Here is a 72,089-nt window from a genome sequence, read left to right as displayed (position 1 = left end):
ACAATGACCTCGCAGCAGTTATGGACATCCCTTTTAAGAACTGGCTTTATAGACCAAGAAGCAACTGACTCTTCTTTTAGGAGATACTGTTAGTTAAATTTAACATCCCTTCCGTTTGTATTTTTTGGATGGCTTGAAATATAAAGGGTCTCACCATTTTTCCTAGGCAAATGATGTAATGTTGTAAGACAAATGTCATAAATCAGAAAAAATCAGGAATGGTTTTCACAATACATGAAGCATGAGTTGAAGTAGCAGTCCTTCAAAAATTATCTATTGAACAGGTAATGTATAAATGTCAGCAACCTTTAGTCCAGCCTGCATAAATACAATAACTTTGAATTGACTCTTTAAGTGTCAATTAGTGCAGAAACACTAACAGGAAAGTCATGAAAACCCTTCCACTAAATTCAGTGGGGTGTCTTGGATTGGATTCTCGAACAGAAAAAAGAACAAAAGTGAAAAAGCAGGTGAAATTCAAATAAAATCTGGCGTTTAGTTGGTCATATTGTACCACTGTCTTTTTAAAAAGTAAAAAACTCATATCCATACTCCTTACCCCTCCCTCTCATTGACCACTAGTATTTCAATCTACTCAACTTCTTTGAACCTTTGTTCCCCCTATTATTTGTTTATTTCTTATCCATATTTTTCACTCATCTGTCCATACCGTAGATAAAAGGAGCATCAGACACAAGTTTTTCACAATCACACAGTCACATTGCAAAAGCTATATCATTATACAATCATCTTCAAGAAACATGACTACTAGAACACAGCTTTACAGTTTCAGGTACGTCCCTCTAGCCACTCTAATACACCATAAACTAAAAAGGGGATATCTACATAATGCCTAAGAATAATCTCCAGGATAATCTCTCGACCCTGTTTGAAATCTCTCTGACACTTTATTTTGTCTCATTTCTCTCTTCCCCCTTTTGGCTGAGAAGGTTTTTTCAGTTCCTTGATGTTGAGTCCCAGCTCATCCCGGAATTTCTGTCCTACCTTGCCAGGGAGGTTTACACCCCTGGGAGTCATGTCCCAGGAAGAGGGTGGAGGACAGTGAGTTCACTTGTAGAGTTGGCTGAGAGAGAGTCCACATCTGAGCAACAAAGAGCTTCTCTGGAGGTAACTCTTAGGCCTAATTTTAAGAATGCTTAGCCTATCCTTTGCAGGATAAGTTTCATAGGGGCAAACCCCGAGATTGATGGCTTGGTCTATTCATTTGGTTGTTGCCACTACTTGTGATGATTTCAGGAATTCTCCAAATGAGGAGTTGAATTTTTCCCCTTCTCCCCATTCCCCCAAGGGGACTTTGCAAATACTTCTCTATTCACTATTCAGATCACTCTGGGATTTATCAGGTATCACACTAACCTGGACAAATCTACAAAATCTCATGCCCTTTTTAAGGTGCCATGTACTTATAGTGTTCAATTAAACTGTCCATATATGTTAACTTAGGAAATGCAGTAATCAAAATATGAATTTTGTACCAAATGATCATCTTTTGAAACTATTAAACTTTACCATCAGGAAATCCCCTGATACTGTATCAAATGATAGGGACATCTAAATCAATAGGCCATGCCCTTGATCCTGAGGCTTACTCTTGTGAAGCTTACTTATGTAGGTAGTAGAGAAACTTAGCCAACTATAGGTATGCCTATGAGTTACTTCTGGAGGACTTCTTTTGTTGCTCAGATGCAGCCTCACTCTCTCTAAGCCCAACTGTGCAAGTAAAATCATTGCCCTCCCCGCTATGTGGGGCATGACATCTAGGGATGAAAGTCTTCCTGGTGACATGGGAGATGACTCCCAGGGGGGAATCCAGACCTGGTGGAATCAACAATCCCATCCTGACTAAAAGGGGGAAAAGAAGTGTAACTAGTAAAGTAGCAGCAGCGGAGAGAGTTCAAATAGGGTCGAGAGGCTACTTTGGAAGTTGCTGTTATGCAAGCTTCACTTAGACATTGCTACCTAGTATAATTGCCAAACCGCAACCAGTACCATTCCAGCCTAACCTAGAAAACACCTAGGGCAATATATAAGATTTCACAAGGGTTCCACGAACTAGTGCAACTTTTCAGAAACCTACAGCCTCCAGATGGGTCCCTGGACCAGATAAGTCATGAAACCTAGAGGGCCCAGCCTCTCCAAAACATCAGATAGTTCCATCTCCCTACCCCATATTAGTGACAGGCCCTTCCGACATGAAAAAGTTAGAATGTCCATAGCCCAAACACCCCTAAAGAGAGGGATAGAAAGACCGAAGGTGATGATGGAATTATAAAGGAGAAGATAGGATTTAGCAAATGAATATGAATGCTGAGTCATTAAATTGGTATCTCTTTTAGTCTCCAGAATCTTAGAGCAGCTAGAAGTAAAAACCTAAAATTGCAGAATTGTAACCCATGTCAAACTCTGAAATATGTTCTACAACTAATTGTGGTGTGCGTTTTGAAATGTATTGCTTTTTTATTTATATGGTACTTTTTACAGAAGAAAAAGGAAAAAAAAAGTCAATTGTGGTGATAAAAAAAACTATTTAAGCCCTCTGGCCTCCTATAGTCTGGAACAGCTAGAAGGGAAAATCTGAGAGGATCATATGGTAGCCCATGACAGACTCCGGGATCTGTCCTATAACTACTTGCTGAAGAGTACTTTAAAACTATTGCTTTTGAAAAATTCGGAAGATGGCGGCTTAGTAAGACGCGCGGATCTTAGTTTCTTCTCCAGGACACCTACTAGGAGAGTAGAAACGATACAGAAAGCGCCCAAAGCCACAACAGAGATAAAAAAGACAGCGTACCCCATCCTGGAACGGCTGGCTGGCTGAGAGAAGCAGCTCGGGTGAGATCGCCGAGGCGCGCGGGCCTTACCGGGCGGGGTGGCAAGCGGCCGGAGTTACTCCCTTCCCCCTTCCCGGGCCGGCTGGGAGAATTGGAGAGGTGGTCCCCTGAAACCAAGGCGACTGGCGCCCACACCACGCGCAGCCCCCGGACCAACTGAGAGAATTGGATCGGAAACCCCCAGGCTGCGGAGAATGGTGACCCCGTGACTCCTGGGGAACGTGCACTCTCTCGGGCGGGCCGCTGCCGCTGGCGCCCTCCCGCCACGCTTGTTGCCCAGGGCCGACTAGGAAATTCGGACGGGCTCTTTCCCTGGCTGCAGTGACCAGCAACCCTCCCTGCGTTCGGGCCCCGGGCCGGCTCAAGCCGCTTCGGCTAGCGAACCCCCAGGACGGCGAGAGTTTTCCAAAGTTTAAGGTCCCACAGCACCTTTTACTGGTGGGACCCGCAGACAAACGTGTGCCACGAGCGCCACCTACTGGGCAGGATAAGAAAAACAGAACCCAGAGATTTCACAGAAAAATATTACAACCTTGCTGGGTCCAACACCAAGAGAAATCTGAATAAATGCCCAGACGCCAGCAGCAGAAGATAACTGTCCACGCTCAAAAGATTGAGAATATGGCCCAGTCAAAGGAACAAACCAATAGCTCAAATGAGACACAAGAGCTGAGACAACTAATGCTGAATATACGAACAGAAATGGAAAACCTCTTCAAAAATGAAATCGATAAATTGAGGGAGGACATGAAGAGGGCATGGGCTGAACATAAAGAAGAAATAGAAAAACTGAAAAAACAAATCGCAGAACTTATGGAAGTGAAGGATAAAGTAGCAAACATAGAAAAAATAATGGATAGCTACAATGATAGATTTAAAGAGACAGAAGATAGAATTAGTGATTTGGAGGATGGAACATCTGAATTCCAAAAAGAAACAGAAACTATAGGGAAAAGAATGGAAAAATTTGAACAGGGTATCAGGGAACTCAAGGACAATATGAACCGCACAAATATACGTGTTGTGGGTGTCCCAGAAGGAGAAGAGAAGGGAAAAGGAGGAGAAAAACTAATGGAAGAAATTATCACTGAAAATTTCCCAACTCTTATGAAAGACCTAAAATTACATATCCAAGAAGTGCAGCACACCCCAAAGAGATTAGACCCAAATAGGCGTTCTCCAAGACACTTACTAGTTAGAATGTCAGAGGTCAAAGAGAAAGAGAAGATCTTGAAAGCAGCAAGAGAAAAACAATCCATTACATACAAGGGAAACCCAATAAGACTTTGTGTAGATTTCTCAGCAGAAACCATGGAAGCTAGAAGACAGTGGGATGATATATTTAAAATACTAAAAGAGAAAAACTGCCAACCAAGACTCCTATATCCAGCAAAATTATCCTTCAAAAATGAGGGAGAAATTAAAACATTCTCAGACAAAAAGTCACTGAAAGAATTTGTGACCAAGAGACCAACTCTGTAAGAAATACTAAAGGGAGCACTAGAGTCAGATACAAAAAGACAGAAGAGAGAGATATGGAAAAGAGTGTAGAAAGAAGGAAAATCAGATATGATATATATAATACAAAAGGCAAAATGTTAGAGGAAAATATTATCCAAACAGTAATAACACTAAATGTCAATGGACTGAATTCCCCAATCAAAAGACATAGATTGGCAGAATGGATTAAAAAACAGGATCCTTCTATATGCTGTCTACAGGAAACACATCTTAGACCCAAAGATAAGCATAGGTTGAAAGTGAAAGGTTGGGAAAAGATATTTCATGCAAATAACAACCAGAAAAGAGCAGGAGTGGCTATACTAATATCCAACAAATTAGACTTCAAATGTAAAACAGTTAAAAGAGACAAAGAAGGACACTATATACTAATAAAAGGAACAATTAAACAAGAAGACATAACAATCATAAATATTTACGCACCGAATCAGAATGCCCCAAAATACGTGAGGAATATACTGCAAACACTGAAAAGGGAAATAGACTCATATACCATAATAGTTGGAGACTTCAACTCACCACTCTCATCAATGGACAGAACATCTAGACAGAGGATCAACAAAGAAATAGAGAATCTGCATATTACTATAAATGAACTAGACTTAATAGACATTTATAGGACATTACATCCCACAACAGCAGGATACACCTTTTTCTCAAGTGCTCATGGATCATTCTCAAAGATAGACCATATGCTGGGTCACAAAGCAAGTCTTAACAAATTTAAAAAGATTGAAATCTTACACAACACTTTCTCGGACCATAAAGGAATGATGTTGGAAATCAATAATAGGCAGAGTGCCAGAAAATTCACAAATACGTGGAGGCTCAACAACACACTCCTAAACAATGACTGGGTCAAAGAAGAAATTGCAAGAGAAATTAGCAAATACCTCGAGGCGAATGAAAATGAAAACACAACATATCAAAACTTATGGGACGCAGCAAAGGCAGTGCTAAGAGGGAAATTTATTGCCCTAAATGCCTATATCAGAAAAGAAGAAAAGGCAAAAATTCAGGAATTAACTATCCATTTGGAAGAACTGGAGAAAGAACAGCAAGCTAACCCCAAAGCAAGCAAAAGGAAAGAAATAACAAAGATTAGAGCACAAATAAATGAAATTGAAAACATGAAAACAATAGAGAAAATCAATAAGGCCAGAAGTTGGTTCTATGAGAAAATCAATAAGATTGATGGGCCCTTAGCAAGATTGACAAAAAGAAGAAGAGAGAGGATGCAAATAAATAAGATCAGAAATGGAAGAGGAGACATAACTACTGACCTCACAGAAATAAAAGAGGTAATAACAGGATACTATGAACAACTTTACGCTAATAAATACAACAATTTAGAGGAAATGGACGGGTTCCTGGAACACATGAACAACCAACTTTGACTCAAGAAGACATAGATGACCTCAACAAACCAATCACAAGTAAAGAAATTGAATTAGTCATTCAAAAGCTTCCTAAAAAGAAAAGTCCAGGACCAGATGGCTTCACATGTGAATTCTACCAAACGTTCCAGAAAGAATTAGTACCAATTCTCTTCAAACTCTTCAAAAAAATCGAAGTGGAGGGAAAACTACCTAATTCATTCTATGAAGCCAACATCACCCTCATACCAAAACCAGCCAAAGATATTACAAAAAAAGAAAACTACAGACCAATCTCTCTAATGAATACAGATGCAAAAATCCTCAATAAAATTCTAGCAAATCGTATCCAACAACACATTAAAAGAATTATACATCATGACCAAGTAGGATTCATCCCAGGTATGCAAGGATGGTTCAACATAAGAAAATCAATTAATGTAATACACCATATCAACAAATCAAAGCAGAAAAATCACATGATCATCTCAATTGATGCAGAGAAGGCATTTGACAAGATTCAACATCCTTTCCTGTTGAAAACACTTCAAAAGATAGGAATACAAGGGAACTTCCTTAAAATGATAGAGGGAATATATGAAAAACCCACAGCTAATATCATCCTCAATGGGGAAAAATTGAAAACTTTCCCCCTAAGATCAGGAACAAGACAAGGATGTCCACTATCACCACTATTATTCAACATTGTGTTGGAGGTTCTAGCCAGAGCAATTAGACAAGAAAAAGAAATACAAGGCATCAAAATTGGAAAGGAAGAAGTAAAACTATCACTGTTTGCAGACGATATGATACTATACGTCGAAAACCCGGAAAAATCCACAACTAAACTACTAGAGCTAATAAATGAGTACAGCAAAGTAGCAGGTTACAAGATCAACATTCAAAAATCTGTAGCATTTCTATACACTAGTAATGAACAAGCTGAGGGGGAAATCAAGAAACGAATCCCATTTACAATTGCAACTAAAAGAATAAAATACCTAGGAATAAATTTAACTAAAGAGACAAAAAACCTATATAAAGAAAACTACAAAAAACTGCTAAAAGAAATCACAGAAGACCTAAATAGATGGAAGGGCATACCGTGTTCATGGATTGGAAGACTAAATATAGTTAAGATGTCAATCCTACCTAAATTGATTTACAGATTCAATGCAATACCAATCAAAATCCCAACAACTTATTTTTCAGAAATAGAAAAACCAATAAGCAAATTTATCTGGAAGGGCAGGGTGCCCCGAATTGCTAAAAACATCTTGAGGAAAAAAAACGAAGCTGGAGGTCTCGCGCTGCCTGACTTTAAGGCATATTATGAAGTCACAGTGGTCAAAACAGCATGGTATTGGCATAAAGATAGATATATCGACCAATGGAATCGAATAGAGTGCTCAGATATAGACCCTCTCATCTATGGACATTTGATCTTTGATAAGGCAGTCAAGCCTACTCACCTGGGACAGAGCAGTCTCTTCAATAAATGGTGCCTAGAGAACTGGATATCCATATGCAAAAGAATGAAAGAAGACCCATCTCTCACACCCTATACAAAAGTTAACTCAAAATGGATCAAAGATCTAAACATTAGGTCTAAGACCATAAAACAGTTAGAGGAAAATGTTGGGAGATATCTTATGGATCTTACAACTGGAGGCGGTTTTATGGACCTTAAACCTAAAGCAAGAGCACTGAAGAAGGAAATAAATAAATGGGAACTCCTCAAAATTAAACACTTTTGTGCATCAAAGAACTTCATCAAGAAAGTAGAAAGACAGCCTTCACAATGGGAGACAATATTTGGAAATGATATATCAGATAAAGGTCTAGTATCCAGAATTTATAAAGAGATTGTTCATCTCAACAACAAAAAGACAGCCAACCCAATTACAAAATGGGAAAAAGACTTGAACAGACACCTAGCAGAAGAGGAAATACGGATGGCCAAGAGGCACATGAAGAGATGCTCAATGTCCCTGGCCATTAGAGAAATGCAAATCAAAACCACAATGAGATATCATCTCACACCCACCAGAATGGCCATTATCAACAAAACAGAAAATGGCAAGTGCTGGAGAGGATGCGGAGAAAGAGGCACACTTATCCACTGTTGGTGGGAATGTCAAAGGGTGCAACCACTGTGGAAGGCAGTTTGGCGGTTCCTCAAAAAGTTGAATATAGAATTGCCATACGACCCAGCAATACCATTGCTAGGTATCTACTCAAAGGACTTAAGGGCAAAGACACAAACGGACATTTGCACACCAATGTTTATAGCAGCATTATTTACAATTGCAAAGAGATGGAAACAGCCAAAATCTCCATCAACAGAAGAGTGGCTAAACAAACTGTGGTATATACATACGATGGAATATTATGCAGCTTTAAGACAAGATAAACTTATGAACCATGTAATAACATGGATGGACCTAGAGAATATTATGCTGAGTGAATCCAGCCAAAAACTAAAGGACAAATACTGTATGGTCCCACTGATGTGAACGGACATTCGAGAATAAACTTGAAATATGTCATTGGTAACAGAGTTCAGCAGGAGTTAGAAACAGGGTAAGACAATGGGTAATTGAAGCTGAAGGGATACAGACTGTGCAACAGGACTAGATACAAAAACTCAAAAATGGACAGCACAATAATACCTAATTGTAAAGTAATCATGTTAAAACACTGAATGAAGCTGCATCTGAGCTATAGGTTTTTGTTTTGTTTTGTTTTGTTTTGTTTTGATTTTACTATTATTACTTTTATTTTTTTCTCTATATTAACATTCTATATCTTTTTCGGTTATGTTGCTAGTTCTTCTAAACCAATGCAAATGTACTAAGAAATGATGATCATGCATCTATGTGATGATGTCAAGAATTAATGATTGCATGTGTAGAATGGTATGATCTCTAAATGTTGGGTTAATTTCTTTTTTTCCGTTAATTAAAAAAAAAAAAGAGAGAAGGGATAACTGGAGATGAAGGGATACAGACTGTACAACGGGACTGGATATAAAAACTCAGAAATGGACAGCACAATACTACCCAGTTGTAATGCAATTATGTTAAAACACTGAATGAAGCTGCATGTGAGGTATAGGTCTTTTGTTTTTGTTTTTTTTGTTTTTTTTTCTTTCTATTATTGTTTTAATTCTTATTCTGTTGTCTTTTTATTTCTTTTTCTAAATCGATGCAAATGTACTAAGAAATGATGAATATGCAACTATGTGATGTTATTAAGAATTACTGATTGTACATGTAGATTGGAATGATTTCTAATTGTTTTGTTAATTCTTTTTTTAATTAATAAAAAAAAAAACTGAAAAAAATTCAAAAAAAAAACAAAACTATTGCTTTTTCAGATGTGGCCTCTCTCTCCAGCCAACACAGCAAGCAAACTCACCACCCTACCCTGTCTATATGGGGCATGACTCCCAGGGGTGTGGACCTTCCTGGCAACATGGGGCAGAAATCCTGGGAATGAGCTGAGACTCAACATCAAGGGATTGAGAAAAACCCTAGAATGAGCTGAGACTCAGCATCGAGGGTTTGAAAAAACCTTCTCAACCAAAAGGGGGAAGAGTGAAATGAGACAAAGTGTCAATGGCTGAGAGATTCCAAACAGAGTCGAGAGGTTATGCTGGAGGTTGTTCTTACCCATTAAGTAGATATCACCTTGTTAGTCAAGATGTAGTGGAGAGGCTGGAGGGAACTGCCTGAAAATGTAGAGCTGTATTCCAGTAGCCATGTTTCTTGATGACGATTGAATAATGATATAGCTTTCACAGTGTGACTATGTGATTGTGAAAACGTTGTGTCTTATGCTCCTTTTATCTACCATGTCAACAGACGAGTAGAACATATGGAATAAAAATAAATAATAGGACGGCTTGCTGCTTGGACGGAAGCCGACTCGGCGGCCGCGGCGGGCGCGCAGGATGGCAAAACAGAAGAGAGAAATTACTGAAGTGGCAGAGAAAAAGAACAAAAAATTGAAGAAGGCATCGGTAAAGGAGCTGCCCACGTTGCCTCCAGAGGAGATACGTCCGGAGAACAGCTACTAGGGGAGTAGAAACGATACAGAACAGCTCCCGGAGCCACGACAGAGATGAAAAACACAGCGTACCCCATCCTGGAACGGCTGAGTGGCTGGGAGAACCCACTCCGGTGAGATCGCTGAGGGGCGTGGGCTTCCCCAGGCAGGGCGGCAAGCGGCCGGAGTCCCTCCCCTCCTCCTTCCCAGGCCAGCTGGCAGAATTGGGCAGGCGGTCCCCTCAAGCCGCGGCAGCTGGCGCCCCCACCACGCGCGGCCCCCCGGACCAACTGAGAGAATTGGATCGGGAATCCCCAGGCCGCGGAAACGGTGACCGGGGGGGTCCTTTCCAAACACGTGACTCCCCGGTCCGGCTGGGAACGGTGCGCTGCCCCAGGCCGTGGCGGCTGGTGCCCTCCCGCCACGCTTGGCACCCTGGGCCGACTAGGAAATTCGGACGAGCGCTCTCCGAGGCTGTGGCGGCCAGCGACCCTCCCCGAGTATGGACTCCCGGGCCAGCTGGCACTCTTCCAAGCCGCTTCGGCTGGTGAACCTCCCCCACGGCGAGAGTTTTCCAAAGTTAAAGGACCCACAGCACCTTTTACTGGTGGGACCCGCAGATAAACATGTGCCACGAGCGCCACCTGCTGGGCAGGATAAGAAAAACAGAACCCAGAGATTTCACAGAAAAATCTTTCAACCTGTTCGTTCCAACACCCAGGAAAATCTGACTAAATGCCCAAATGCCAGCAGAAGATAATGGATCACGCTCAGAAAATTGAAAATATGGCCCAGTCAAAGGAACAAACCAATAGTTCAAATGAGATACAGGAGCTGAAACAACTAATGCTGAATATACGAAAAGAAATGGAAAACCTCTTCAAAAACGAAATCGATAAATTGAGGGAGGACATGAAGAAGACATGGGCTGAACAAAAAGAAGAAATAGAAAAACTGAAAAAACAAATCGCAGAACTTATGGAAGTGAAGGACAAAGTACAAAAGATGGAAAAAACAATGGATACCTATATTGATAGATTTAAAGAGACAGAAGATAGAATTAGTGATTTGGAGGATGGAACATCTGAATTCCAAAAAGAAACAGAAACTATCCAGAAAAGAATGGAAAAATTTGAACAGGGTAACAGGGAACTCAAGGACAATATGAACCACACAAATATATGTGTTGTGGGTGTCCCAGAAGGAGAAGAGAAGGGAAAAGGAGGAGAAAAACTAATGGAAGAAATTATCACTGAAAATTTCCCAACTCTTATGAAAGATCTACAATTACAGATCCAAGAAGTGCAGCGCACCCCAAAGAGATTAGACCCAAGTAGGCGTTCTCCAAGACACTTATTAGTTAGAATGTCAGAGGTCAAAGAGAAAGAGAGGATCTTGAAAGCAGCAAGAGAAAAACAATCCATCACATACAAGGGAAACCCAATAAGACTATGTGTAGATTTCTCAGCAGAAACCATGGAAGCTAGAAGACAGTGGGATGATATATTTAAATTACTAAAAGAGAAAAACTGTCAACCAAGACTCCTATATCCAGCAAAATTGTCCTTCAAAAATGAGGGAGAAATTAAAACATTCTCAGACAAAAAGTCACTGAGAGAATTTGTGACCAAGAGACCAGCTCTGCAAGAAATCCTAAAGGGAGCACTAGAGTCAGATACGAAAAGACAGAAGAGAGAGGTATGGAGAAGAGTGTAGAAGGAAAGGAAAGTCAGATATGATATATATAATACAAAATGCAAAATGGTAGAGGAAAATATTATCCAAACAGTAATAACACTAAATGTTAATGGACTGAATTCCCCAATCAAAAGACACAGACTGGCAGAATGGATTAAAAAACAGGATCCTTCTATATGCTGTCTACAGGAAACACATCTTAGACCCAAAGATAAACATAGGTTGAAAGTGAAAGGTTGGGAAAAGATATTTCATGCAAATAACAACCAGAAAAGAGCAGGAGTGGCCATACTAATATCCAACAAATTAGACTTCAAATGTAAAACAGTTAAAAGAGACAAAGAAGGACACTATATACTAATAAAAGGAACAATTAAACAAGAAGACATAACAATCATAAATATTTACACACCAAACCAGAATGCCCCATAATACGTGAGGAATACACTGCAACACTGAAAAGGAAAATAGACTCATATACCATAATAGTTGGAGACTTCAATTCACCACTCTCATCAATGGACAGAACATCTAGACAGAGGATCAATAAAGAAATAGAGAATCTGAATATTACTATGAATGAGCTAGACTTAACAGACATTTATAGGACATTACATCCCACAACAGCAGGATATACCTTTTTCTCAAGTGCTCATGGATCATTCTCAAAGATAGACCATATGCTGGGTCACAAAGCAAGTCTTAACAAATTTAAAAAGATTGAAATCATACACAGCACTTTCTCAGATCATAAAGGAATGAAGGTGGAAATCAGTAATAGGCAGAGTGCCAGAAAATTCACAAATACGTGGAGGCTCAACAACACACTCTTAAACAACAAGTGGGTCAAAGAAGAAATTGCAAGAGAAATTAGTAAATACCTCGAGGCGAATGAAAATGAAAACACAACATATCAAAACTTATGGGACGCAGCAAAGGCAGTGCTAAGAGGGAAATTTATTGCCCTAAATGCCTATATCAGAAAAGAAGAAAAGGCAAAAATTCAGGAATTAACTGTCCACTTGGAAGAACTGGATAAAGAACAGCAAACTAATCCCAAAGCAAGCGAAAGGAAAGAAATAACAAAGATTAGAGCAGAAATAAATGAAATTGAAAACATGAAAACAATAGAGAAAATCAATAAGGCCAGAAGTTGGTTCTATGAGAAAATCAACAAGATTGATGGGCCCCTATCAAGATTGACAAAAAGAAGAAGAGAGAGGATGCAAATAAATAAGATCAGAAATGGAAGAGGAGACATAACTACTGACCTCACAGAAATAAAGGAGGTAATAACAGGATACTATGAACAACTTTACGCTAATAAATACAACAATTTAGATGAAATGGACGGGTTCCTGGAAAGACATGAACAACCAACTTTGACTCAAGAAGAAACAGATGACCTCAACAAACCAATCACAAGTAAAGAGATTGAATTAGTCATTTAAAGCTTCCTAAAAAGGAAACTCCAGGACCAGACAGCTTCACATGTGAATTCTATCAAACATTCCAGAAAGGAATAGTACCAACTCTCCTCAACTCTTCAAAAAAATCGAAGTGGAGGGAAAACTACCTAATTCATTCTATGAAGCCAACATCACCCTCATACCGAAACCAGGCAAAGATATTACAAAAAAAGAAAACTACAGACCAATCTCTCTAATGAATATAGATGCAAAAATCCTCAATAAAATTCTAGCAAATCGTATCCAACAACACATTAAAAGAATTATACATCATGACCAAGTAGGATTCATCCCAGGTATGCAAGGGTGGTTCAACATAAGAAAATCAATTAATGTAATACACCATATCAACAAATCAAAGCAGAAAAATCACATGATCATCTCAATTGATGCAGAGAAGGCATTTGACAAGATTCAACATCCTTTCCTGTTGAAAACACTTCAAAGGATAGGAATACAAGGGAACTTCCTTAAAATGATAGAGGGAATATATGAAAAACCCACAGCTAATATCATTCTCAATGGGGAAAAATTGAAAAATTTCCCCCTAAGATCAGGAACAAGACAAGGATGTCCACTATCACCACTATTATTCAACATTGTGTTGGAGGTTCTAGCCAGAGCAATTAGACAAGAAAAAGAAATACAAGGCATCAAAATTGGAAAGGAAGAAGTAAAACTATCACTGTTTGCAGACGATATGATACTATACATCGAAAACCCGGAAAAATCCACAACTAAACTACTAGAGCTAATAAATGAGTACAGCAAAGTAGCAGGTTACAAGATCAACATTCAAAAATCTGTAGCATTTCTATACACTAGTAATGAACAAGCTGAGGGGGAAATCAAGAAACGAATCCCATTTACAATTGCAACTAAAAGAATAAAATACCTAGGAATAAATTTAACTAAAGAGACAAAAAACCTATATAAAGAAAACTACAAAAAACTGTTAAAAGAAATCACAGAAGACCTAAATAGATGGAAGGGCATACCGTGTTCATGGATTGGAAGACTAAATATAGTTAAGATGTCAATCCTACCTAAATTGATTTACAGATTCAATGCAATACCAATCAAAATCCCAACAACTTATTTTTCAGAAATAGAAAAACCAATAAGCAAATTTATCTGGAAGGGCAGGGTGTCCCGAATTGCTAAAAACATCTTGAGGAAAAAAAACGAAGCTGGAGGTCTCGCGCTGCCTGACTTTAAGGCATATTATGAAGTCACAGTGGTCAAAACAGCATGGTATTGGCATAAATATAGATATATCGACCAATGGAATCGAATAGATGCTCAGATATAGACCCTCTCATCTATGGACATTTGATCTTTGATAAGGCAGTCAAGCCAACTCACCTGGGACAGAACAGTCTCTTCAATAAATGGTGCCTAGAGAACTGGATATCCATATGCAAAAGAATGAAAGAAGACCATCTCTCACACCCTATACAAAAGTTAACTCAAAATGGATCAAAGATCTAAACATTAGGTCTAAGACCATAAAACAGTTAGAGGAAAAACTAGGGAGATATCTTATGAAACTTACAATTGGAGGCGGTTTTATGGACCTTAAACCTAAAGCAAGAGCACTGAAGAAGGAAATAAATAAATGGGAGCTCCTCAAAATTAAACACTTTTGTGCATCAAAGAACTTCATCAAGAAAGTAGAAAGACAGCCTACACAATGGGAGACAATATTTGGAAATGACATATCAGATAAAGGTCTAGTATCCAGAATTTATAAAGAGATTGTTCAACTCAACAACAAAAAGACAGCCAACCCAATTACAAAATGGGAAAAAGACTTGAACAGACACCTAGCAGAAGAGGAAATACAAATGGCCAAAAGGCACATGAAGAGGTGTTCAATGTCCCTGGCCATTAGAGAAATGCAAATCAAAACTACAATGAGATATCATCTCACACCCACCAGAATGGCCATTATCAACAAAACAGAAAATGACAAGTGCTGGAGAGGATGCGGAGAAAGAGGCACACTTATCCACTGTTGGTGGGAATGTCAAATGGTGCAACCACTGTGGAAGGCAGTTTGGCGGTTCCTCAGAAAGCTGAATATAGAATTGCCGTACGACCCAGCAATTCCATTGCTGGGTATCTACTCAAAGGACTTAAGGGCAAAGACACAAACGGACATTTGCACACCAATGTTTATAGCAGCGTTATTTATAATTGCAAAGAGATGGAAACAGCCAAAATGTCCATCAACAGAAGAATGGCTAAACAAACTGTGGTATATACATATGATGGAATATTATGCAGCTTTAAGACAGGATAAACTTATGAAGCATGTAATAACATGGATGGACCTAGAGAACATTATGCTGAGTGAGTCTAGCCAAAAACTAAAGGACAAATACTGTATGGTCCCACTGATGTGAACCGGCATTCGAGAATAAACTTGAAATATGTCATTGGTAACAGAGTCCAGCAGGAGTTAGAAACAGGGTAAGATAATGGGTAATTGGAGCTGAAGGGATACAGACTGTGCAACAGGACTAGATACAAAATCTCAAAAATGGACAGCACAATAATACCTAATTGTAAAGTAATCATGTTAAAACACTGAATGAAGCTGCATCTGAGCTATAGGGTTTTTTTTTGGTTTTTTTTTTACTATTATTATTACTTTTATTTTTTTTCTCTATATTAACATTCTATATCTTTTTCTGTTGTGTTGCTAGTTCTTCTAAACCGATGCAAATGTACTAAGAAACGATGATCATGCATCTATGTGATGATGTTAAGAATTACTGATTGCATATGTAGAATGGTATGATTTCTAAATGTTGGGTTAATTTCTTTTTTTCCATTAATAAATAAATAAATAAATAATAGGGGGAACAAATGTTAAAATAAATTTAGTTTGAAATGCTAGTGATACATGAAAGTGAGCAGTAAGGGATATGGTATGTATAATCTTTTTTTTTCTCTGTTATTTTATTTCTTTTTCTGCTGTCTTTTTATTTCTTTTTCTGAATTGATGCAAATGTTCTAAGAAATGATGAATATGCAACTGTGATGGTATTGAGAATTACTGATTATATATGTAGAACAGAATGTTAATGTTTTTGTTTGTTCTTAATTTTTTAATAAATTAATTTTAAAAAACTATTACTTTTTTATTTCTTAACTTTGTATGTATGTTATACTATACAGTAAAAAAGTTAAAAATAACTTTTTATTTTGAAATAATTTCAAACTTACTGTAAAGTTACAGAAATAATTCAAAAACACTGCAGACATCCCCAATATATTCCTTATCCAGATACCCAGATATAACAACTCTTAACATTTTGCCGTATTTGTTAGATCATTCTATGTATATATCTGTTTCTTAATCATTTGAGAGTGGAGTGCATATGTCATGCTCCTTTCCCACTTAATACTTCTATGTATATTTCCCAAGAACAAGGATATTCACTTTCATAACCACAATAAGGACAGTTGTCAGTTACATTACAGTTAACTCATGCTAAAGTTCAAGAAATTTAACATCAATATAAAGCTTTTAGGCTATATTCCAATTTTTTCAAATGCCTTTTGGGCATTTTTCTTCTCCATTTTAGGTACAGTCCAGGATCATGTTGTACATTTAATTGCCGTTGTCTCTTTAATGTGTTTTTTCAGTCATGCTAACATGTATACAACATAAATTTTCCCATTTTAACCTCTTTCAAGCATGCCACTCAGTGGCATTCACAATGTTGTGCTACCAGAATCACCATTCACTACCAAAACTTTTCCATTACCCCCAATGGAAACTGTGTACACATTAATTCCCCATGGTGGTTTGGAGATATGCACCCCAGAAAAACATGTTCTTAAACTTAATCCATTCATATGGATGTGAACTCTTATAAATAGTACCTCTTGATGAGGTTACTTTAGTTAGAGCATGGCCCAGCTAAATCAGAATGGATCTTAATCCTTTCACTGCAGGCCTTATAAGGAAAGTCACGGAGACTGAGAAAACCAGAGGGAATAGCCAGAAGCTGAATGTCCATGGAACCAGGAAGAAAATGTAGAAGCAAAGAAAGATCACCATGTGTATTACCATGTGACAGAAAAGCCAAGGACCAAGGATTACTAACAGCCAGCCCCAGAATGCCGCAGCCCTCTGGAAGAAAGCATCACTTTGATGATTCCCTGATTTTGGACTTCTCCTAGGTTCAAAACCATGAACCATTAAATCCCCATTGTTTAAGTCAAGCCATTGCGTGATATATGTTTTGGCTGCTAGGAAACTAAAACACTCCCCATTCTTCTCCTACCCTGCTTTCCCTGGTAACCTGAAACTATTTCTGTTTCTCTGAAACTGCATATTATAAGTACTGGGCATACAATACCTGTCCCCTTTTGTCTGACTTATTCAACATGACATCGTCAAGTTTCATCCATAATTGTAGCATAAATCAGAACTTCATTCCTTTTTATGTCTGAATAATATTCCATTGCATGCATATACCACATTTTGTTTATTCATTCATCTATGACACTTGGTTTACTTCCACCTTTGGCTATGGTGAACAATGCTGCTATGAACATTAGTGCACAAGTATCTGTTTGAGTCCCTGCTTTCAATTCTTTAGGATGTATACCTAGAAAAGGAATTGCCAGATCAAATGGTAGTACTGTGTTTAACTTTTTGAGGAACCACCAAACTGTTTTCCACACAGCTGCACCATTTTATAATGTTAGTTTATTAGTTTTAAAAAAATGTACTATATTTAGGTATTTTAAAATGTACCATATTTATTATGGAAAGCTGGGTGAAGGGTATACAGGAATTCTCTGTATTTTGCAACTCTCCTGTAAATACACAATTATTCTACATGGCAGGCAGAATAATGCCACCCCACCCACCCGACCCCAAAATATGTCCATTTCCTAATCCTCAGAACCTGTGAACATGTTTTTTCAGATGGTGAAGATGAATTAAAGTTTCAGAAGGTATTAAGTTGTTAATGAGCTGACTTAAAATGGGGAGATTACCCTGGATTTTCCATGTAAATCCAATGTAATCACAAGCGTCCTTAAAAGTGGAAGTGGGAGGCAGAAGAAGGGAGCCAAAGGGAGATGTGACCACAGAAGATCAGAGAGACGCAATGTGAGGACAGAAGGCTTTGAAGATGGCACAAGCCAGAGAATGTAGGTAGCTTCTAGAATCTGGAAAAGACAAGGAAATAGACTCTCCCCTAGAGCTTTCCTAAGCAAACACAGCCCTGCCAACACGTTGATTTTAGCACAGTGAAAACAGGTGGACTTGTGACCTAGTAAACTGTAATGTGATACACTTGTATTGTTCTAAGCCACTAAGTCTGTGTTAATTTGTAGCAGAAGCAATAGAAAATAAAAACTAATACATTTCAATTTAAAAGTTTATATTTTTTATTTGAAAAAGCAACCTTTTAGAATCAAAAAAAGGAAAATTAAAACGAAAATAAATAAATAAAATAATAAAAAGCAAAACAAAAGCAACCTTCTCACCAGATAGCCAATATCTTTATTGTCCTAGTTCCCAGATGGGAAAAACTGACCACTTGATTTAAAAATGTCACAACAGTACCTAATATTCAATGACAGGGGATTGGTTAAATATATTACAGCACACCCATCCAGCAGAATACTCTGCAGCCATTGAAAGGAAGGATACAGGTGGGCCACGGTGGCTTAAAGGCAGAGTTCTCACTTGACATTCCGGAGATTCAGGTTCAATTCCCAGTGCCTGCCCATGCAAAAATAAAATAAAAGGAATGCACAAGAAAATCAATTAATGTAGTATAGCACATTAACACATCAAAATGGAAAAATCACATGATCATCTTGATTGATGCTGAAAAAGCATTCGACAAAATTCAACATCTTTTTCTGATAAAAATACTCCAAAAGATAGAAATTAAAAGTAACTACCGCAATATGATAAAGGGAATATATGAAAAATTGATAGCCAGCACTGTACGCAATGGAGAGAGACTGAAAGCCTTACCCCTTTAGGTACCTGATCTTATCAGGTACAAGACAAGGATGCCCACTGTCAAGGATGCCTTTTATTCAACTTTGTGCTAGAAGTTCTAGTTAGAGCAATCAGGCAGGACAAAGAAATAAAAGGCATCCAAATTGGAAAGGAAGAAGTAAAACTCATTATTTGCAGATGACATGATACTATATTTGGAAGATCCTTAGAAATTAACAGCAAAGTTACTTGAGCTAATAAACAAATTCAGCAAGCTGGCGGGTTATAAAATTAATGTGCAAAAATCAGTAACATTTCTATACACAAGCAATGACCTAACTGAAGAGTCAGGTAAGGAAAATATTCCATTCAAAATAGCAACTGAAAGAATCAAATACTTAGGAATGAACTTAACTAAGGATGTAAAGGACTTGTACACAGAAAACTACATAACACTGCTAAAAGAAATCAAAGAAGATCTAAATAGGTGGAAAGACATTCCCTGCTCATGGACAGGAAGGCTAAATATAGTTAAGATGTCAATTCTACTCAAATTGATCTATAAATTCAATGAAGTACCAATCAAAATTCCAACAACCTACTTTGGATACTAGGAAAAGCTAGTTGCCAAATTCAACTGGAATGGAAAGAGACCCTGAATAACTAAAAGCATCCTAAAAAAGAAAAACAGAGTGGGAAGATTAATACTCCCTGACGTTAAAACCTATTATAAAGCCACAGTGGTAAAAACAGCATGGTACTGCCACAAAGACAGAAGCATTGACCAATGCAATTGAATTGAGAGTACAGAAATAGACTGAAAAATCTATGGTCAATTGATTTTTTTTTTTCAGGGCAGAGATGAGTTTAATGGGAAGCAAACTGGATATAAATTTAAATGCCCACCAGTGAAGTTCAGGTTATGCAGGCATCAAAAAGAAAAAATAGTTTTGAAGACAATTTAATGATCCACAAAATACCCTTGAAATAATGTTAAATGAAAATAGGAGCATCAACATTATAGGTTGAAATAATCAATGAGAAAGAGAAATTGTAGTTTCAGTGTAATAAATTTTATCTAAATCAGTTTAGTCACCCCTCCCTGCAGGAGATTGCAAAACAGGCTACAGAGTGAGAAACACCCAAAACAAGTGCCATTTTAGGGTAGATGAGGACAAAAAAAAATGACATCATATCTAAACAGAGTCAGGAATTTGAGCAGTTTCTGAATCATTCCCTCTAACCCACACCCACAGCTTTGGCTAGTGTGTAGAGCAAGCCAGCTCTCTGGGTTAAGGGAAGAAAGTTATGCCCCTGGAGAGAAACAAGTATGAGAGAATAAGAAAGAGATGATGAAGATACAGTTATCAATCCATCGTCTTAGCACTTTTATAACTGGCTTTAGGTAAATGCCACTCAGTTAAGAACTGAGAATTGTGAGCATGTTCTGTCTCCATTTCAAGACAGCGGAAGTAAATTAGAAAATCTAATGTATTGGTTATTTATAATTGAATGTTTATGGAAGTTTCATTGATTGCACTTCAATCAATGCTTAAACATACGGGAAAATCTAATTTAACTTCTTATGTTTTTAATTTAATGGTCATGAGGTACTGTGAATATTTAGAATTGTTCATTATTTTAAGGTAATAAAGTGGACATTAAATGAAGGGCACAGAGTGGCAGATATTCCTGTCCACAAACAAAAGTGTGGTAGACGTTAAAGAATTGTGTCAGCAAACAAGATGCACAAGTGTATGACTCCAAGTAGCATATACACACATAACAGAAAAAGACTGCAAGGAAATGCACCAAGATGTTAATGATAATCCATGGTTGGTGAGGTGACGGGATGATTTGTATTTTCTCCTTCATAGTTTTTTCTCCCAAGTCTTCTAAAATGAAATCATACTCCCATTATCACTGGAAAAATATAGAAGTCAGGAGACCCCTATGAGAGTAGAATTTCCTGAGTGGGCAAACACAACTGTCAATATGATCCCAATCAGCTCTTGAGGACCTATTTTCACTGCAGACAAGAACAAAAAGCCATTATAGTATCTCAGATTCTTTTTCTTTAAAATAATCTTCTTTTAAAGTAGTTACTTAGTCTTCCTGGTCTCTCAATCTCTATAAGGAGTCTCTTTTCCTATCTTCATTCTAAGATGGCTGCTGGATGCAAGGGAAGATTGCACATCTCCAGGTCTTGGCATTGTGGCATCATTGTGTGTTGGAAGCTGCCTTGTCCTCACCTGCCTCTAACTGAGGCTCTTGATCCTTTGAGGCCTGCATGTAAAAGTAGTTTGATCCCTGGTTTGGGAAGTCCGGCCAGCAGCTCTTTGTTACAAGGGCCCTTCAGTTTCTGCCAAGGTGATGCCCTGGTGACTAACCAGTTTGCTCTCACAGCTTCTTTTTTGGTCCCCCAATGAACAGAGGAACTTCTGGATCCCTTCCACATGCAGGCTCAACCCACCAGGGCACCTTGCTCGGCCATTTCTGCTTTGAGGCTTGGGCGCCATATTGGATGCAGTGTCAGGCTGACCCAAGGGCTCCTCCGAGAGACTTGTGAACTACTCAGGCTGTACCCAAGGAGGTGGGGGCCATGGTCCTGATATTTCTGCTTCCATTAAAACCACCTTGGTTTCTCTACTCTTCCTTACACCTGGGATTTTTTTTTTGCATGGGCAGGCACCGGAAATTGAACCCGGGTCTCTGGCATGGCAGGTGAGAACTCTGCCACTGAGCCACAGTGGCCCGCCCTACACCTGGGCTTTGGATCCCAGTGGGTGGAGCGAGAAGAGCCAGCATACTCACAAGGTCAATTGATTTTTGACAAGGCTCCCAAATCCTCTGAACTGGGACAAAATAGTCTTTTCAATAAATGGACTTGGAAGAATTGGATATCAATAGCCAAAAGAATGAAAGAGGATTCCTATCTTACACCCTATACAAAAATAACACAATGTGAATCAAAAACCTAAATATAAGAACTAGCACCATAAAACTTCTAGAAGAAAATATAGGGAAACATCTTCAAGACCTAGTAATAGGAGGTAGCTTCCTAAACTTTACACCCAAAGCACAAGCAACAAAAGAAAAAATAGATAAATTGGAACTTTTCAAAATCAAATGCTTCTGCACCTCAAAAGACTTTGTCGAAAAGGTGAAGAGGCAGCTAACTCAATGGGAGAAAATATTTGGAAATCACATATCAGACAAAGATTTAATATCCTGTATACACAAAGAAATATTCAACTCAACAACAAAAGAAGAAGCAACCCAATTGTAAAATGGGCTAAGGATATGAATAGGCATTTTTCTGAAGAACAGACACAGATGGCTCAAATGTGCATGAAGATGAGCTGAGACTCAGCATCAAGGGATTGAGAAAATGCTAGAATGAGCTGAGACTTAACATCAAGGAATTGAGAGAACCTTCTTGACTAAAACGGGGAAGAGTGAAATGAGACCAAGTATCAATGGCTGAGAGATTCCAAACAGAGTCGAGAGGTTATCCTGGAGGTTATTCTTATGCATTAAGTAGGTATCACCTTGCTGTTCAAGATGTAGTGGAGAGGCTGGAGGGAACTGCCTGAAAATGTAGAGCTGTGTTCCAGTAGCCATGTTTCTTGATGATGACTGAATAATGATATAGCTTTCACAATGTGACTCTGTGATTGTGAAAACATTGTGTCTGATGCTCCTTTTATCTACCATATCAACAGAAGAGTAGAACATATGAAATAAAAATAAATAATAGGGGGAACAAATGTTAAAATAAATTTAGTTTGAAATGCTAGTGATAAATGAAAGTGAGGGGTAAGGGGTATGGTATGTATGTCTTTTTTTTCTGTTATCATTTTATTTCTTTTTCTGTTGTCTTTTTATTTCTTTTTCTAAATCGATGCAAATATTCTAAAAAATGATGAATATGCAACTATGTGATGATATTAAGAATTACTGATTATATATGTATAAAGGAATAATATGTTAATGTTTTTGTTGTTAATTTTTTAAATTAATAAATAAAAATTTTTTAAAAACAAAAAATATGCATGAAGAGATGTTCATTTTCATTGGCTATAAGGGAAATGTAGTTCAAGACTACAATGAGATACCACCTCACACTTATAAGAACGGCTGCTATTAAATGAACAGGAAGCTAAAAATGTTGGAGAGGATTAGAGAAATTGGGACACTTAGGCACTGCTGGTGGGAATGTATAGTGGTACAGCTACTATGGAAGACTGTTTGGCAGTTCCTTGGGAAACTAAATATTGAGTTGCCCTATGACCCAGCAATAGCACTACTTGGTATATACCCAGAAGCGCTGAAAGCAACAACACAGACATTTGAACACCGGTGTTCATTGCAGCATTATTCACAATTGCCAAAAGATGGAAACAATCCAAGTGCCCATCAACAAACGAATAGATTAACAAAATGTGGTATATATATATATATGATGGAATATTATGCAGCAGTAGTACAAAATGACATCCTGAAGCACATGACAAGATGGATGAGCCTTGAGTAATACTAAGTGAAATTAGCCAGACACAAAATATGACTCCACTTTTATGACCATGGTAAAAGTAAAATCAGAGGCTTATAATACAGAATATAGGGGACTTAAGAGATACATAGAGCTATAGATGGGTAAACGGTTAGCTAATGAGGTTGAACTCAAATGTAAGGGAATAGATAGGAGTGAAGGTGGTTCTCTAGTGGGTCTATAAGTAATATTAATATACTGAAGATGAACAAGATTGAAAGGGGTTGTACAGACCTATGTGGCCCACTGATTAACAGTGGAAATATAAGTTAGTTCTTGCAAGAACTACTTCAAAGGTATGATTCGTGTACAAAGAGTGTTTAAGTCCAGAGTATAGCGGGAAAACTGCTATTGCATGCTATGGGCTATATTTAACAGGAAAACATCAACACTACCACAACAACAGCAGAGGTAAATAATAGGGGGAGGGACAAGAGTTAAGAGCTGGTTTAGATTTCCTATTTGGTGAGGGTGTGTTTATTGGTTATCCTTCTCTTGGGAACAATGAAATTATCTATAATTCAGAGTGTTGATGGACTGTGGACTTTGAGCATTATACATGATGCCTAATGAATGCAGGTGGCTGAAAGATGCAGTGACTGAGAAGTAGACCGGCAAACAATGGTAGATATGTAAGGTAAATATTGTGCTGCTACAAAAGGAATGAAGTCATGAGCTATGCAACAATGTGAATGACCCTGTGGGACATTTGGTGAGGCAAAATAAGCCAGAAACAAAAGAACAATTATTGTCTGGTCTCCTTTAGAAAATGCTTATAAGAAAACAGGGGCCTAGATTGTAAGCTTTTATAGCAGACACATTTAGTCAGTCAGAAGTGGTTTATTTCTGGATTTTGAGAGGCTGTTATATATATATATATATATATAACCTGGTATTTAGAGATAACGAAGCTGATCAGGTTGGGGTTAAAGTAATTCAGAATACAGGTAAGGAAGACATTGTCTATATTTTAGAACCACACATACTCTTTGAGACCAAAGGAAGAAAGGTTTATTTTGTCTGGAACCTACATTTTCTGTAGCATATAATCTAACTCAACCTATCTATGTACTTCATTTGATCAGTTGAAACACAGGGAGCCCAGAATAATAAAGAGGGCCTTTAATCCTGTATAGTTTAATGTAATGCCTGGATACATCTTAGAGTAAATTAAGCAGATAATCAAAAAGGATTGGCAAAGTCCCTTGAGGGCTGGGAGAAAAAATATGGAACTATTAAACTTTACTGTCAGGAAATCCCTTGATACTGTGTCAAACTTTAGGGACACCCAAATCCATAGCCCAAGCCCTTGATCTTGAGGCTTACTCTTGTGAAGCTTATGTAGGTAGCAGAGAAGCTTAGCCTGTCTATAGGTATGCCTAAAGTTACTTCTGGAGGACCTCTTTTGTTGCTCAGATGTGGCCTCACTCTCTCTAAGCCCAACTCTGTAAGTGGAATCATTGCCCTCCTCCTTATGTGGGTCATGACATCCATGGGTAAATGTCTCCTTGGCAGCATGGGAGATGACTCCCAGGGATGAGCCCTGGTACTGTGGGATCAACAATTCCATCCTGACCAAAAGGGGGGAAAGAAGTTTAACTAATAAATCAGTGGCAGAGGGAATTCAAATAGAGTCAAACTGCTATTCTGGAAGTTGCTCTTACATGAGCTTCCTTGAGATAATGCTACCTATCATAACTTTCCAAATTCCAACCAAAACCCTTCCAGCCAATCCTAAAGAACAGCTAGGGCAATATATAAGATTCTACAAAGGTTCCAAGCACTACAGTAACTTTTCAGAAAGATACAGCCTCCAAATGGGTCGCTGGACCAGATAAGTCCTAAAACCTAGAGAGCCCAGCCTCTCCAGAACATCAGATAGTTCCATCTCCCTACCCCATATTAGTGACAGACCCTTCCAATATGAGAAAGTAAGAATGGCCATAGTCCAAAATACCCCTAAAGAAAGCAGTAGAAAGATCAAAGGTGATGGTAGAGTACAGGGAAGATAGGATTTAACAAATGAATATGATTGCTGAATCATTAAATTGATATTTCATTTAGTCTCTAGCATCTTAGATCAGCTAGAAGTAAAAACCTAAAACTGTAGAATTGTAACCCACACCAAACTCTGAAATATGTTCTACAACTAATTGTGGTGCTGTGCTTTGAAATTTATTGCTTTTTTGTATATATGTTATTTTTCACAGAAAAGAAGAGTCGATTGAAAAAATATTTAAGCCTTCTCGTCTCCTATATTATGGAGCAGCTAGAGGATTGTATGTTAGCCCATGACCAACTCTGGGATCTGTCCTGTAACTACTTGTTGAAGAGTGCTTTGAAAATTATTGCTTTTTTCTTTCTTTGTTTTGTATGTATGTTATATTATATAATAAAAAAAGTTTAAAATAAAATTAAGGAATGATATAGAAAGCTCTTTAATGACTTAGAAAGCATTTCACAATAGAACAGGTGAAATTAGACTTAAGTGTATAAAACATAATTCCAATTTATTTGAAAATGTGAAGAGTAGAATTAGGGCAGAGATACAACTGTTACTTTTCAATTTTAATACAACTGTATAGTTTGAATATATATTTCATCAGAATATATATACGATTTGACCTAATTCACACAAACTGTGAGTAAAATAGTATTTGTTTCCATTTTATATAGAAACCTGATGTAGAATAGTTTTTCGTTTAGGTTATCAGCGGTTATACAACTAGGCTACTCAAATTCCAAGCCCACGTCTAAGAGGTCACCTTCTAATGTAAAGAAAGTTTAAGGGTATTGGATTATTACAGCTATTCAATTGCCATAACAATGTTTATAGTAAATAGAGGTGGTGGTGGAGAGGATACAGGTTGGAATGGGACATGGGGCAAAAAAAAAAAAAAATTCCCTGGTGTCTTGGAATTCAGGCAATCCCAGTTGGAAGGCCAAGCATTGTGCCCCGAGGCCAGATCCACAGCCTGGTAAGGATGAGATCTGCAGGAGAGAAATGCGTATGTCTGCTCTGGGGTTCAATTTATCATTGCTCAATGTAAGGAACGGTTAATAGAAAAGGAAAATGAAATGGCTCCTAAACCCCACTAAGACTTAAATATAACAAGAGAAATGTTCACTAAAACTGAAAAATAAAAATAAATAAGTAAATAAAAATTTTAAATAAAATAAATTAAAAAAAAATCTCAACTACATTGAAATGCCACTTTCTCCAATCAGATTGGCAAAGAGCAACAATTTGATGAGAAGCTGTAGGCAAAAGTGTGGGGAAACAGACATTCTTGCACATTGCTGGTGGCCATTTCCATTGGCACAACCAACAGTTTAGCAATATTTTCAAAATTACAAATGCACATTTCCTTTGACCCTGCAATTTACCCTTCTTGAAATTTAGTTTACAGGTATGAGTGCATATAAGTGAAACAATATGCATACAAAATTATTTACTATAGTATTTTTTTAATATTAAAAGACAGGAAATAAACTACTATCTACTATCTTCAAAATGTAATTTCTATTTTTAAGATATGATTTTAATTGAAAAAAGAAAGACTGAACCGTGCATATCGTATGTTTCATTTGTCTAAAAAAAGAGGGGGAGAGAAAGTAAAATACGTACATATATATGTAGTTGTGCAGGCAGAGAATACCTCTGGAAGGCTATAAAGTAAACTGATAACCTTGATGACCTCATAGAAGGGGAGCTGGGTGCCTGGGAACCAGGCAGGAGGGAGAAATCTTTTTCTGTGTGCACTCTTGTACTTACTGAACATGTTACCTAGTCAAAAAATAAGTAAAAATTTTAACATTTTAAATGCTACAGACTGAAAACTTTTTAAATGGACAAGATGTACTTAAATCCAAAAGACCCCAGAGGATATTAAGTGACTATAAACTCAATAAGTAGGAGAGGCAACTAAGTGACCTTACTCGTATTCCAGAAAGATCAGTTCAGGTTCAGTGTAGTAGAAGGGAAAGAGCAGGGGCTAGTTCTTCATTTGTTAGTTTGTTTATATCCTTCTTCCTAAAAGTATTTAAGGATATTTACATAAAGAAAGAAGAAATACACAAAATCCACATTAAAAGCTGAAGAAAAAGAAGGATGGGGATGAAAAGTAGAATCATATGTCCTTCAAAACCTCCTTAGCTGAATTTTGTATAACTACTGCTTTGCTAGGTCTGGAGCGTAGCTTTTCTGTATTGCAAGTTGAACACAGACTTCATATGTCTAAAGACCTGGAACAGGGTTGGCTCTCATTATGAAAGATAAAGGGCAGTGTCCAAGAAGGACCTGTGCCTCACAAAAGGATGCTCTACAGAAAGGACCAAGACTGTTCCCAGAAAACAAGTTTCAAGACCGTTTCAAGGGGACTGCTCAAGTTTCCAACTTCCCTGAGAAAGGAGAGCAGTCTTTGGAGTCAGGCAGACTTAGTTTAATTCTAGTCACATAACTTTATCAACAGAATGATCTTGGGAAAGCTACTTAATCTCTCTGTGCCTCAGTTTTTTCTTCTATAAAATGGAAAACAGTAATACCCCACACTTTTGCTGGGAGAATCTGTTATGTGTGTAGCGTACCTTTTTCAGTAAATGTTGGTTTACCTGTGTAATCCAGATGGTAATCAAATCACATGTGAGAGTTGCCAGCTGCTGTCCCAGGAAGGACAGACAGATTGGGGAGAGTTTTGGAAATCAAGACAGTGTGGAAAGTCTGAGGAAAATGGATATGAACAACTAGACTAGAAGAGATTAAACCTGATAACTGGCTTGGGGGCATGACCAAACTTTGTCTTGTACCACTGAACCAAATTAAGATTAAAGGTTCCAAGGTACAAGATGCAGATTTCAGTTCTATCTAAGAACTTTCTAACAATAGGAGCTATTGGTAATAAACGATCTGCTTGGGAGAGAAGTGAGACCCCTCCGCAGTCAAGCCGAGGCCAGCTGAACAGGTAAATCAAACAAGGTTACAACTGGGAGGAGACAGAGATGAACACTTCATTAATCCCTTCCTTTTAGAGATGAGGAACTGAGTCATAGGGATGTGAGAGGATTCAGACAAGGATACACAGCAAGTAAGTTGTGCAAATAAGTGAGCAGGTTCCTGAACCAGTGTTTTCTGAGGTCTTACATGGCTTTAGATAACAAATTCTCCACCTATGTCAGATGTCAGCAGAGAGAAGAAGATGCCACTGCAGATAGTGATAAACACTAAAAAGGCAGTGACTCAGGAGTTTCCTGAGTGTTGCCTGCCTGGCAGGGTGAGAAGCTACACAATTAGCTCTGGAACCCCTCCTGCCTGCCAGAGAGGCCAGTGTGTGTCTACAAAACCCCCATTCCTCCTTCCTTTTCCTGAGTCCTGAGGCTACACTTGGGGAGAATGGGTCTGGGCCAGCCAGACCCTCAGGGCTCAGGATAAACTCTTCCAGAGAGGCGCTGCCTGCCCCAGGAATGGATGGGAGGGAGCTGTGCAGCTATCTTCTTCCTGCTGGGTTAAATTAGGAGGTTACAAACTAATAATAGTTAACGATATACTGAAAACACTTACTCAGGACAGGCACAGTTCTAAAAGTTTCAGGGATATTAATTCACTTAATGGTCATTATGACCCTTCAGAATGGAATTTATCATCTCAATTTCATGGCCCCAAGAAGTTAAATAAACTTCCCAAGATGACAAAGCTAGCAAGGGGCAATTCAAACCCAGGCAGCCTAGCTGAAAAGCTCACACTTTTATCCACCAAAGCTCTTTTTGTCCACACTCCTTGGGCTATGATTCCCTCAGGGTTTTTTGTTTTGTTTTGTTTTGTTTTTTGGTCTTTCCAGCTAAAATGATCTGTAATACCTCATTGTAATACTTGTATATGAACAACTAATCTAGAGAAGACTTTAAGAAATATAAATGACCACTGAAGACAGGATGAGCCTTATTTCGTGTTGTTGCAATGAACCAACTTAAATAAAAATTGTTTTCAAACACAAAATCATGTCTTATAGAAGGATATAGTTATACAGTAATGAGACTGCTGTTCTCTTTAGGCAAAAGGAATCTTCCAGAAGCTAGGGGCATGAGTCTAAAGGACTTATGACCTAATCATAGTCCTGAGTTATCCTACCATTTTCCAGAGAGGAGGTATGAGGACGCCTAGAGAAAAGCACACAAAACAGCAGGTACCCAGACCTCTAAACTCTCCCCCCACTGGGTCACCAGGTTGAGTCAGAGAGGCTAACTATTGGACAAGGTCATTGAAACCACTCTTTCAGGTGCTCCTAAAACATTGGGTGAAAGAGTCAAGTAATTTGCTGGTTTAGCATATATATATATAAAACACACACATATATGTATATATATACACGTACATACATGTGGGGGTTTTTTTTTGTATGCGGTGTGGCGGTGTCACATTTCATTATTTTTCCATGAGAGTATCCCATTATTGTAGCAACATTTGTTGAATTTTTGTTTTTTTATTTTTTATTTGTTTGTTTTTGGGGGGAAGCGCATGGACCAGGAATCGAATCTGGGTTTCCTGCATGGAGGTGATGCTTTAGCATTTAATGACATCAATTTGTGCTGCATTTTTTCTTTTGGTTCCAAAACATTCCATTTAGTTCCATAGCACATGTATCCGCCAAGCATTGAGGGAGGTGGTGACATAAACAGTGGCTGCCTGCAAGGAGCTCACCGTTCCATGGAAGACACAGCAAGTGCACGCACAGGAGACACTGAGCGGGTAGGGAAGGCTTCCCAGAGGATGTGGTACCTAAATGGGGCCAATCCATCCCAGGTTCTGCTGCCTCCAATAGGTAGCAATGAACTCGAAAAGCACCCAGCTCTGCTTTGTCAGAAACTATCAGAATATTCGAATTGTTCAAAAAGAAGTGCTAAATGAGAGCTTTACAAAGGATAGAAGCTTCTCCTTTGACAAAAATCACCAGAATTAAAAGATCATGAGGAGGGGGAGGGTAAGGAAACGCTTTCTACTTTTTATAATATATGTTCGCTTCTGAATTGTTTGCATTTTTAAAGAACATTCATCTATTCTGGGGCAGGCACTCTTTTAGGTGCTGGGGAGTCAGCCTGAACTATTCTTATAATTAAAAATAACAATGAAATATGAACACTGAAAAAGAGAACAGATGTTTCATGTGTTAATGATTGTCATTGATACTGATTTTTTTCCCTTCAAATTGTTTAAAGTCAATTTTGAAAGTCAAAGGTAAAAATATGTAAGGCACTTTGAAAAATTCTGGGATGGGGGATCAGGAAAGATTTTTATATTATTTGTCTTTTTAAAAATCTTTTACAATAAGAATATCTTAATGTATTATGTGTGGAAAAAAATTAAATTATAGGAAAACAGTATTTGTGAGGGAAAACTTGAGGAGAGCTAATTCATGCTGCTGGATCTTTTTTTTCAGTGACAACACATAATAAGGAATACAATCTCTGCAAAAATAAGAAAATTCACTGAATAAAAACACTAATGCAGCCTTCAACAATTAAAAGCACAACAAATCCTGGGGAAGAAGAAAAGTCTGATTTGTGAAGTTAACACATTAAAATTTACAAATATCCAAATTAAATATATATATATGTATATCATTCAAAGAAGCAGAAAAACAGCCTATTCAGCTGTACAAATTAAGGACCAGAAACCATTCACAAGTAAATTCAGACATTGGAATTACTAGTCAAAGACGTTAGCCAATTGTCTAAAATATGTTCCTTGAACTAAAGGAGAACAGGACAATAAACAAAAGAAAACTAAACCAACATAAAGCAATAATGAACTAAAGGAAATTATGCATACAATAAAAAGGTAGAAATTTAAAAAATAAAACAGAAGTTAAGGAACTGACAAGTACATTAAGTCCTACAGATTCCTTAGGCTCTTTCATTTTCATTCTTCTTTTTAGCTGCTGTGTCTTTTTTAAATTACGAAATATACATGCAAAAGAAATCTATAACAAAGACTAGAATAATACTGCGAAACCCCCACCAATTAAGAAACAGAGCAGTAACAATATCCCAGAAGCCTCCCAGGTGCTCCCTCTTGCTTATACCTCCCTCCCCCACGGAGGTTACCAGTGCCCTGAGTTCTCTACTAACAATTCTCTAGATTTTAAAAAATTGTTTTACCACCTCTGAATGTATCCCTAAATACTATATTTTTTAGTTTGATCTCTTTTTGAACCATACGTTTAGATTTTCAGTGTTTATTATTCTGTAACTTGCTTTTTTTCACTTTCAATTCTTTTCAAGATTCACCCATGCAGATGCATGCATCTAGAATTCACTTTTTACATTAATTTACTTTTTTTAAAAAATTGACTTACCTATAGCAAACTGAACAAATGTTAAGGATATATCTAAATTTTCACAGTTGTGTAATCCATGTAAACGCCATGGAACATTTTTAGCACCCTAGAAAACTTACTTGCTCCCCCTTCTAATCGATATCTCCCAGAAGTAAGCTCTATTCATACCACAAATAACATAGATTAAAAAGCATGCATTATTCACTCTATGTCGTATTCTACTGTATGTACTTATCATAATTTGGACATAAAAGAATTGATGACCAGCTCTTGGATCCCTGGATCAGGTGAGATGGCAAGCTTGCCCCATCATTTCCTTAAATCAAAATGGTATGATCCTACAGTTTACGGAATGGAATATTTTGAAACCCACTCTAAGCATTATAACAAAACGTTACTATAGCAATTTATCCTCTGCTCTAGATGAAATTTTGTGGTGTTTTGCTTTTGCAATTGCATAAACAATGTTTCTAAGAACATTTGTGTACATGTTTCTTGGTACTCAGAGACACAATTTTCTCTAGGATCTTGACTCTAGGAATGGAATGGTTAGATCGAAGGGTATGTGGACATTCTACTTTGTCAGATAATGCTGAACTGTTTTCCAAAGTAATTGCATCAACACTCCCACCAGCAGTATATAGGAAGTCCCTCTGGTCTTCATCCTCATAACACTTGATCTTTAACTATAGCCATTCTGGTAATTTCTCATTGTGGTTTTAGTTTGCATTTCCGTGATGAAATATGTGTTCATATGTTTAGGGGACTTTCCTTTTTCCTCTTCTGTGAGCTACACTATTTCTTTAATGCATTTCTCATTCCCATCTGGAAATGATTTCTAGATATCCAATTTGGGGTCAGAAATTATGGTAAATAGCTTTTTAACTAAATTTCAAAATTATAGAGCAATCTGAGAAGGAAATAATAAAAAAATTCCTTTTACAATTGCAACCAAAAGAATAAAATATTTAGGAATAAATTTAACTAAAGAGACAAAAGACCTATACAGAGAAAATTATAAGAAATTGTTAAAAGAAATCACAGAAGACCTAAATAAATGGAAGGGCATACCATGTTCATGGATTGGAAGACTAAATATAGTTAAGATGTCAATTTTACCTAAATTGATTTACAGATTTAATGCAATACCAATTAAAATCCCAAAAACTTACTTTTCAGAAATAGAAAAACCAATAACCAAATTTATCTGGAAGGACAGGGTGCCCCGAATAGCTAAAAGTATCCTGAGAAAGAAAAATGAAGTTGGCAGTCTCACATTATATGACTTTAAGACATATTATGAAGCTACAGTGGTCAAAACAGCAAGGTACTGGCATAAAGATAGATATACTGACCAATGGAATAGAATAGAGTGTTCAGATATAGACCCTCTCATCTATGGACAATTGATCTTTGATAAGGCAGTCAAGCCAACTCACCTGGGACAGAACAGTCTCTTCAATAAATGGTGCCTAGAGAACTGGATATCCACATGCAAAAGAATGAAAGAGGATCCATATCTCACACTCTATACAAAAATTAACTCAAAATGGATGACAGATGTAAACATTAGATCTAAGACCATAAAACTGTTAGAAGAAGATGTAGGGAAATATCTTATACATCTTATAGTAGGAGGTGGTTTCCTAGACCTTACACCCAAAGCATGAACATTGAATAAATAAATAAATAAATGGGAACTCCTCAAAATAAACACTTTCATGCATCAAAGAACTTCATCAAGAAAGTAAAAAGATAGCCTACCCAATGGGAGACAATATTTGGAAATGATATATCAGATGCAGGTCTAGTATCCAGAATATATAAAGAGATTGTTCAACTCAACAACAAAAAGACAGACAACCCAATTACAAAATGGACAAAAGACTTGAACAGACACTTCTCAGAAGAGGAAATACAAATGACCAAAAGGCACATGAAAAGATGCTCAACTTCCCTGGCTATTAGGAATCAAAATCAAATCAAAACCACAATGAGATATTATCTCACACCCACCAGAATGGCCATTATCAATAAAGCAGAAAACAACAAGTGTTGGAGAGGATGTGGAGAAAAAGGTGCACTTATCCACTGTTGGTGGGAATGTCAAATGGTTCAACCACTGTAGAAGGCAGTTTGGCAGTTCTTCAGGAAGCTAAGTATAGAATTGCCATATGACCCAGCAATATCATTGCTAGGTATCTACTCAGAGGACATGAGGGCAAAGACACAAACAGACATTTGCACACCAATGTTTATGGCAGCATTATTTACAATTGCCAAGAGATGGAAACAGCCCAAATGTCCATCAACAGATGAGTGGCTAAACAAACTGTGGTATACACATATGATGGAATATTCTGCAGGTGTAAGACAGAATAAAGTTATGAAGTACCTAACAACATGGATGGACCTTAAGGACATTATGCTGAGTGGGATTAGCTGGAAACAAAAGGACAAATACTGCATGGTCTCACTGATATGAACTAACATTAATGAATAAACTTGGATAATTTCAGTTAAGAACAGAGTTCATCAGGAGATAGAAATAGGGTAGATATTGGGTAGGTGGAACTGAAGGGATACAGATTGTGCAATGGAACTGATTCTAAAAATTCAGAAATGGATAGCACAATACTACCTAACTGAAATACATAATGTTAGAACACTGAATGAAGCTGAATGTGAGAATGATAGGGGGAGGAGGCCTGGGGGCACAAATGAAATCAGAAGGAAAGATAGAGGATAAAGAGATGAGATGGTATAATCTAGGAATGCCTAAAGTGTATCATGATAGTGACTAAATGTACAAATTGAAAAATGTTTTGCCTGAGGAAGAACAAAGGAATGCCAATAATGCAGGGTGCTGAAAACAGATGGTAATTAATATTTAAAAATTTTTTAACTTACTGTGAAACTAAAGCAAAAAATGTTTATTCGGTACAAAATTTATATTTTGACTAGTGTATTTCCTAATATAACTTATGTGGACAGCTTAATTGAACATCATAAATACATGGAATCTTGAGTACGGCATGAGATTTTGTAGGTTTGTCCAGAGTGATGCCTCAAAAATCCCAGAAAGAGTTGAACAGTGAATAAAAAAGTGTTTGCAAAGTCCCCTTGGGGGAAAGGTGAGAAAGGGGGAAAATTCAACTTCCCCAAGTGGAGAATTCTTTTTTTTTTTTTTATTAATTAAAAAAATTAACTAACACAACATTAGAAATCAATCCATTCTACATATGCAATCAGTAATTCTTAATATCATCACATAGGTGTATGGTCATCATTTCTCAGTACATATGCATCGATTTAGAGAAAGAAATAGCACGACAACAGAAAAAGAAATAAAGTGATAACACAGAGAGAAAACACAAATAAAAATAAAAAGTACAAAAATATATAAGAGAAAACAAAACAAAACAAAAAAAAACTATAGATCAGATGCAGCTTCATTCAGCGTTCCAACATAATTAGATTACAATTAGGCAGTATTGTGCTGACCATTTTTTTTTTTTAGACATCATACCATTCTACATATGCAATCAGTAATTCTTAACATCATCACATAGATGCATGATCATCGTTTCTTAGTACATTTGCATCGGTTTAGAAGAACTAGCAGTATAACAGAAAAAGATATAGAATGTTAATATAGAGAAAAAAAAATAAAAATAATAAGAAGAACAAAACAAACAAAACAAAACAAAACAAAAACCTATAGCTCGGATGCAGCTTTGTTCAGTATTTTAACATGATTACTTTACAATTAGGTATTATTGTGCTGTCCATTTTTGAGTTTTTGTATCTAGTCCTATTGCACCGTCTGTATTCCATCAGCTCCAATTACCCATTATCTTACCCTGTTTCTAACTCCTGCTGAACTCTGTTACCAATGACATATTCCAAGTTTATTCTCGAGTGTCGATTCACATCATTGGGACCATACAGTATTTGTCTTTTAGCTATTGGCTAGACTCACTCAGCATAAGGTTTTCTAGGTCCATCCATGTTATTACATGCTTCATAAGTTTATCCTGCCTTAACGCTGCATAATATTCCATCATATGTATATACCACAGTTTGTTTAGCCACTCGTCTGTTGATGGACATTTTGGCTGTTTCCATCTCTTTGCAATTGTAAATAACGCTGCTATAAACATTGGTGTGCAAATGTCTGTTTGAGTTTTTGCCCTTAATTCCTTTGAGTAGATTCCCAGCAATGGTATTGCTGGGTCGTATGGCAATTCTATATTCAGCTTTTTGAGGAACCGCCAAACTGCCTTCCACAGTGGTTGCACCATTTGACATTCCCACCAACAGTGGATAAGTGTGCCTCTTTCACCGCATCCTCTCCAGCACTTGTCATTTTCTGTTTTGTTGATAATGGCCATTCTGGTGGGTGTGAGATGATATCTCATTGTGGTTTTGATTTGCATTTCTCTAATGGCCAGGGACATTGAGCATCTCTTCATGTGTCTTTTGGCCATTTGTATTTCCTCCTCTGAGAGGTGTCTATTCAAGTCTTTTTCCCATTTTGTAATTGGGTTGGCTAGCTTTTTGTTGTTGAGTTGAACAATCTCTTTATAAATTCTGGATACTAGACCTTATCTGATATGTCGTTTCCAAATATTGATTCCCATTGTGTAGGCTGTCTTTCTACTTTCTTGATGAAGTTCTTTGATGCACAAAAGTGTTTAATTTTGAGGAGTTCCCATTTATTTATTTCCTTCTTCAGTGCTCTTGCTTTAGGTGTAAGGTCCATAAAATCGCCTCCAATTGTAAGATTCATAAGATATCTCCCTACATTTTCCTCTAACTGTTCTATGGTCTTAGACCTAATGTTTAGATCTTTGATCCATTTTGAGTTAACTTTTGTATAGGGTGTGAGATATGGGTCTTCTTTCATTCTTTTGCATATGGATATCCAGTTCTCTAGGCACCATTTATTGAAGAGACTGTTCTGTCCCAGGTGAGTTGGCTTGACTGCCTTATCAAAGATCAAATGTCCATAGATGAGAGGGTCTATATCTGAGCATCTATTCGATTCCATTGGTCGATATATCTATCTTTATGCCAATACCATGCTGTTTTGACCACTGTGGCTTCATAATATGCCTTAAAGTCTGGCAGCGCAAGACCTCCAGCTTCGTTTTTTTTCCTCAAGATGTTTTTAGCAATTCGGGGCACCCTGCCCTTCCAGATAAATTTGCTTATTGGTTTTTCTATTTCTGAAAAATAAGTTGTTGGGATTTTGATTGGTATTGCATTGAATCTGTAAATCAATTTAGGTAGGATTGACATCTTAACTATATTTAGTCTTCCAATCCATGAACACGGTATGCCCTTCCATCTGTTTAGGTCTTCTGTGATTTCTTTTAGCAGCTTTTTGTAGTTTTCTTTGTATAGGTCTTTTGTCTCTTTAGTTAAATTTATTCCTAGGTATTTTATTCTTTTAGTTGCAATTGTAAATGGGATTCGTTTCTTGATTTCCCCCTCCGCTTGTTCATTGCTAGTGTATAGAAATGCTACAGATTTTTGAATGTTGATCTTGTAACCTGCTACTTTGCTGTACTCATTTATTAGCTCTAGTAGTTTTGTTGTGGATTTTTCTGGGTTTTCGACGTATAGTATCATATCGTCTGCAAACAGTGATAGTTTTACTTCTTCCTTTCCAATTTTGATGCCTTGTATTTCTTTTTCTTGTCTAATTGCTCTGGCTAGAACCTCCAACACAATGTTGAATAATAGTGGTGATAGTGGACATCCTTGTCTTGTTCCTGATCTTAGGGGGAACGTTTTCAATTTTTCCCCATTAAGGATGATATTAGCTGTGGGTTTTTCATATATTCCCTCTATCATTTTAAGGAAGTTCCCTTGTATTCCTATCCTTTGAAGCGTTTTCAACAGGAAAGGATGTTGAATCTTGTCAAATGCCTTCTCTGCATCAATTGAGATGATCATGTGATTTTTCTGCTTTAATTTGTTGATATGGTGTATTACATTAATTGATTTTCTTATGTTGAACCATCCTTGCATACCTGGGATGAATCCTACTTGGTCATGATGAATAATTCTTTTAATGTGTTGTTGGATACGATTTGCTAGAATTTTATTGAGGATTTTTGCATCTATATTCATTAGAGAGATCGGCCTGTAGTTTTCTTTTCTTGTAATATCTTTGCCTGGTTTTGGTATGAGGGTAATGTTGGCTTCATAGAATGAATTAGGTAGTTTTCCCTCCACTTCGATTTTTTTGAAGAGTTTGAGGAGAGTTGGTACTAATTCTTTCTGGAATGTTTGATAGAATTCACATGTGAAGCCGTCTGGTCCTGGACTTTTCTTTTTAGGAAGCTTTTGAATGACTGCTTCAATTTCCTTACTTGTGATTGGTTTGTTGAGGTCATCTATCTCTTCTTGAGTCAAAGTTGGTTGTTCATGTCTTTCCAGGAACCCGTCCATTTCCTCTAAATTGTTGTATTTATTAGCGTAAAGTTGTTCATAGTATCCTGTTATTACCTCCTTTATTTCTGTGAGGTCAGTAGTTATGTCTCCTCTTCCATTTCTGATCTTATTTATTTGCATCCTCTCTCTTCTTCTTTTTGTCAATCTTGCTAAGGGCCCATCAATCTTATTGATTTTCTCATAGAACCAACTTCTGGCCTTATTGATTTTCTCTATTGTTTTCATGTTTTCAATTTCATTTATTTGTGCTCTAATCTTTGTTATTTCTTTCCTTTTGCTTGCTTTGGGGTTAGCTTGCTGTTCTTTCTCCAGTTCTTCCAAATGGATAGTTAATTCCTGAATTTTTGCCTTTTCTTCTTTTCTGATATAGGCATTTAGAGCAATAAATTTCCCTCTTAGCACTGCCTTTGCTGCGTCCCATAAGTTTTGATATGTTGTGTTTTCATTTTCATTCGCCTCGAGGTATTTGCTAATTTCTCTAGCAATTTCTTCTTTGACCCACTCGTTGTTTAGGAGTGTGTTGTTGAGCCTCCACGTATTTGTGAATTTTCTGGCACTCTGCCTATTATTGATTTCCAACATCATTCCTTTATGGTCCGAGAAAGTGTTGTGTAAGATTTCAATCTTTTTAAATTTGTTAAGACTTGCTTTGTGACCCAGCATATGGTCTATTTTTGAGAATGATCCATGAGCACTTGAGAAAAAGGTGTATCCTGCTGTTGTGGGATGTAATGTCCTATAAATGTCTATTAAGTCTAGTTCATTTATAGTAATATTCAGATTCTCTATTTCTTTGTTGATCTTCTGTCTAGATGTTCTGTCCCTTGATGAGAGTGGTGAGTTGAAGTCTCCAACTATTATAGTATATGAGTCTATTTCCCTTTTCAGTGTTTGCAGTGTATTCCTCACGTATTTTGGGGCATTCTGGTTCAGTGCGTAAATATTTATGATTGTTATGTCTTCTTGTTTAATTGTTCCTTTTATTAGTATATAGTGTCCTTCTTTGTCTCTTTTAACTGTTTTACATTTGAAGTCTAATTTGTTGGATATTAGTATAGCCACTCCTGCTCTTTTCTGGTTGTTATTTGCATGAAATATCTTTTCCCAACCTTTCACTTTCAACCTATGTTTATCTTTGGGTCTAAGATGTGTTTCCTGTAGACAGCATATAGAAGGATCCTGTTTTTTAATCCATTCTGCCAATCTATGTCTTTTGATTGGGGAATTCAGTCCATTGACATTTAGTGTTATTACTGTTTGGATAGTATTTTCCTCTAACATTTTGCCTTTTGTATTATATATATCATATCTGATTTTCCTTCTTTCTACACTCTTTTCCATACCTCTCTCTTCTGTCTTTTCGTATCTGACTCTAGTGCTCCTTTTAGGATTTCTTGCAGAGCTGGTCTCTTGGTCACAAATTCTTTCAGTGACTTTTTGTCTGAGAATGTTTTAATTTCTCCCTCATTTTTGAAGGATAATTTTGCTGGATATAGGAGTCTTGGTTGGCAGTTTTTCTCTTTTAGTATTTTAAATATATCATCCCACTGTCTTCTAGCTTCCATGGTTTCTGCTGAGAAATCTACACATAGTCTTATTGGGTTTCCCTTGTATGTGATGGATTGTTTTTCTCTTGCTGCTTTCAAGATCCTCTCTTTCTCTTTGACCTCTGACATTCTAACTAGTAAGTGTCTTGGAGAATGCCTATTTGGGTCTAATCTCTTTGGGGTGCGCTGCACTTCTTGGATCTGTAATTTTAGGTCTTTCATAAGAGTTGGGAAATTTTCAGTGATAATTTCTTCCATTAGTTTTTCTCCTCCTTTTCCATTCTCTTCTCCTTCTGGGACACCCACAACACGTATATTTGTGCGGTTCATATTGTCCTTGAGTTCCCTGATACTCTGTTCAAATTTTTCCATTCTTTTCCCTATATTTTCTGTTTCTTTTTGGAATTCAGATGTTCCATCCTCCAAATCACTAATTCTATCTTCTGTCTCTTTAAATCTATCATTGTAGCTATCCATTATTTTTTCTATGTTTGCTACTTTATCCTTCACTTCCATAAGTTCTGCGATTTGTTTTTTCAGTTTTTCTATTTCTTCTTTATGTTCAGCCCATCTCCTCTTCATGTCCTCCCTCAATTTATCGATTTCATTTTTGAAGAGGTTTTCCATTTCTGTTCGTATATTCAGGATTAGTTGTCTCAGCTCTTTTATCTCATTTGAGCTATTGGTTTGTCCCTTTGACTGGGCCATATTCTCAATCTTTTGAGCGTGGACAGTTATCTTCTGCTGCTGGCGTCTGGGCATTTATTCAGATTTCTCTGGGTGTTGGACCCAGCAAGGTTGTAAGATTTTTCTGTGAAATCTCTGGGATCTGTTTTTCTTATCTTGCCCAGTACGTGGTGCACGTGGCACACGTTTGTCTCAAGTGTTTGGAATGGGTCTCCCCCAGTCACCGATCTCCGTGGCCTGGGGATTTCGGATCCAATTCTCTCCGTTGGTTCAGGGGCCGCGCGTGGTGGGGGCATCAGCTGCCGCGGCTTGAGGGGACCCTGTGGCTGGTTGCGGGCCGCAGCGGGCCTGGGGGATTCCCCACCAGACCAGGAAGCCTCCCGTGGGGGGGGGCTTCCGCGGCTTGGATAGCCCTCCTATCTGAGACTCGTATCCGCGGACTCGAAGCAGAGACTCGAAGCCGCCCGCAAAAGAGGGGTGCCACCTGCCTCGGCTTGGGAAACTTGCTTCTCCAATACTCTCAGCCGGCCCGGAAAGGGGGGAGGGAGTAGCTCAGACCACCGCAGCTGCCGCCGATCGGGAAATCGCACGCCGCTCGGGGGTCTCACTGCAGCCGAGTCTCGCAGTCAGTCTAGCCAGCCCAGACTTTGGATAGCCCTCTGATCCGGGACTCGTAGCCGCGGACTCAAAGCCGAGACTCGAAGCCGCCCACAAAAGAGGGGCGCCGTCTGCCTCGGCTTGGGGAACTTGCTTCTCCGATACTCTCAGCCGGCCCGGGAAGGAGGGAGGGATTAGCTCGGACCGCCGCAGCCAAGTCTCGCAGTCAGACTTGCCAGCCCAGACTTTGGATAGCCCTCTGATCCGGGACTCGTAGCCGCGGACTCAAAGCCGAGACTCGAAGCCACCCGCAAAAGAAGGGCGCCGCCTGCCTCGGCTTGGGGAACTTGCTTCTCCGATACTCTCAGCCAGCCCGGGAAGGAGGGAGGGATTAGCTTGGACCGCCGCAGCTGTGGCCGCTCGGGGGTCTCGCCGCAGCCAAGTCTCGCAGTCAGACTTGCCAGCCCAGACTTTGGATAGCCCTCTGATCCGAGACTCGTAGTCGCGGACTCGAAGCCGAGACTCGCAACCGCCCGCAAAAGTGTGGCGCCGGCCGCCTTGGCTGGGAAGCTTGTCTCTCCGAGTCTCTCAGCCAGCCCGGGAAGGAGGGAGGGATTAGCTCGGACCGCCGCAGCTGCGGCCGCTCGGGGGTCTCGCCGCAGCCAAGTCTCGCAATCAGACTTGCCAGCCCAGACTTTGGATAGCCCTCTGATCCAAGACTTGTAGTCGCGGACTCGAAGCCGAGACTCGAAGCCGCCCGCAAAAGTGTGGCGCCGGCCGCCTTGGCTGGGAAGCTTGTCTCTCCGAGTCTCTCAGCCAGCCCGGGAAGGAGGGAGGGATTAGCTCGGACCGCCGCAGCTGCGGCTGCCCGGGAAATCGCCTGCCGCTCGGGGATCTCACTCACCGCAGCCGAGTTTCGCAGTCAGACTAGCCAGCCCAGACTTGGTTACGCTGTGTGTCCATTCCCTGCTGTAGCCCCGGGAGCTGTTTTGTACTGTTTCTGTTCACCTATTAGTTGATTTGGAGTCGGAGGAACTAAGACGCATGTATCTTACTAAGACGCCATCTTGGATCCCCCCCCAAGTGGAGAATTCTTGATATTCTCACAAGCAGTGGGGACAACAAAAGCTATAGACTGAGTCCCCAGTCTTGGGGTTTGTTCATATGAAACTTAACCCCAGAAAGAATAGGTCAAGCCTACTTAAAATTAGGCCTAAGAGTCACTCCCAAGAGAACTTCTTTTGTTGCTCAGATGTGGCCTCTCTCTCCAGCCAACACAACAAGCTGTCTATGTGGGACATGACTCCCAAGGGTGTGGACCTTCACACACCCCTGAAATGTGCCATGTATAACTCTAAGGGGCCATTTACATTGTTGTCAATGCGAATGGTGCCTTCTGGAATTGCGCAGTGCACAGGCAGCCCAACTCTACACAGAGGCCCTGCAGGCAACGCCACCCTTGCCTTGTTCCAGCACCTGGGCTCTATCTTCTAACCTTTTCTTTAGTCCTTAATAAAAATGAAAGGACTGATGTGTCAAAGTCCATGCCAGCCCAACATTTGGAGTATTTAGTGTATTTTGTGCATATCCTACCATACACAGGCCTTTCCTAGTTCATCTACAATTCTTACCTTCTCAATTTCAATCTCTTCCTTCACATTAAAATGCCATTAAACCTTCAATTTAAACTTACTCTTATTCAATTCCCTATCCAAATTCCTATACTGTTTATGCTGAAACCTCTATGCAATTAGTGCTTAAGAACAATTTTGCCAAGAGTCTGCTTCTTCCTTAAGAGAACCATCATTTTGTCAATGGATGTGGCTTTAAGGATGGAAATTCTATGAAAGCCATTAGCTTCCTGGGAGGATATCATGAGGAACCATAACTGCTGCTCTGCTGGCAATGGTGCCAGCTGAGCCCCAATCCAGTTTCCATAGTCTCTAAAAAAATTTAGAGAGGAGATGGCCAGTAGCTTATTAAAAGAGAGTACATGTTAGAGAAGTTAATGCAAACATGCTCAAGGGAGGGACATGCACTGATTGAAGTAGGCCAGCTTGTTTTATAGGAAGGTTTTGTTGGTTTCCATAGTAACCTTTGAATACTAAGTATCTCCTTTGTTTTGAAAGGAGATAGCTAGCAGAATTGGTGGTTTGTTGTCATATACCTAAAATCTGTTTTTGGGCAAATGGTTAACAATCTTTAGAACCCTATGCTTCCTGTCTTTAACTAAGAATTTGCTTTGGGCCCGGACTTTTACAAGCTTTTTTGGTTTGTGGCGGTTTCAGTAGTTTGGGGAGGTTTGGGAGCTTTAGGGAAATTTTTGTCCCAGTAAATTTACAGCTGAAGTTTGCAGCTCTGTATTAGTTCCTTTGGAGCTAGATGAGAAACACTGGACTTGCAGTTGTCTGTTAACTCTTCCAGAGCTGAATAGGGAACCAGAGACTTACAGTTGTCCTATTTTATCCTGCTTCAGAACTTTTCCTCATCACGCATTCCTCACCTTTGTAATACAGTTTACTGTCAGGCTTAGCCTGTGATTGTGAGTGAACCCATGGCATTTAGCTTTAAAGACTTTAGGAGGCTTAAAATCAGAGAAGTTAAAAATTCTTTTCAATCCAGTATGTCCAGTTCATTGACACGCAAATCGATGGCCATTTTGAGTAAGTGCTGACTCACCTGTTTCCAGGGAAGGCAACTCTAATGAAAAAAGAAAATATGACAAAATTGAAATCTATAAAGCAAGTCTTGAGAAAATGCACTTGACTCACAAGAAGAACAGGAAATGCTCTTTGTCAAGTCTCAGAAAAAGAACTTTTAAAATGGACTCCATGAATCGGGGGTCCCTCAGCTTCTTTCTCTCAGCTTCTTTTGCAGAGCCTGATGTTTGAGAGACAGAGCAGTGTGTCAGTGACAGAGCAATGTATCAGAACCCCAACACCCAATCAAATCATAAGTTAACAAGCATCCATCCAATCAAGGGATGATACACCAGCTAGTAGGCACCCTCCCCTCCCGACGTCACTGTACTCTTAAAACACAGCTACTAGAACAAAGAACTGGAGCCATTTTCTCTTTCTCTTTGCTGGCTCCCCAGGCAGGAGCCATTTTCAGGCTCCCACCTGCTTTCTCCCTTTCACTCTCCCAACTATGCTTCCTTACCTCAATAAATCTGTTAAGCTTTGACATGCTGTCCTGCGTGGATTCCTTAATGACTCCATACCTAATACATTTAAAATTCACTAAAGCAAAAATAAGTTATCAGTACGGACGTTAATAATACAATTATCATATTGGTTCATTAGTAAGAAACGGAGCACAGTAATATAAAATGTAAATAGAGAAAACTGTATATGTGGGAGTAAGGAGGATACCGGCACTCTGTACTTTCTGCATGATTATTCTATAATCCTACTACTGATCAAAAACAATAAAATAAGCTATTGAAAACTCAGTAAAATAAAAATAAGAAAAAGCTATGTTTCAAGGTCAACAAAATTAAAACTTTAAAGCAACACTTACGTGTTTTAGAACAATGATCACCAAATTTCAGTCCAAGGTCAGTTAATAAAGTTTTCACCAACAGCAGTGAAATAAGAAAAATATGGATAAATAATAAATTTTTCATAAATATCACTTAGGTTTTTCATAAACTTATTCAAGCTCAAGGGCTATTGTTATCCTTTATTTTCACGTGTTTACCCTTTGGGTGCTAAAACACCCTTTCTTTTATAAAATAATGATAGAGTACACCTTTTTAATAAAATAAAAAGTTGGCTACTGCTACCCTAGTTCCCAAATCTTTTAAAATTTTACTAGTATCTAAAATACAAAAGACTCAGAACCTGTGCTCTAGAGTGTGAGACCATTAGTTGTTGAAAAGGCCTAAGAAGACCAGTGAGTCTCAAGAAGAGGGTTTTAAATGAATTGGAATTAATTATCTGGAGGACACTTTTCAAAATTACCCTGAAAATTATCCATACTCAGTCCCTTAAATGTTGTCTTTAGAAAACTGGTGTGCTACAGAGAAAATGAGTAAAGCAAGAAAGAGGCAGATGCTGGATCCAGGAAACAAAAGATCCATCAGGGTTGCAATTTACAATGGATGGAGGTAGCCTGAGGAATCTCTAGTTATACATACAATGGGTTACTGAGGGACTGCATTAAGGAATGAAGCTATGAGGTACACAATTAGGTAAATGAACCTTGAGGACTGTATGTTGAATGAAATGCCAGAAACAAAAAGACAAATATTATCATGCCTCATTCATATGGACTAACTATATTGTAGACGTCAAAAGCATGGGTTATCAGGTTGGGGCCTATTGCAAAGTTTCCTAGATTTTTAGCTCTTACAGCAGTCACATCTATTCCAGAATTGTAACTGTTATTTCTAAATTCTGAGATGCTGAGCTATTTGTGTGTAACCTAGTCATTCTCTGGAACTTCAGGTATTTGTGTGAAACCTGAGACTTAGGATTAGAGATCTGGAGCTATGAAAGCCAGCATTACCCCAGACAGCAACTGTTAAAAAAGTTGAAAAAGGAATCAAACTTCAACTACAGATATGAATGAAGCAGATCTGGATAGGACTACGGAAAATAAGAATACAGGGTAAAAGACGATATGGTCTATATTTTAAAACTTCAACTCCTGTGTGAGACCAAAGGAAAACGTGGTTATTTAGTGGAAAACTTATATTTTTGGTAGCGCACTAATTTAACTTACATGGTCAGTTTATTCATACCCATAATTGCATGGAATCTTGAATAGGGAGTGAGATCTTGTTGGTTTGGGTAGGTTCGTGGGATGCCCTGCTACATCCCAGGGTAGTTTGCGCAGATCACAAAAAAAGTATTTGCAAAGTCCCCTGGGGAGAAAGGAGGACATATTAAACTCCCCCACCTGGGAAATTCATGATATTCTCACAAGCACTGGGGACAACCAATTCAATAGGCTGAGCCCTCGATTTTGGGGCTCACCCCTATGAAACTTGTTTCTGCAAAGGAGAAGCTAAACCTACTTATAATTATGCCTGAGTCAGCCCCCAAAGAATCTCTTTTGTTGCTCAGATGTGGCCTCTCTCTAAGCCAACTCAGGAGGTGAACTCACTTCCCTCCCCTCTACATGGGACATGACTCCCAGGGGTGTAAATCTCTCTGGCAATGTGGTTCATGACTCCCGGGGTTGAACCAGGACCTGATGTCATGGGGTTGAGAAAGTCTTCTTGACCAGAAGGGGGAAGAGAGAGATTTCAAACAGAATCAAGAGATTATCCTGGAGGTTATTCTTATGCATTATATAGATATCCCATTTTAGTTAAAGGTGTATTGAAATGGCTGGAGGGAAGTACCTGAAACTGTTAAACTGTGTTCCAGTAGACTTGATTCTTTTTTTTAAATTTAATTTTATTTTTTCAAATACCAAAAAACACATAACAAACGCAAACATTCCTCTTTTGATCATTCCGTTCTACATATATAATCAGTAATTCACAATATTATCACATAGTTGCATATTCATCATCATGATCAATTCTTGGAACATTTGCATCTATTCAGGAAAAGAAATAAATAAAATGAAAACAGAAAAAAAAATTTATACATACCATACCCCTTACCCCTCCCTTTCATTGATCACTAGCATTTCAAACTAAATTTATTTTAACATTTGCTCCCCCTATTATTTATTTTTATTCTGTATGTTCTACTCATCTGTTGACAAGGTAGATTAAAGGAGCATCAGACACATGGTTTTCAGTAGCCTTGATTCTTAAAGATAATTGTTTAACTATAGAGCTTTTACAATGTGACAGCGTGGTTGTGAAAAGCTTGCGGCTGACACTCCTTTATTCAGGGTATTCACAGATAAGTAAAAAAATAAATAATGGGGGGTATAAGGGGTAAAAAGAACTGGATAGATTGCAATACTAGTGGTCAATGTGAGGGATGGGTAAGGCATACAGATGCATGAGTTTTCTATTTCTTTTTCTGGAGTGATGCAAATATTCTAAAAATGATCATGGTGATGCACATACAACTATGTGGTGATAAAAAAAAGTGAATGTGGTGATGAACTATGGTGATGATACCATTGCCCTTTGACTGTAAACTTTGGATAGAATGTATGCTGTATGAATATATCTCAATAAAACTGCATTTAAAAAAAAGCTCCAACATGGGAGAGTGGTAAAGCAATATCCAAGAACAGCAGGCCCAAGCAATCAGTCAAGTCAAATTTCAATTTGACTTGAAATTCAGTCAAAATTTCAAGAAAAGCATTTTTTTCCTTTTGAAATGGGTAATTTTAACTCTTGGAAAAACATTTAAGGAAACCCAATCATAGTACATTACTATCATACTCAGTGCAGTGAACAAAATTTCACATACTCATTGTATCAGTTGGTGTCGCAGTAAGAAACAGATGGGCACCTTGAAATACAGTAATCCAGATGCCATAACGATGGAGATGTTGCCACCCCTAGACCCCTGAACTCAAGAGGGCAAGGAGAGGGAGAGGCTAGCAGAACCTGAGAGTCATGTGGAACTGCTTACCTTGAGAAGTGCAGTATCCTTTGGCTGAGGGACAGTTCTTAGATCTTGCAGGGAGGGAGCCAAGCCACTAAATACCCTGACCTTACTCTTCTTCATTCCCACCCTCCCATATCCTGCTGGGGATCCCCTTTTGGTCAAACCCCATAGAATCCAGAGGACATGGGAAGTCCATTGAAGTGATCCATAGGTTACTAGGGCAGATATGCAGGGTGAAAACATTTGGAGGGATGAATGGAAGCCATCTGGTACACTTAGGATATAAACACTTCTCAATGAGTTAGCCAAAATTTATAGAAGCATATAGGGAGGATATGTGGGAGAGGAAGTAGAGAGAATATCGTGTGGGACGTTAGCCATGATAAGGAGTCAATGTATGGAGTTGGTAACTCAAAAAAGAGCAGCACGTGTATTACTTAGAAAGAATCGAGATAAAAGCAACATTTAATTGAGTTAAGCCTTTGGGGACTAGGGGAGTGGTGGCATAAATCTTGAAATATGTATTTTTAAAAACATGTTTAGTGGTCAATGAGAAGGAAGGGTAAGGGGTAGGGGATGTATGGGTTCTTTTTATTACTTTTTCTGGAGTGATGCAAATATTCTAAAAATGACTATGGTGATGAATATCCAACTATGTGATGATATTGTGAACCACTGATTGTATACTTTGGATGCACTGTATGATGGATGAAGGTATCTCAATAAAAATGTATTTTTTAAAAATAAGTATATTTAATAAGACTAACTTTAAGTTGCTAGAGGGTACACAAAAAAACTGAGTGATTTCACCTGTGGAGTTGGAATAAGGGAATGAGTGTAAAGAACACTGATATTTCATTTAATATGCTTTACATGTTATACTATGAAATCTGCTATTTTTATAAGTATTTAATCTTTAAAAAGCAAACCATCAACTAAATTTAGTTGCTAATGGGAGTTTATCATCTCTCAGGAGAGCTGGGGTAGAAAAGTTGAGACCTATTAGTTTATATGAAGTGCATGGTAGAACAGTGACTTAAGCAGATACCGAGGCTTGCTTAGGACCCAGGACTTCTGATGTCCTATTCAGTGCCCTTCCAAGAGGCTATAGATTCTTCCTCTTCTATGGCATGAGTATCCTGCCATGGCTGCCTATGTTTAGGGATACAAGGGCTGGAGTGCCTTTCAACCTCTCTGCTTCAGAGGGAATAAATATATAAATATGCAAAGATTTATCTCCCCATCTTTGACTTATTTACATATCCCCAAACAACAGTGAAGATGCCTAGGATGAAAGACCATGGAGAAAGGACCAGCCTAGCAAAAAACCATCCAGTTAATCCACAGAATCTAAGAGATAATAAATCACTGTTATTGAAAACCCCTAAATTTTGGAGTATCATGTTATGCAACAATACAATAGATATAATCTGGTCTTAAAAAAAAAAAAAGAAAATGTTGGTGTCTCACCACTAAGATGCCATCACATTATATTTCTGTTTGCTGATGTGAAAATTTTCCCTTTTAAATATTTAAACAGACTTTAAGCGAAAAAAAGAACAGGTTAAACTGAGTATTTAATACGTTTATGGGAATAGAAGGAATGCAACAAAGATTAGCATTTTATAATATACATTGGACATTATATAAAAGATGTTTTATTTGTCAAAGAAGTTTCTTCTATTTTCCTTGTCTCTTCTCTCTCTTCTTCGGAAAAAAAAAGTAACTACTACACTGACAGATATACTGCTCCATTGTGCTAGAAATTTTTTCTTTGTGGTTCAAATCATTATCTCCCAAAACTCTACCCTTCATTTCACTGCAATGTGGACAGTAAAACTGTACTCCATTTGAATTAGAAGAGCTCAAAGAGGTTAGAGGGACTAGGAGAAATATTCATATGGATGAGTGTTAGAAGCCCAAGGATTTCGAAGTACTGATTTAGCAATCATGGTAGCTACTGGCACAAACCTTCTATTTATTCACATTATTAAAACTGCAATAATAGAAATGAAAGCCACTTCAATGAAAAAGGCAGGAATGGGGCCATTAAATATGACTAATTACATCTGAAATATAAATACTATGTATTTTCTGATTAGTATCAGGTAAATATCTAAACTATGTATCCTCAATTCTGGCTGAGAGAAAAAGGTGAGAAACAATTACAAGGAAGACAATTACAAGTATGAAGTCCATTTTTAAAACAATGAAATCCTTTGAGAAAATCACTTTAGTCCTTCTTTTTATCAGAGATTTCTGTTGGTTCTTTCGTTGGTAATCCATTTATGTCTGTACCCTAAAATGAAAAACCATTTTAGAAATTATTAAACAAAAAGACACTCATTAGATGTTGTCTTTGAAAACTGATAAGCTTCAGAATGAAAAACTTTGCAGTATGGCTAAATTAGCACAGATGGTATAATCCATTCAATTTAACAAGCACAAATGCTACAGACAACAGATTTGTCTAGATATTCACTTCAAAAAAAACTTCATTTTGTTAAAAATAACGTCTATTATCCTTCCAATTAAATTTTTTACAAAAAGTTATCAAACTAAGATAATATTGGTGAAACTGGCTAATAGTACCATCTCTTCTCATTCTCTAGCTATTTACAATTACACTCATCGCTAGGAAATGTTATCAATTTGGCCATAAGAGAAGTAGCAAATAGAGACCTAGTTTAAAACCTTAGTTTAAAATAAACATTAAATATTTAAAGACAAAATCTCCCGCTTTTAAAAAAGGAGGAAATTAAGACACCCTCTTGAAGCTTTTGGTTCCAAAAGGGTTAAGAGCCAAGTGTTTTACCCTGATTGTACCACCCTCTTGGTCTGCCCTTACTCAAATCATTGTAATGTTCTTACCTTATAGTCTACTTTGCCTTTATTTTTATCATTGGATTCTTGTATAGCTTTTTTAGGCCATATACGACCAACAAAAGGGGAAATCAGAGGGTATATGTATGGCTCCAAGAATTTTTTGTAGATCCAGAGCAGCACTGGAATGACGATACAAGGAATGCACACCATTGTCTTGGGCTTGAGCTCCTAAATATTAATACATGAGAAGAACAAACAAATTAGTTCAATTTAGTGACTGACCTAGATTAAGATATTTGATACTTTGAAATTTATTGTTTTGTATATGTCACAATAAATTTTATTTTCACAGTAAAAAAACATACAAAGAAAAGATATTTGAAAGGACTATTTCTACACTGAAGACTTAAAATATTAACCAAAAGCAAGTGCCTTTTAAATAAAAACACTGCTATCTGCAAGGTCAAGGGGCTGTAGATGGTAGACATGAAAATAACAGCGAGGAGCCTGCCGCCAAATCTCTCCATTCATCCTTCCACAACCATAATTTAAATAAAAGATCACCAACATTTGCCGGGTTCGAGACAGTATATTAAGCCTTTTACATACATCAACTAACTTCATCCTTAAAAGACACAATGAAGTTGGGTGCCAACTGCTATCTCTTCAGATAAAGGAGGTACAAAGACAATGTGGAACTGGCATTGCTGTTTGTTTGTTTGTTTTAACTTTACTCTAGTTTAGTTTGAATTTACTCCCAAGGACTAATCATTCTCAGGGACTGACAAAATCAATTAGCTAAATCTATAAAGCTAAGGGAAAATCCTGAATTATGGAACTCACCAAGAAACTATCCCTGTGCAAGACCTCAAGGCTGCAAACCAGCTGGTCTTTCCCCAGCTACAATTCTCCATTGATATACTTGTTTTTTCAATTAAAATGTGCCACGTAATAAAAAACCCTATATAGTACTACCATATATGCTATAAATAGATTGTCCATTTCCAAAAATTAAACCTCTTGCTTCCTTGATTAAAAAAATCATCTTGGAATTTCTTAAAATCAGCAATGTCCTTAACAAAGAATCAATATTAGTTTTATAATACACTATTAAACCAAAAGACTTGCTAAATTTAAAATGCTTTTTAATTCCTTAGAGATGTAGGACCTTAAAAACTAAGAAGCTTCAGAACGGTGCGATTAGGAGGACATAATCAAGATGTTAACATTTATTTTCAAAATACTGTACACTGGGTAGTGTTTGTTGATAAATGAGTCAACATCATGTCTATGCTAAAGCCATTTTAAATCATCCACAATAAGTGAACAGTGGTATAGAAAAATCCAATCTGAATGTGGCTTTGAAATGAATTACAAGCAACAGCTAATTAATAAAAATATGGATTTAGATCAAGGAATAACCAGTTATTTTACAAAACTATAATTTGCTTAATAAAAGGATTCTTTGAAATAGTACCCTAGTCTATTAAATTAAAATTTAATAAATTAAAATAAGTTTAAGAATTTCCCAAAATATGTTCACAAAATTTTAAGAACATATTCTCTGATTAAAATAATCCAAACAAAACAGTGAGTTTTTTCCAGTATTTTTCAAAGAATCATTGTATTTGGTCATAGACATTTAGAATTTGATGTGGTTTGGGAGTTGAGCCCTTTTACATACGCCATAGCATAGTTGTTAAGGAGCAGACTTCATGTGATATCACCTGCCTTTGAAATCTGTCTCCTCCATTTTTTTAAGATTCTGTTCTTGGGCAAAGTATTTAATCAGTCTGGACCTTATTCCCTCAGATGTAAAATGAAGACAGTAACAGTCCTCATCGCATATAAATTAATACGAATACAAAGCTCCTATTTGCATACAAGATGTGCTAAGTGTTATTATTACGAAAAGGAAAAAAAAGATTAAAAATTATGACTTAAAATTCACATCGGTAACTAGTAACCAGAGCTGCTGGTTAAGAGCAAAATCCCCAGTTCTGGTTTCCTAACTCAATGCTTTTGTCTCTTCTCCACCAAAAAACACAATGAGCATGGTATTATTCCGTTCTAGCAAACCTTCAAGGACAAATACTATGACTTTCACTACAATTATGGCTTTTATAAAACTTTCTAGTTCTCTTCAGGAGGTAGCTACTTCTATTTTATTTATAACTTAATCTTCATGATTCACCGGTGATTTATTTTACTTTTATGTGTGGAAACCCTGGCTTAGATCTTGAAAATGACTAGGAGAGATTCGTTACTGTTTTACTTTCTCCAAGTCAATTCTCAGATATTACGACAAAGTGTGCAAAATTAATTCTAACTGTTAGAGGAGAGGAATTTTTTTCCCATTTGACTTAGCTTAGAACAACGGAATAGAGGGAACAGTTGAGGCTGTTGGGGAAATAGGGCAGGTAGAGCAGGCAAAAGCCACCTCCCTTTAACACAGTTCAGCACATCACTTTCAAGAGGCAAAATGACAGCAAAGAAAAGGTGAGTCAGTTAACGACTGAAAAGACAAAGAGAAATGAGATAAGGCAGGAGCTAATGGTGGTGACGGTAAATGAAGAGTGAAGTAAGGGAAACCGACAATACCAGGCCAGGGAAGAGAACAAAGCGGATACAGAGAAAGGGAAGGTGCAACGAAAGAAACGAGGGTGGGTGGCCGGGAAAAGGGTGAAACAGGGAAAAGGGCTGGTGGAAGGGGCACCCGTTTTGGAAGGCAGAGCAAGGAATACCGTGAAAGTGCAGGCGGGCCGCGAGGCTCCGAAGCCGGCAGGAGAACCGAGCACCGGGCAAGATTCGGGTCTCGCGGGCCAGACTGGAGCCTGCGGAGCACCTCGGAGGTGCCGGCTAGAGCACCGAGGTCTGAGCCCATAACCACCCCGAAACCTGATCTCAAACCCCGATCCATCCCAGCCCTCTCACCCGCAACCACGAAGCTCAAGTGGAAATGTCCGCACTTCCGGAGGGAGGGACGTGCCTGAAGTGGAGCCAATGGGCACCTCAAAACGAGACTGACAAAGGTGCGCCTGCGTCAGCCTGGGGACGCACAAAACGTTAAGAGTGACGTCGGGGGAGGAAAGGAAAACTCCCCTCCACCGGGCTTCCGGTACTACAGCCCTAAACGTAAAGCCCGTGGGCCACGCCGAGAGCACGGCCTTCGGTAGCCGGCCCAAAGTTCCGTCTGAAGGAAACTGCTCCGTATCCCGAATAGAACAAATGCCAAAACTAATCCAGAAAAGGATAACGTCCGTGCAAACGGCTCACTACCCATAGGGAAGTTAATTCCTCCCACATGCGATAGCCAGAATGTTTTCAGAATCGGGTATAAGCTACTATGCTAGTCTTAAAGAGCCTTCTTTGATTCAAGGACAGGGGACACTAATGACGTTAAGTTCAAGCATGTTTAAAAGGAATGGTCATACAGTTTCACTCACCACGAGGTGTTGGCCAGGATGTGTAATTTGGAACATTCATATATTACTGACTGGTGGAATATAAAACGGTACAGCTCTATTGGTTAAAATCTGGCAGTTACTCAAATGGTTATTAAAAACTGTGGTTGTGTGATCCAGCAATTCCACTCCTGAGTATGCACTTCAAACAAATGTCCTCACAAAAATCTGCACCTAAGCATATTCAAGAGTAGACACTATAATGAGCTCATGCACTCATCACCAAACTATATTTGTCCACTCATGGCCAGTGTGCCTTCATCTATATCCCTGCACATAACCGTCCTGCCTAATCAGGATGTATTTCTACGATTTAAAAAATGGAGCCTCACAATGCCATTCTCACAATTAAAACCTTCCTTAAAATAATAAAACAAAAAACTTGCACATAAAACTTCAACACACAATTAGGAATAGCTAAAAAACTGAAACCCAACAATCTGTAAGTTAAAATTTACACAATGGAAGCCAGTCACAAAGGATCATACAATTCCATATATATAAAATGTCCAGAAATAGGCTTATAGAGGGAACAAAATATGATTGCTACGGCTGGGGGGGGAAATGACACAATCTGGAAACAGGGTTTCTTTCTGGGGTGATAAAAATAATCTCAAACTAAACTGTGGTAGTTGGTTATCTCTGAATATACAAGCCATTGAATTCTACACTTCAAAAGCACAAAGAGATTGAAAACCATCATATTTATGAACCAAGACAGATTAGTAAAACAGCCAACACTCAGCTTTAGCTTTCATTTGCATTTATTTTAAACTGAATTTATTCCCGAGCCATAAGTTTTTGTTTCTTCAGTTTCTTCTGGGATATCTGAGAGAAGAAAAAGAAAAGGGTTATTTATACATCCAAACAAAATTTCTTGAGTTGTTAAATGACAGAAGTACTGATAGACATGATTAAATATGGAGAGAGGTATTTGGCCATTCACAGGTATTTGCTTTTCCAAACACAGACTGTGGCATGGAATATTAAAACTTCCTGGAAAAACGAACACTACACCTTAAAGGAGTAGGCAGTGAAAAAACTTTACACAACCAAGAATATGACAGAATCAACACTGCCCCCCCCCCCCCCATCCTGGTTCCTGACTAAAAGAGCAGAAAGTGATTATTTACTGAAATTAAACTTAACTAGATTTGGAGGATGGGTGGGGAGAACCATTAAAAAGGGATGAAAGAGGTTGCTCAGAATAGTTTTCTTTCATGGTTATTCCAAAGGTGTCCTAAGATAGTCATCACAGCAACCACAAATCTTCCCCATTATTATAAACAGTCCAAACCAAGTAGCAACTAAACAACTTACTTTTTTCTTCTGTGCAACCTCCTCTTCTGGTTTAGGAACAATCTGTTCTTTTTCAGTAAGGATCATCTCAATGTGGCAAGGGGAGCTCATGTATGGGTTAATCCGACCATGAGCTCGGTAAGTCCTGCGGCGCATCTTAGGGGCTTTGTTCACCTGGATGTGCTCAATGACCAGAGAATCGACATCTAAACCCTGGAAACAGAGGACCAGTAACAAAAACAGAGTAACCATTTTTGATGATCTAAATGTCACAAACTGCATCACTGGAAAATACGAATTTCAACCATGCTCCAAATTTCCACCTTCAGGAAATAATTTCCAGAGGCATCCTTACAACTTCAAATCACATTATTTGTTCAATTAGTATTTATTTTCATCTTTACTCTTTAAGTGTCCTTCCTTAAGTTACAACCAAAATTCAGTGCTAAATGTGTGGTGGAATGTGGTCTCCTTCAAATTGAAGAGGGGCAGGGGCAGTTTTGCTTGGAGCCACAGACCTAAATTAATCCCAGCCCGTGCAGTTCTGGCCCAATTTTCTATTGTAAAGTGGGTATAAGTCCCTGTATTTTATTTTATACCACAAGAAGGTTTTAACTTTCAACTGAAATCCAACATCTCTCCCCAATATCAAAATAGGCAACAAACCCATTAACTACACCTCCCTTGAACCACCAGAAATCAGATATTTTAATCACATTAGTTACTGCAGTTAACATTTTATACTTGTTAGTCTTAAATATTAATACATGCTTCCTCAGTAAACAGTATTTTGCAGATAGTCATCTTTTACTGTTTGTGTATAATATTTAAATGTATTCTGCAAAAAGGGTTCACAAACCATGACACTTTCAAAAAGAACTGTGGTAAAATACTCCTGGCGTAAAACACAGGAGAAAAAAATCCCCAAGTACTAGGGATAAAAAAGGGCAACGGTAAATTTCAGGGCTTTAGGGGACTGCAGACCACGCTTTTAAGTCTTTACTAACAAAATTTTGGTCTGCTGGAGACTAGAGGTAGAAATGGCTGTGGGTGGGGGCTATACATATCTGACAGATTTCGTTACTGATAGCAGTACAGTAAAGGAAATCAGCCTGAACAGAAACATTAATTTACCAACCTATTCAAATTACATACACAAACAGTATATTAATAGTTTATTTACCTTAAGTTCAGCATTACTCTCTGCATTTTTAAGCATGTGCAACAAAAATTCAGCACTCTTTTTGGGCCACCGACCCTGCGTCCAGCCCCACTGTTTGGCCTGAAAGAAAATGAGGGGAAGCAATGAATCATTTTCCCAAATTTAAATTCATGCTATAATCAAGATAAATTTACTAGAACATCAAGGTTGCTCAGAACATTTTTTTTTTCATGGTTAATCCAAAGGTGTCCTAAGATTGTCATCACAACAACCAAAAAGAGCTGACAAAGGTTACTTTCCCTCAGAATTTGTCTTTTCAAATGGCAACAAAGAATTCTCTCACCTGGGCACACCTACCAACACCACCATTGTAACGACGGAATGGAACACACTGCTTCTGTAAAGTGACATCTTTTAGATACTTGGTGGCTTTTCGGATATGCATACCCTTGATGGCCTGAGCAGTTTCTCGGGTGTTCTGTTTAAAGTACGAATAATAAAAAGACTTGGTTAACATCAAGCATTGTTGTTAAACCATGTGAAGGGATGAATTTTTCAAAATTTTTAAACATCAACATGTTAACAGTTAAAACTCCCTTTCTGTTCTCGGGAGGTAAGATAATAGAAAAAAACACAAGATTAAGAGACTCAGTTTTGAACCTAAGAAATACTGATCCTGTTTTAAGACCATCAACTTGAAAAGCACAATTATGTGTCTCATCTTCATCTGCACACTAAGTTTTCATATAATTTTACTAAATTCAACAATTTATAAATAAGAACGCTCCCATATCATGACGATCAAAGTCCCAAAGAAGGTGGCTGCTCAGAACATGTTAATTTTCACGATTAATCCAAAGGTGTCCTAAGAAAGTCATCATTGTAGCTACCTTCTGAGTGATAGAAATACACACTGGAACACGTGGAGCAACTCTTTTAGAATGTAACTATGATTCACATACCTTAAAGTGAACACGAAGATTTGAACCTCTTGATTTGCATGCTATAAAAATAAAAAAGATTTAGTTAATTTTGGGTATCTCATTATTGCGTCTTACCCCAAATAGGGAATATTTATCTCCTGCTCACTTACACTTTGTAGGGTTTTCTGGGTCCAGTGAATAGCGAACCATTTTTAGCGATCACCTGGAAAGGAACAGAACAGAATTCCGTCAAGAATACCTATCTACAATAAGGAATGCAGTTTTAAATGTTAAATGCTAGCAACAGCTGCTCAGAAACTAGTTGTTTTCATGAATAATCCAAAGGTGTCCTAAGAAATGCCATCACTGCAGCCATTCCAGTGCTTTCATCACATTTACCAGTGATTACAGCAGTACTGATACAAAATTAAAGACCCTCCTTTGAAAGAATATTGAACTCTGCATACATATATCATGAGTAAATGACTTGCATTCTTTAGCACGGCAGAACTGAACTACAGCTCCATCTTCCTTCTCCACAGAAACCTCTTTGATTCACACAGCTTCACAAGTAATGCAGTCTCTTTCATAGCCGTTCCGGCTGTTACCCATCTTAAGCACGATTCAATCTGAGACGTTCTTGCAAATGAGAAAAACCTAGCCACGACCATATTCATCTAATCTTTGGTTGTAATAAGCACGCCACAACCTACTCGGCCACCACTCACCGCGACTAGTTGAACCTCCGGTATCGAAAGCGGCACTGGCCTCCGCCCTGTCACCTCCATTCCCACCCATAGCGCCCCTCCGCGAGCCACAGATGCCCGACGGCCCCCAGCGCCCAAGCTAGGCGCCGCGCCACTTCCCCCGGCACGGAACACCCTGCCTCCAGCGAGGATTCACTAGCTCTGGGAGTTTTCCTCCCGGAGGCCTCGAGACCGGTGGTGCAGAGGGCAGGATGGCGACGATGACGGGAAGATTGAGTATTCGGAGCGCAACACCGAAAACACTCACCTAGGGCCGCTTAGGCGAAGAGGAAGAGGGGTGGCTGCCGGGAGAATCATGGGAACTCGACTTCTCGCGAGATTCCCAGTTGAGGAAACGAGATTTGAAGAGGGGATGAGGGAGGAGAAGTTAGGGATCGAGGGAAATGTTTTAGAAGTTCTAGAAACGAACTGCCTCATTCAGAGATTGTCTCAAAATGCTCTCTAGTTTTGTGTGTTGAGAAATAAACGTCATGCATTTTAAATATGAATCAGTTAAAAATAGATTTGTACTTCTAGGACAAGGCCAAGTATTATTGAGATATGAACAAGAGATTTTATTTATTCTCTTAGAAATGGTTTGTAAATGGAAAATTAAGAAGATGCAAAGGATAGAATAGGATAATCAAGAAATTTCCAGGATAAGAATATCACTCAATCAATTGTATTGTAACATATATGAGGAATGTGCTGACTGAAGGGTCTGGATTCCTCCTTGCTTCCCACTGCCGCTTCTAGATCTTAATCTGTGGAAAAAACCCCTTGGCAATTCTTTTCTTTCTTCCTCACCTAAAAGTCATTGGTGGTGTCACTTAGCTTTAGGTCTTCTATTTTATGGCTTCATCACTCTAAACAACTTCAGACTCCAAATGATTGGACTCTAGACACAACGCACTGGGTTCACATGACTCCTTGACCCTCAATTCCAAAGACTTCAATTCTGGGTCCTTCACTTATATGCCCTGGGCCAAATGTAGATTCCATTGTCTTTCCTCAGTAATCCCTATCAACAGCAAACTGAAAACTCCCAAACTGATGCCTCCACCCCACGTTTCTCTCCTAAACTACAGTAGATATCAAACTTCTCCTTGGACATCTTTCCCGGAAGCATATTCCCTAAGGCAAAAATCGGAAACTCAGCACACCCTTAAGCAGAACACATCATCTTTTCTGTTACACAATAATAATTAATAATAAAAGCTAATACTTAGTACAGTTCACTAAGTTCCATGCACTATTTTTAGTCCCCCACAATTAATTCTTTTTTTATAAGGAAAACCAGAATATGTATTTGATAATACAGCCTCAGGTAACCACACTGCCCTGGATTTAGCTTAACTTTTATTTTGGGGGGGGCGGTATCTGATCCGGGAATTGAACTCGGGTCTCCCGCATGGAAGGCGAGCATTCTAGTACCGAATCACCTGTGCACCCTAGCTTAACTCTGTTTTTTTTTTTAATTAATTAAAAAAAAATTTTTTAAAACATAGCAAACAAACACAAGCATTCTTACCATATGATCATTTCATTCTACATATATAATCAGTAATTCACAATATCATCACACAGTTGTATATTCATCATGATCATTTCTCAGAACATCACAATTCTTAGGTCAACTCTTGAGGGAAGTATTGTTATCTCCATTATATGGATGATGAAATTGAGGCAGAAACAAGTTAAGGAACTTCCCCCAAGGTCCCACAGCCAGACAAGTGGCAGATCTAGAAGCAGATGACCGCTGGTTTTGCTCATCATCACCATTACCATCCTGCCTCTCTCCCTGCTGTGGGGAGCGGATTCCCCATCCACCTAGATTCTTCTTTTATAATTTTTTTAATTAAATGCAATTTTATTGAGATGTATTATATATCCACATAACATAATCATCCAAATTGTAGTCAGTGGTTCACACTATCATCACAATAGATTTTTTTTATCATCATAACCGATTTTTGAACATTTTCATTCCTCAAAAAAAAAAAAGAATAAAAGTAAAAATAAAAGGGAAAAAGATCACCCAAAACATCCCAACATCCCATACCCCCTTCCCCCATATTATTTATTTATTTTTGTCTTTAAAATTTTTTTTTCTTACTCATTTAGTCACAAGATTTTCGCAACCACATGGTCACACTTTAAAAACTCTGTAGTTATTCAATCATCTTCAAGAATCATGGCAATTGGACACAGTTCAACAGTTTCAGGTATTTCCCTCTAGCTACTCCAATACACCAAAAACTGAAAGGGGATATCTATAGACTGCATGGGAATAACCTCCTGAATGACCTCTAAATTCTATTTGAAATCTCTCAGCCACTGGAACTTCATTTTGTTATATTACCCTTCACCCTTTTGTTCAAAAGGCTTTCTCATTCCCACGATACCAGGACCATGCTCAGCCCCTGGAGTCATATTGCCAGGGAGATTTACACCCTGGGAGTCCTGTCCCACATAGTGGGGGAGGGCAGCAGGCTCACCTGCGGAGTTGGCTTAGAGAGAGGCCACAAATGTGCTTCTTTGGGAGTGACTCAGGCATAATCATATGTAGGTTTAGCTTTTCCTTTGCAGGAAAAGGTTTCATATGGGCAATTCCCAAGATCAAGGGCCTGGCCCAACACCTTGGTTCTTAAATTAGAAAACTGTGTAGGAGCCAGGGTTAATGGAAAACCTGCGGAATTTATTGGGAGCAACTGGCTTTGGAGTGGCATCGGCAATAAACTGTGGAGACTGCTATCTGCTTAATTGGAGGACAGTCTGAGAGGGAGAGAATGTTTGTTTTTCTTAAACCCCAAGGTCTTGTTAGCTATCTCTTGTATGTAGGGAGTAATATACTGAGAAGTAGGCACTCTGTTTTATCACGAAATGTATGCATGCTTTTAGTCACGTAAACCCTGCAGTATATAAGCAGGAACTAGTTAAGAATAAAGTTGTCTGTTGTCTGTTATGGCTAAGCTTCAGACCCCCTGAACCCATCTGTCTCTTTCTTTCTTTCTGGCTTTCTTTCTTTCTTTCTCATCATTCCTTAATATCATTTGAGCTCCGTTTCATGGGAAGCAACAAAACTGGAAGATACTTTCCCCTCTCCTTGTCCTTGCACAATTAACAAAAATTGGATTGCTGCAACAGTCCTTTAAGTGGCCTGTTTGTCTTTATTTTTTCCCCTCTAATATATCCTCTATATGCCCGACAGTTGTTTTTTCTAAAACAGTTACCAAAACAATCGTTCATTTCTCAGATTTCATTTCCTTCTGTGGTTCCTGTTCCAAATTCCAAGGATGACTTACATGTCATCCTTGACTTAACTTTCGGCTTCCTCATCCCTTCTCCTTCTTTCCCCCACCCCTGTACAACACTTCCACCATTTTCTGTCTGATTTTAGGGGTCAAGCCTATGGTTAATAAATAAACATGGCACCACATTTGCTTTTATGTCAGCCAGTCCTAGACTAGACTAGAAGGAATTCAAGTCTTTTCACAGTACTTCCTTTTGAATGAACGGTTCATCTTTTGAAGGCTCAGTGATTCTCCAATAAAATTTAAATGAATGCTTTACAAATTGTATTTGATATATGTGGTAGTTAGATTCAGTTGCCAACTTGGCCAGGTGAAGGCACTTAGTTCTGTTGCTGCGGACATGAGCCAATGGTATGTGAACCTCATCTGTTGCTGATTACATCTGCAGTCAGCTAGGAGGCGTGCCTGCTGCAATGAATGATGTTTGACTTAATTGACTGGTGCTTAAATGAGAGAGCACAATGTAGCACAGCCCAAGCAGCTCAGCATACCTCATCTCAGCACTCACAGCTCAGCCCAGGTCTTTGGAGGTGCAGAAAGGAATCACCTCAGGGAAAGTTGTTGGAACCCAGAGGCCTGGAAAGAAGGCCAGCAGAGACCATCCTGTGCCTTCCCATGTAAGAAAGAACTTCAGTTGAAAGCTAGCTGCCTTTCCTCTGAAGAATGAACAAAACAAATCCCCTTTTATTAAAAGCCAATCTGTCTCTGGTGTGTTGCATTCCAACAGCTGGCAAACTAGAACAATATATATTCCCCCAATCTGTTATTTTTCTCTTTACTTTAATTTAATTTATTGAATAGAAATCTTAATTAATAAAACAAGCAGTGTCAAGTTTTATCAATCAACTTACTTTGATCATTCAATCATTCAACATATATTTATTGAACCCTTACTATATTTCTGTTAATGAATTAGATGCTGAGCTGTAACAGAGTCTAGGAAAGTCCTTAATCTCAAGGAATCTACAGTCTTGGGGTGAGGATAGGAATGAAAGGATAAGGGGGAAGGTAAAAACCGATACAATACAATGTGAAACTTCTTCCTTATTCTTGCCCCATGTAACCCCCTGTAACGTGCAGGACCACCTTCCTGGTCTGTAGTTCCCTAATAAACTGATACTATTTTGCTATATGGACTGACCTGCCTCATTTTTTGGTTTTAAGTGTCCATCCAACTTAACCTGTTCTGGAGATTTGTGGACAGACAATTGACAAGACAGACAGGAGACCAGAAATCGAACAAGTTGAGGGAAACAGAATCTGTTGACACAGGTTCATGGTTGATGGACAATGGGGGAAATCCCCAGGTGGGCCAACACTGAGTATGTGGGGGGAGGGGGGGTGGCCTGTTTTCCAGAACAGTTTAGCCCAGTGTGTGAGTACAGGGGCACGCCAAAAACACCAGCTGGAGCTGGAAGCGAATAGGATCATCTTTATGAAGACAATGTGGCAAAAGAAGGCAGTTGAACTTTTTAACAACATAAATTCCTGAAGACATTGCTTAGTGCAAGACTCCTATCGTAATGAATATAAAGTAAGGAGGACTTAAATATGCAACCATCATAACAGTCTACTTATTTTTCTAGCATCATCTCTAATATTTCTTAGCATTGTGCTTATAAGCACAGACACTGGAACCAGTCTTCCTAGTTTCAAATCCCATCTCCTCTTTCCTTTCAAAGACTGCCATTTATAGCTGTCGGACCTAGGGAAAGTTACTAAGTTCTCGGCGCCTCAGTTTCCTTATCTATAAAATGGGGATGATAATAATAGAACCTCCCATATAGTGCTGCTTTGAGGATTAAACAACTTAATAATTACAGAGCACTTAGAGCACCATCTGGCACACAGCAAGTGCTACATAAGTATGTATTACATAAAAAAATCATTAATTATATTTCAGAGAAGGAAATTAACAGCATGACCTATCATGGATTGCCTTCCTTCTTTCTTCCCTCCCTTTCCCCTCCCTCTCCCTTTCCTCTCTTCTCTCTTTCTTTTAAAACTTTTTCATAGTATTTTATTACATCTAAATTCTGCTGCAAAGTTATGTTTGTGCACTCTTTCAGAAGTTGTGTTAGCACCACATCTTAGTGGAGAGCACTGCTATAGAATATGGAAAACACTTTTAAAATTATAAAAACAGTGAACAAAACGATAGTCACTAAAATCCCTCATGCTCACAATCATAGCGTTGCGAGAACACAGTCACACAAAAGGAGTATGATCATATTTACACTGAAAGATTTCGTTTGCATAGAAGACGAAAAGTATCTGTTCTGTAAGAAGTCAGGATAGCACTGGCCGTTAGGAGGCACGAGAGGGTTTCTACAAGCTGATGATGTTCTGTTTCTTGATCTAGGGGCTGGCTTACAGTCTCTTAATCTGCATGCTGGTTGAATTTATGAAAATTCATAAATTTGTACACTTGATATGTGCATTTTTCCTTATGTCTATTACATTTCAGTAAAAAGTTTACAAAATAAGTTGTATGAAGTTTCAGTGCTTCTAAGTAACAGTGTGCTTCACAAGGAGAAAGGAGATATGCATATCTATTTCAGTCAAAGTGACTCCTCCATGTGACGATTTACCCGTCTGTGGAACTGGGTGATTCTGGATGGTCTTTACATTTAGGGGAATTCATAATATTTCAAGTTCTGCACCTAAAGTAGAATTTCTTTATGTTACACTATTTTACACTTGAACAAAATGTTACAGCATTATAGGTAGCCCTCTCTTTTTTTATCATTTACCTTTTTCTTAATTAAAAACATTTTTTTAAACATAACATACAAATATGAACATTCTTACCACATGATCATTCCATTCTTGGTATATAATCAGTAACTCACAATATCATCACATAGTTGTATATTCATCACCATGATCATCTCTTAGAACATTTGCATCAATTCAGAAAAAGAAATAAAAAAAAAAGAAAAAACTCTTACATACCACACTCCTTACCCCTCCCTCTCATTGACTGCTAGTATTTCCAACTACCCAATATATTTTAGCCTTTTTTCCCTTATTTTTTTTCTATACCCCTTACCATTCCCTTTCATTGATCATAGCATTTCCATCTACTAAATTTATTTTAACATTTGTTCCCCCTATTATTTACTTATTTTTAATCCATATGTTTTACTCATCTGTCTCTACCATAGATAAAAGGAGCATCAGACACAAGATTTTCACAATCACACAGTCACATTGAAAAAGCTATATCATTATAAAATCATCTTTAAGAAACATGGCTACTGGAACACAGCTCTACATTTTCAGACACTTCCCTCCAGCCTCTACAACATACCTTAACTAAAAAGTGTGTATCTATTTAAGAATAACCTCCAGGAAAACCTCTAGACTCTGTTTTAAATCTGTCAGCCATTGACACTTTATTTTGTCTCATTTCTCTCTTTTCCCTTTGGTCTAGAAGATTTTCTCAATCCCTTGATGCTGAATCTCAGCTCATTCTAGGATTTCAGTCCCACGTTGCCAGGAAGGTCCACACCCCTGGCAGTCATGTCCCATGCAGAGAGGGGGAGGGCAGTGAGACTGCTCGTCATGTTGGCTGGAGAGAGAGGCCACCTCTGAGCAACAAAAGAGGTTCTCTGGGGGTGACTCTTAGGCCTAATTTTAAGTAGGCTTAGCTTATCCTCTGCAGCCCTCTCTTGATGGGCTGCCATGCTTTTATGTGGCTTTCCATGGCCTGGTCCACAAATTCCCCTTTCTCAGGGCCCTGCTGCCTGTACTTATCAAGATGGAGCTAATGAAAGTGTGTTTAGGGGGTTATCCTGGCTCTGAGGTGCTGGGTGGATAAGCAATGCCGGGAATCTGGGACTAGACCCCAGCATAGCACCCAGAAAGCTGTAATAGAAATTCAGTCCGGAGTACTAGGACTTGAGCAAGGACTAAAAATGTGGGTCTGGAAGGCAAACTCTAATGCACCTCTCCTGAGAAGCATCTATTCATGCATCTTATGGCAACCACTGGGGCTTCACTGACTGTATAGATCTCTAGGAAACAGAAGGAAACAACAAACCCTTAACATTTTCAAAGGGGTAGCCATTCTCCTTGCCAACCTGACAAAGACAGATGTCAAGTGGGCCCTGCAGGAGTTTGACAGTTTGCCCAAATATCTGTTCTCAGTCGAGGCTAAAAATCTCTTAGGAGAGTCTGCCTGGCGTGTTAAACCAGTTGGCTGATTTGGATTGGTCTGACCTTTTTCTTAGAGATGAATGTCTTTGGGGTTTTCAGATGAGTGAGCATTCGGTGTTCCTGTCTTTTAGTGTTGTCATCCACCTCCCCTGCCTCCTCTGAATAATACATTTTCAGAGAGCTGGCCCTGGACCTCCAGGGGAGAAAAGTCTTAATCCTTTGGCAGGGAGCTGCTGTCTTCTGTCTGTGTCTCCTGTAGGATGCTGTTTTGAGCTTTACTTAACAATTGGCTTTATGAGCCAAGAAAGGGGAATTCTTTTCCTGACAATAAGTAAAATGCAATCCCTTACTCCAGGGCCTGGAGTCTCTTATTTGCCTGTTGGCTCCCGTGCTGCTGCCCTCTCCTTCTGGCTGTCCATCTGCCTTTCCCTTACCTCCCTGAGGCCTGGGTGGGGGCAAATCATGACAGCAATGTTAGCCTTGGGAGCATGGGGCAGGAATCCAGGCCCCACTACCTCCCAGCTGGGTGTCTCAGGTAAGTTACTTGGTTCCACTGAGCTTCGCTCCTTCATCTGTAAAAGGAGGATCACAATATCGATTGCATTGGGTTACTGTGGAAGTTAAAAAGAAATTTAACAGACATGGTTACTAGCACAATATAGATATTTGGTAAATACTGGCTCCCTTTTTTCTCCCCTCCTCACCTTAGAATTTGGTCCTGGACATCATCACCTCATTGATCCTTTTCCAGAGAAGGGATTTCCTCTGTGACATCCTGCCCTGGCTATCCTCCAGGCATCCCCTCCAGATCCACTCTTTGGCATCCATGCATGCTCTCTGCTCTTTGAGGCTGAACCTAGAGACTGCATCGTCCAGGCTTCCCTGTCAGCTGACCCCTGGTTGGGCGTGGCCCATGGTGAGCACTGGTAGGACATGGGAGGAGGGAGGAAAAAGAGTGTTTCCTTTGACTCTCCAGTCTTGGGTGGGTGATGTCTTTCTGCTATTGCCTCGATGTCCTCTTTTGGCTCTCTTAACTGTGCTGACATCTCTCAAGTCCCTTAAAGCCTCTTCAGGCAAGCCATCTGTGTGGAATTCTGTTTTCTGTTGACCCCCCAAACTGAAGGTTAACCACCCTCTATTCAAACATTTCCAGGGAACAGATCTCTGTTTTTATTTTAAAACTACTGATATACTTAGTTTTATAGAGGGAAAGAACGATCAGAGGGCCCAACACTATTTACATAAAAATTCCCTACTGTAAAGGTGGGTGACTGTTTTTCTTCCGGAATCACTCTGCTTAGGTCAGTGTTTTAGTTTGCTATAGCTGCTGGATTACAATATACTAGAACTGGGTTGGCTTTTACAATGGGGATTTATTGGAATACAGGCTTACAGTTCTGAGGTTGTGAAAATGTCCAAATCAAGACATCACCAAGTCTATACCTTCTTCCTGAAGACAGGCTGCTGGTGATCTGGGACTTCTCTGTCACATTGATGAGGCACATGACAGCCTCTGCTGGTCCTTCTCTCCCAGGTTTTGTTGCTCAGTTTCTGGCTTTCTTTCTGAGCCTCTGTGCCATCTCTTAGCTTCTGTGGCTTTTTCCCTTTCTCTGTTCTGTGTTTCTCTCTCTCAGCTTCTCTTATAAAAGACTTCAGTAAGAGGATTAAGACCTACTTGGGCCAGGCATCAACTGAAATAACCTAATCAAGAGGTCCCACCCAAAATAGCTCTACACCCACAGGAATGGTGGGTGTAGAGATCATGGTTTTAGGGGGTACATACAGCTTCAAACCATCACAGTCAGGTCGCCTATTCAACAGTTGGCCCTAAGCTGCTTCAACTGTGGGTGTTGCTTCAGCCTGTTCTCATTTTCTACTTTGGATCCTCTGAAAGGGGCAGCCAAGAGCTGCAGGGAGAGCGCCTGTCACTTCTGACTTGATAACCAGTTTTTAGCTTCCTTTGATGACTGCAAAGAGAACAAGGGCTTCTTACATGACCTAGAAGCCCTTTAGATGATACACAAACCTGTCTCCAATTACAGACCTACATAATTGATTCTACCCTCCATATTTTGCTGAAGTTTCTCCAAAAGATTATCACCCACAGCCAGCCCCAGAATGCTACAGTTTTTGGGGAAAAAGCATTGCCTTGCTGAAACCTCCATTTTGGACATCTCCTACCCTGAAAACTGTGAGCCAATAAATTCCCATTGTTTAAGCCAACTCACTGCATGGTAGTTTTAGCAGCTAGGAATTAGAACAGTTTTTGGTACTAGAAAGTGTAGTATTGCTATTGCAAATATGTAAAAATGTGGAAACAACTTTGGAATTGGGTAATGGATAGAGGGTGGAAGAATTGTGAGGACTCAAAAATGAGTGTGCTGTAGAAACAGTTTGTACTGTCTCAGAGAATACATAATTCGTCATGAATAGAATGCTGGTAGAAATGTGTATGTTAAAGGTACTTCTGGTAATACCCAAGAAGGTAATAATGAATTGGTTATTGGAAATTGGAAGAAAGACAATCCTCGTTATAAAATGGCAGAAAATTTGAGAAACTTGTGGTCTTGTGTCAGATGGAAGGTTGCAAGTCATGATCTTGAATATTTAGTTGAGGAAATTACCAACCTAAGTGTGGGAGATGTAGCCTGATTTCTTCTTGCAGTTATAGTGAAATGAGAGAGCAAAGCGATAAACTGAGGATTGAACTGTTATGCACAAAGAAGCCAGCAATTGGTGGTTTAGAAAATTCTGAGCCTATCCAGATAGTATGTTCTGAGACTAGGGCCAGAACTGACTCTATCAGGGACATCCCTGGATCTCTGGAAAGTCCTCAGAGAATAGGCCTCTATGCCAGTTTGAAAGGATTATGTACCTTAGAAAAACCATGGATTATGTACCTTAGAAAAGCCATATTTTAATCCTGATCATCTTGTGGTGGCAGCCATTTCTTTTAATCCCTATTCAGCACTATAGGTTGGATACTTGATTAGATAATCTTCACAAAGATGTGACATGCCCAACTGCAGGTATTAATCTTTGATTAGAGGGAGATGTGATTCCACTCATTCCAGGTGGGTCTTGATTAATTTACTGGAATCCTTTAAAAGAGGAAACTGAAATAACCTAATCAAGAGGTTATTTTGGAAAGAGCTTGAGAGCCATGAGAACCGTGAGAGTCCACGCAGCCAGAGATCTTTGGTGGTGAAGAAGGAATATGCCCCTGGGGGAGCGTCATGAAACCAGAAGCCTGGAGAGAAAGGTAGCAGACATTGCCATATTTTCCACGTGCCTTTCCAGTTGAGAAGAAACCCTGAACTTCACTGGCCTTCCTTAAGTGAAGGTAACCTCTTCTTGATGGCTTAATTTGGACATTTTCATAGACTTGCTTTATTTGGACATTTTCACAGCCTTAGAACTGTGAATTCCCCTTTTAAATTCCCCTTTTAAAAAGCTGTTCCGTTTCTGGTATATCACATTCCAGCAGCTTGCAAACTAAAACAGGCTCCATGTGAGGGTTTGACTGAACATGGATCCAGACAGCCATTTCAGTGGAAGTTGGGATTGGAAATGCAGTTGTCCAGGAAGGATCTGTGGAAAGTTCTTTTGAATGATGGTTTGAATCCCCTGAAGTGCATGCAAAGGCAACAAGATTTTTGCAAAATTTTAATGAACAGAGGCAATGCTTAAAATGGACAGAGAAAGGACACATTGAAGCAAGAATGATTTCAAGGGTAAAATCATCTAAGCAAAGGTCTGGACCAAAGAGATTTCCTTGGGCCAAGAAAGAAAGTGGCCCCCCCACATGCATGGAAACGGCAGGTCAGCTCCTGTGCTTAGAGGGAGTGGGCCATATGCCCAATGGCTTGGAGGGGACAGGTCTTGTACCTCATTGTTTAGGAAGAGTGCTACCCTAATACTTGGAGAGGGTGGCACCATACCTCACCTGTGGCAGCTGCATAGGTACTTAGAAAGGTGAGGCTGCAACCTTTCCATTAGGTCAGAAGGACAAAGTCTTAAGCCACAGATGGCTGCCACACCTTGAGATCTAATGGAGTTTGCTCTGTTGGGTTTTGGACTTGTTTGGGACCCATGACACCTTTTTTCCTTCCAATTTCTCCTTTCTGGAATGGAAATGTCTAGTTTATGCCTGTCCTACCATTGTGTTTTAGAAGCAGATAACTTGTTTTTGAGATTTCACAGGTTCATTAGAGGGGAATTTCAGGGTGACCACATCCATAAACAGTTTTTCTTTCTTTCTTTTTTTTTTTTTTTTACATGGGCAGCACTGGGAATCGAACCTGGGTCCTCTGGCATGGCAGGCAAGCATTCTTGCCTGCTGAGTCACTGTGGCCCACCCACCCATAAACAATTTTGATGAGAGTTTGTACTTTACAGTGTTACTGAAATTACTTAAGGCTTCTGGGGTGTTGTGATGGAATGAATACATTTGCATGTGGGAAGAACATGTCCTTTTGGGGTTCAGAGAGTGGGACTTTTGGGGATAGAATCACATCCCCCACAAAAGGCATGTTCAGGTGCCAAACCCTAGTCCTGTGGGAGTCAACTCATTTATAAAAAAGACCTTTGAAGATGTTGTTAGTTAATGTGTACCCAGGCTAAATGCGGGTGGGCCTTAATCCAATATTGCTGAAGTCTTTATAAGCAAAGGAAACTGGACATGAGAAAAAGAACCATGGGGAGTAGCCAGAAGTTGGAAGTCAATGGAACCCAGAAGAGAAAGGAGAAGACACTGCCACATGCATTGTCATGTGACAGAAAAGTCAAGGTCCAAGGATCATCTGCAGCAAGCCCCAGACTTCCAGAGTCTTCAAAGAGGAAGTATCACCTTGCTAACACCTTGCTTTTGGACTTCTCCTAGCTTCAAAACCGTGAGCCAATAAATTCCCATTGTTTAAGCCAATAATTTGTATGGTGTTTGTTTTAGCAGCTAGGGAATCTAGTATAGCTGTAGTTTCTCAACCCCTGGACAAGAAAATAATCTATGGGGTATTACTGTAGTGCTATATGAATGTCCATTTCCATCAAACATTCACCTAGTGTGGTAGTTAGATTTAGTTGTCAACTTGGCCAGGTGAACGTGCCTAGTTCTGTTCCTGTAGGCATGAGCCAATGGTCCGTGAACCTCATCTGTTGCTCATTACATCTGCAGTCGGCTAAGAGCCATGCCTGCTGCAATGAATGATGTTTAAGTTAATTGGCTGGTGCTTAAATGAGAGACTCAACGTAGCACAGCCCAAGCAGCTCAGCACACCTCATCTCTGCACTCACAGCTCAGCCCAGGCCTTTGGAGATGCAGAAAGGAATCACCCCGGGGAAAGCTGTTGGAACCCAGAGGCCTGGAGAGAAGACCAGCAGAGATTACTCTGAGCCTTCCCACGTAAGAAAGAACCTCAGATGAAAGTTAGCTACCTTTCCTCTGAAGAACTAACAAAATAAATTCCCTTTTATTAAAAGTCAATCCATCTCTGGTGTATTGCATTCTGGCAGCTAGCAAACTAGAACAGCTAGTGTTTTACTAATACCAATGAATGACACTTGCAAGAATCAAAAATTTCATTAAGGTTAAAAAGTGATAACTTTCTATTTCTATCATTTCTTCTACTTTCTTACTGAATGTTTTTAATTAAAACTTTTAAACACTACTTTGAAAATATTTCAAGCGCATGGAAAATTTGCAAAGATAATATAATGAATTCTTGTCCACTCTTTACCCAGATCAGATTCATGAACTGATAATATTTGCTACAAATATCATTCTTTGTACATATGTGTGTGAGATAGTATAATTGTTTCTGAGCCATGTGGAAGTAAATTGCAAACATCCTTCCCTTTGCATCCAAGTAGTTTAGTATGTATTTCCTAAGAACAGGGTCATCCTCTTCTACAATCACAGCAAAGTTATCAAACCAGGAGATTTAACATTGCTATAATACATTGATATATATTGATATTATGTACTAACATTAACATTGATTTACTCTTCAGACCATATTCATGTTTCACTAATTGTCCCAAAATGTCTTTTTTAGTCTTTTTCTTTTTTTTGTAGTAGGAACCAAATCCAGAACCAAATATTGCTTTTAATTGCTGTATCTCTCATTCTTCTTTGATTTGGAACAGTTGGCACTCTTAAAAAAAGTGTTTTCTCTCAACACAAGTGCTATTTGGTTTCCTGAAATACTTTTCCTGGAGCTGCAGGATAAATGTAATCTTTAAAAAATCATATACCAGGGGATGCAAGGGTAGTTCAGTGGTAGAACTCTCACCTGCCATGCGGGAGACCTGGGTTCAATTCCCGGTCTGTGCACTTCCCAAAACACAAAACAAAAAAATCAACAAATGGTGCTGCAATAATGGGAACTCACACAGAAAACAATGAAATGTAACCCCACCATACAGCATACAATACTATATATATAATATATAGTATATATATTACTATATAGTATATACCATAATATTAATGTAACACTTTATCTCACTTCAATACGCTGCATCAGCAAGTTAAAA

General features: G+C 38.7%; 3 protein-coding genes, 1 long non-coding RNA gene and 4 other non-coding genes across 10 annotated transcripts in view; 1 reads left to right on the top strand and 7 right to left on the bottom strand.

Annotated features, from left to right (window-relative positions):
* The window catches only part of DYM (dymeclin), a 603,069-nt gene extending 575,860 nt beyond the window's left edge, over positions 1 to 27,209 (bottom strand). The window contains exon 1 of the mRNA XM_077135504.1: positions 27,133 to 27,209. The gene's annotated coding sequence lies outside the window, so the exon portion shown is untranslated. The remainder of the gene's footprint in view (positions 1 to 27,132) is intronic.
* Positions 27,210 to 28,263: 1,054 nt separating this feature from the next.
* Positions 28,264 to 31,077, top strand: LOC143662093 (uncharacterized). 2 transcript variants are annotated; one of them, XR_013165136.1, is made up of 4 exons: positions 28,264 to 28,465; positions 29,552 to 29,683; positions 30,125 to 30,246; positions 30,935 to 31,077. It is a non-coding gene; the product is annotated as an uncharacterized LOC143662093 (long non-coding RNA). The 2 variants fall into 2 exon arrangements; XR_013165137.1 differs by lacking the exon at positions 29,552 to 29,683.
* Positions 31,078 to 49,230: 18,153 nt separating this feature from the next.
* C18H18orf32 (chromosome 18 C18orf32 homolog) lies at positions 49,231 to 53,552 on the bottom strand. The gene is made up of 3 exons (XM_077135502.1): positions 53,421 to 53,552; positions 50,532 to 50,714; positions 49,231 to 49,959 (listed from the first exon to the last, which is right to left on the bottom strand). The coding sequence occupies exons 2-3, from the start codon at positions 50,694 to 50,696 to the stop codon at positions 49,894 to 49,896; spliced, it is 231 nt and encodes a 76-aa protein (XP_076991617.1). The 5' UTR covers positions 50,697 to 50,714; positions 53,421 to 53,552; the 3' UTR covers positions 49,231 to 49,893.
* A 1,144-nt stretch (positions 53,553 to 54,696) lies between these two features.
* RPL17 (ribosomal protein L17) lies at positions 54,697 to 58,429 on the bottom strand. 2 transcript variants are annotated; one of them, XM_077135500.1, is made up of 7 exons: positions 58,349 to 58,429; positions 57,505 to 57,557; positions 57,374 to 57,414; positions 56,755 to 56,889; positions 56,433 to 56,531; positions 55,271 to 55,462; positions 54,697 to 54,778 (listed from the first exon to the last, which is right to left on the bottom strand). In XM_077135500.1, exons 2-7 carry the CDS (start codon positions 57,542 to 57,544, stop codon positions 54,731 to 54,733), a joined length of 555 nt encoding a protein of 184 aa, XP_076991615.1. In that variant the 5' UTR covers positions 57,545 to 57,557; positions 58,349 to 58,429; the 3' UTR covers positions 54,697 to 54,730. The 2 variants fall into 2 exon arrangements, with proteins under 2 accessions (XP_076991615.1, XP_076991616.1); XM_077135501.1 differs by lacking the exon at positions 58,349 to 58,429 and adding an exon at positions 58,063 to 58,081.
* LOC143662837 (small nucleolar RNA SNORD58) lies at positions 55,148 to 55,211 on the bottom strand. The gene has a single exon (XR_013165607.1). It is a non-coding gene; the product is annotated as a small nucleolar RNA SNORD58 (small nucleolar RNA).
* LOC143662836 (small nucleolar RNA SNORD58) lies at positions 56,618 to 56,682 on the bottom strand. The gene has a single exon (XR_013165606.1). It is a non-coding gene; the product is annotated as a small nucleolar RNA SNORD58 (small nucleolar RNA).
* LOC143662839 (small nucleolar RNA SNORD58) lies at positions 57,233 to 57,297 on the bottom strand. Its single transcript, XR_013165609.1, has one exon. It is a non-coding gene; the product is annotated as a small nucleolar RNA SNORD58 (small nucleolar RNA).
* LOC143662840 (small nucleolar RNA SNORD58) lies at positions 57,641 to 57,706 on the bottom strand. The gene has a single exon (XR_013165610.1). It is a non-coding gene; the product is annotated as a small nucleolar RNA SNORD58 (small nucleolar RNA).
* Positions 58,430 to 72,089: the final 13,660 nt, after the last annotated feature.

The sequence above is a fragment of the Tamandua tetradactyla genome, chromosome 18 (genome assembly GCF_023851605.1).
Source record: "Tamandua tetradactyla isolate mTamTet1 chromosome 18, mTamTet1.pri, whole genome shotgun sequence".
Taxonomy (NCBI): domain Eukaryota; kingdom Metazoa; phylum Chordata; class Mammalia; order Pilosa; family Myrmecophagidae; genus Tamandua; species Tamandua tetradactyla.
This window is presented reverse-complemented; position numbering and strand designations above follow the sequence as displayed.

Excerpts from the sequence above, each read along its gene's own strand:
- C18H18orf32 (XM_077135502.1), bottom strand. The coding sequence starts at position 50,696 with ATGGTGTGCATTCCTTGTATCGTCATTCCAGTGCTGCTCTGGATCTAC. Across the intron at positions 49,960-50,531 it reads AAGGCAAAGTAGACTATAAG|GGTACAGACATAAATGGATT; the intron begins GTAAGAACATTA and ends TTTTCATTTTAG.
- RPL17 (XM_077135500.1), bottom strand. The coding sequence starts at position 57,544 with ATGGTTCGCTATTCACTGGACCCAGAAAACCCTACAAAGT. Across the intron at positions 56,532-56,754 it reads GTGTTGGTAGGTGTGCCCAG|GCCAAACAGTGGGGCTGGAC; the intron begins GTGAGAGAATTC and ends ATTTTCTTTCAG. Across the intron at positions 55,463-56,432 it reads AGAGTAATGCTGAACTTAAG|GGTTTAGATGTCGATTCTCT; the intron begins GTAAATAAACTA and ends CTCTGTTTCCAG.